Below are 66,227 nucleotides of genomic sequence, written 5' to 3' on the forward strand. Positions count from 1 at the left end.
CACTTAGCATAACACTCTCCAGTTCCATCCATGTTGCTACAAAGGACCATATTTCATTCTTTCTCATTGCCACGTAGTACTCCATTGTGTATATATTCATTTAAAGATAGGTTAATATGTTCTCAGTATCTTCTCAATCACTTATAAGACATCAGTCTTGCCAAAACACATCCAAGGAATTTGATCATTTCAAAAATGTATTATTGTACTTTGGCACACAATATAGGTAACTTTGTCTTTGTCAATACATTTTCCCAACAGAGGATTACCACCTTAACTGTCACGGTAACTCCCATGCATGATTTCTGTGGTTTGTGACTTCGTGGTGTTGATGCATGCCAATGATAATGGTACTAATGTAGCAATTGTTTTTGTCTGATATTTAGTTTTAAGTCTCCTTATTAATAACTTTTACAACATTTGCCCCAGTTAAACCACTTTGTCTGCTTAGTAAAAAAGACCCCCAAAAAAGTTACTGTTATTTTTCTAAAAGTTTTTAGTCTTACAATAATGTGGCTGTGTTCTTTACTGTTTGGGAAATCAAATCCTTTGTGTGTGGGGGGAGGCTAGGTGTCTAGAAACACAGGTAGTATTAGCATGCTAATTCATCCCAAGGAGATGAATGTGGAACACAACAGCAATTTTACATTATGTTATGGAATCAACTCAAAAGCATATTCAGTGTTATTTTGCCTAAATGTATTGATAGTTTTGCACAGAAGTAGGCAGTTTTTATACTGACATAACTGGTGAAATTTGTCCCCATTGCAAATTAATGTTGGGGGATGTTTGATTATGACAGAAATAATGGAAGTATATGGTGTACTTATTATTTAAAGCATAAATTGTAATACATATATTTTCTGCTTTTTAAAACTTTGTCTTTTCTTGATTTAGGGTCCCCCTGGACCACCTGGACCTCAAGGACTACAAGGGCCAAAGGTCATTCTTTATTTTACTTGTTTCCATTTACCACTTATGGTGCAGAGAATCCCACCTTAAATATATGTATCTTTGAAAAATCATTTTTAGAAAATACTAGAGAAGCTAAGATCATCAGTATTGCTTAAGGCAGCTAAGAATGGACACTGAGGTCTGGGCTGAAGGGGCAGGAAATCAGAAAGGGAAAAAAAAGGAAGATTAGGTAAGAAGGGAGAGAAATAAGACTAGCATTAAATTTAAAGGGAGGACATTGAGAAAAACAGAATATTAAATGAGGGAAAAACAAGTTTTATAGAAATTATAAAGGTAAAGAGCCACTAAATGTAGTATATGAAAAAAGGAAAATATTTATATACAGGAGGATTGAAGAAAAATTTATTCTAACACTAAAAAAGATTTTCCCTTTAATTTTTTGTAATAAAAATAGTAAGAGAAACTTCAGCATGATGCATTCACAGATGAAAATTTGAGGAATCATTTTTCAACCACTTTTTATAACAAATCCCATTGTATTTATTCATTCTGCCATTTGAATCTTATCTAATGAAACATACCAACTATGAACAACAGAAACCTAGAATTACTTGATTATATCTCAGATTTGTCGGTGGTTTCAGCTTTACGCCTCCAAACTTAAATTTAGTTATTTAACCAAATTTGGGCAAGTAACACATGGCCATTGTCTCTCACTTTTTAGAACTGAGCCATGTGTGTTGAAATATGACTTTCATCACTGGATTTTTGTAGGAGATTCAAGTGATTTTGAAATCCATCTTTTGTTGATGCCTTTCAAAGCACTTTATTTGCTGAGTCTGTCATGTACACACACACACACACACACCAGCTTTTATACTCTTTAAGATACTTAAAAACAGAAAGCTAACACATGGAAAATTATTTTTCTATTACAAAAAAGAATATAAAGTAAAATATTGCTGAGGTCCTTACCCATATAAGATATACTTAGAACATAGACCCTAATTTTAAACAGATATCATGTATAACATTATTGTAAGGTTTGGGTTTTTAACTTTCTGTTTCTCTATCACATTCTGGGCCCTAAGAGATAGAACACAAAAATTCTCCAGTTACACAGTCTTTGTCCTGGTAAGCAAGTCAGCCTGGATCCCTGCTCTCTAATATCTTGGTGAGCTGGACTAGAAAACAGAGGGGTGAATCTGCAGATTCCCTTTTCCTCTATGTAGAGTCAACCAGGATCTAAAGTCCTTGCTTCTGTGCTAAACACATACCTCTTCCCTTACACTCCTCAAAAGCTCCTAGGACTTTACTCTTCTTTAAAGCCCAAAGACCTATAGCCACCCTAAGGGTATAAATCCCTTGTCCTAAAGAGGCAAAAAGAACCACCTAGCCATGAAGGGTATATAATAGTGTTAAAACATATACACCTCCCTTTGTTTTATAATCTAATTGCTACTCATTTTTTAATTCAGTTATTCAATAAGTAATTTTTGAGCCTCTACTCTATAATAAAGACTAATGTCTAACAGAGATATCTGAATATAGCAAGGGGTTTCAAGAAGGAGCTTACAGTTTAGAACAGGAGCGAGGCAAGTAAAGGCACAATTACTAATAAATAGAGTAAGTGCTTTGATGAGTGCATGCTATGGATGTCCATACAAGAAGGCTTCTCTCAGTCTTAAGAGTCAAGGATGACTTTGAGCTGAAAATGAAAGACGGGAGGAAGCTGGCCAAATGAGTGTCTTGACAAGTGAGCTGTGGGAGGGAGTTAGTCATACTCCCTTACCTCTCATCCCTGCTGGCCTTCCCACTATGCTGTCACTCTACCCCACCCCACACACTGCACAATGATCTTGTAATTGAGATCTTGGGCTGACTGATACAATCTTTCATGCTTTCCTTGATCTCTCCTTGAGAAGGTTGGGATAACAGGGGTGAGATGTGCCTATGACCAAGAGTCAGAAAATGCAGCCGAAGTCAAGTGTAGAACCCATTTGCACTGGGGACTTAGCCTCAGACTGAATGGGAGCCTATTCAATTAGTGTTTCTCTTTATCAAACAAAGATTGTTTGACTTCTTACACATCAAGTAATTCTTTACAAACTACATTGGATGAGTGAAAGATAAATTCATACTCATGAGTTCTGTTTTCTTTTAAACACTCACGGGTCACATTTTGAAGGTAAAAGCTTAGCAAAACAATCATTATTGGACCCAGAGTGCTGACAAGCATTCAGACTGAATGAAACTAAGGCTTAGCCAGGTGCATCCAACCTCAGCAGACTTGTTTGTGGCAAAATAAACTTTGCTCCTACCACAAAGGGTGAGAAATCAGGAGTAAGGAAAGACTCTTTCTTCCCCCACCCCCACTTTTTTTTTTTAATACATTTGTTTGTCAGGCTTTCTTTAATTGGAAAGCTCAAATTTCATGCTGTGGCCAAGAGCTCTTAAAGTTTTTACCAGGGAAAAGATCTCTAACAATTTCACTATTGTGGTTTATACATCATCAAACAAGCCTTTCTAAAAAAATACAGTCAAGTCAGCTCCCTTGAAAATCTGTGAGGCAGGCCACTCACAATCAGGAGAGCTGACTTTACAAAGTTTCCACCATGTGGGAATCAGGCATATTTATAATGGGATCTGAAAAAGTGACTCATTGATCTAAAATAATATCTTACCTTTCAAAGAATTTGTTTGTTCAGTACCTTTCCAAGTGAAAAATGACTGGACCTTTGTTGGTTGGATAAATATCTAGCACATTGCTTAAATTTGTTTTTAATGGGTCATCTTCAATTAAGATAAAATAGATTTTGGGTTGTCAGGGTTTCTAAAATGTCATAATATGAATAGTAAACTTTAATTCATTCCTACCATAGTATAGGTAATTGAACTCACCCAAAAGTAATTTTATGTGGATTAAGATATTATCTAATTGATTATGTCTGGAAATAGCACATTCACAATTATGAATCTGTATCCACTGTTCAAATGGTGCCAGTTAAAACACTGCATTCTATTTTTAAGTTAACTTTTATGTTTTTGCTTTTTTCTCAAGTTGGAAAATAAAAATAAAGAGAAATAATACAGATTTTTTAAGGAGAAAAAAATTAACTGAGGCTTATAAGTTATTGTTACAGGCTGTAGTCAACCTTCAAATTATCTCTACCAGTTTTCTTTCACCATTTTTTCCTTTAGCCTGAATCTCACATGGGGAAAAAAATAAAAACCTTGTATCTTAGTTACATATAAGTATTGTTATATGTAATCTTTAAGAAAATGTTATTTCACTTAGTTTTGATATGCGTATGATGTAACAAAGTGTTCTTAGGTTATGATGCCTTTGCTGAAAAGTCAAATTGTACTATTACCAACCAGCATCACTTTTATTTACCAATGATGAATGGAGACAAGCCATCACTTTTTATCTTAACAGGGAGAGCCAGGATCTCCAGGAATCCCAGGAGTTGATGGAGAGCAGGTAATTTTTAAAGATATATACTGTCATTTAAAGCATCATTATTGATCACTACTTTTATTATAGATTTGGAGCCAAAAAGACATGAGTGTTGACATATGATCCCCTCTTTCTTTTTTCACCATCTGTTGTAGAGACTATATTAACTATAAAAAGCAATTGGTTTTAAATTAGACATTAGTTTTCTTTGCAGAAACAGACCAGCGATATGACATTTTGTGTTAATACTCCTTACCACTCTACCAGTGACACTTCTGTGAATTTTTATTAGACTTATAAGATCATTACCAATTTAGTAAGAATAACCTAATTTTTTGTAAGTGAATGCTAACAGGTCAAGATTATAATCAGTCAACAAAAGTTTCCACAAAATTAGATATTCCTTATATGTGTTGTTTTGACAATATTTTTTTCCCAAATAAAGATTACACCTAATTTTCAAGATCACTAGAAAATACAGAAACAAGTGGGGCACTTGTGCTTCCACAGAATATGTCAGTATCTCCAATGGTTTCCCTTAAATCAGAGGTTAGCAAACTTTTTCATAAAAGACCAGATAGTAAATGTTTTAGACTTTGCAGATCACATACAGTTTTTGTCACAGATTTTTTTTTATCTGAACACCCCTTAAATTTTTTCTCAAAGATTCAACTTGTGCAAAAATAATCCCTGGGCTGGATTTGGCCTCTAAGCTGTTTACCTCTGGCCAGAAAGAATCTGACTAAGGAGAATATGGACACTACTCTCAATTCAGAGTCAAATCACAATGGTTAGCTTCAAGATATTTGATATTTTCTGGGCTTTTGTTATTTACCCAATAAATGACTAAAATCAGGAAAATCGTAAGAAATCAAGAGGTTTCTTTTTTTCTTTTTGTCAAGAGGTTTCTTGATACAGTTAGTGAACTATGCTTCTCAGGAGATAGCATTAGGTAAGAAAATTAAATTCAAGAGTTATTTTAGTATTAGAGTTGTATATTAAAGTAATATAATGTCACATAAAATAAACGTGATAGTTAAAAAAAGAAAAACACTTCTGATGATATGCTATTATTAATCAGAGATCACATAAGCATTTAAAAATCTGGTTGTATCCCCAATGCTAGTCATTAAAAATAATTAATTTAACATGCATAAAGATACTACATGGTCCCTACATACATAGTAGCTGGGGTTTTTTCTATATGCTTCACAAGGTCTACTTCTGCTACTAACTCCAGTAGCAAGGACAGGCTACCCTGCTACTCTCCATCACTAGATTCCTAAAACCAACCAGGGGCTGATTAATCAGTTAGATCCATCTACTACCCACTCAAGCACCTATCCACTCACCCACCTAGCAAGTGATTCTGAACTAAGTGCTATTAAATAGGTATAAGTAAAGAAAAAACACGTTCCTACTGTTTGTAAGTAGGTTTGGGTATGGAAAAGATGAATAGGTTTGTGCAGCCAGGGGCTCCTTACTACCAGAACTGTCACCATCCCTGCCCAAGAATGGGCCATCTGGTCATATGATAGTGAAGCTCCTTGGATGAAAATACCTAACAAGAAAAATCCACTTCAGTGTTATTATTACAAAACTCAGATTTGTTAGCATTCAAAATATACATCTATCTATTTACTCACTGTAAAAGAGGAATAAAAATAGCATCGTGGGAGAGCCTGGGTGGCTCAGTCAGTTGAGCGTCTGACTCTTGATTTTGACTCGGATCATAATCCAGAGTCTTGGGATCAAGCCCTGAGTTGAGCTCTGCACTGAGCGTGGAGCCTGCTTAAGATTTCTCTCCCTCTCTCTCTCTCTCTCTCTCTCTCTCTCTCACTCACTCCTGCCCCCCTTGCCCCTCTCCCCTGCTTGTGCTCTCTCTCTTAAAAAAATTTTTTAAAGCATCATGGATCATCTCATTGAGATGTCATGAGAATAAAATAAGAACACTGTGGAAAAGTTGAAACATTTGTAAGCTTGACTGAACTCTGATGCCTAAAGACCAGGCACCTAATAATTGGTGCCTACATTATTTATGTTTCTGTATATTGAACCATTGAAAACTGATGGTGATTGGAACTTCCACCTGCTTTTAAGAGGGGTAGGAGAGTGTGGTGGATGGAGATGGGAGAAATTTATTTGAGCCTTTGATCTTATAATGCTAGTCCTGGTTCAAAATGTGTATTGTACTGCTGAGAACTCAGTCCCTTACATTGTTTTCAGGACCAGTGATACTGAATTAACTGCCAGGTAAAAATACAGAATCAGGAGAAATTATGTTAACACCTAAATTCATAGTTTTCATACTTAAATGGCCTAAGTAATAGGGTTTAATCCCTTCTGTTACATGAGGAAATAGTACTGATTCAATGTAGAAGATTGCTATAAGAAATAACTCTAGCAGTGAAAATCAGAATCATCTCAGCATAGGATCACCCACTGACAAAATTGATCTGGAATTCTGTTTTCCTTAGGATGTTACTATCAAGTTTCAGTGTGATTGTTACATGTAAACCGTATCATTTGTAGGGACTTAAAGGCTCAAAGGGAGACATGGGGGACCCAGGTATGCCAGGTGAAAAAGGAGGAATCGGACTTCCTGGATTACCGGTATGTTTGTACTTTTTAGGATGTGTTCATGTTAAGATAAATTAAATCAGAAAAGAGGAGCACCTGGGTGGCTCAGTTGGTTAAATGTCTGACTCCTGGTTTCATGATCTAGCTCAGGTCATGATCTCATGGTTTTGGGGGTTCGAGCCCCACATCAGACTCTGTGCTGCCAGCGCAAAGCCAGCTTAGGATTCTCTCTCTCCCTCTCTCTGCCCCTCCCCCACTCGCATTGTGTCTGTCTGTCTCAAAATAAATAAACTTAAAAAGAAAAAAGAGTTTTATGATTACCTGCATTCTCATCTAGTGGTTCATGTACTATTTTATTCTTAAATATTTGAGGTATCGTTGGTTAATTACTCCAACTGTGGCACTAAAACAAGTTTTAAAGCATCTAACCAAGTGAATTATAAAATAAACCTTCATGTTTTCCTGAATTATTTTCATCAGAAGATAGAAAGATAGAGTTGATCGCTTTAATTTAGTATGCATCAGATGGTGACAACCGATCATTTTTAAATAAACCATAATTTAAAAATTAACAAACTAAAAAATATAAGGCAATTTTAAAACAAGTTACTGTTTAAAAAGTGTTCTCTTGGTGTGACTGGAATGGTGTTTTTATGACTTTACCCCACAATTTTTACTGAGGATTTGGAAGGGAAAATTTTAAAAAATGTAAAAGAAATGGAGAGATAGGTATTGTTAACCCTATTTTCAGCTAAGAACCCTGAAACTTCATTTTCATCCTCAGTAATTCAATTGTGAGATTAAAACAAAAAATGTAGAAGACTTCACTGCCTTAGGCCTATTTTAAAACAAGGAAGTATATAAATGTCGATAAAAGACTGACCTTTGCTATTTAAAGCGAGCACCACCACAAAAAATATAACATTTATAATCTGATATATATAACAATGTATAAGTTTAACCAATCACACCTAACCTAGTTTTTATTTACTTTAAATTGTATTTCACATATCACCCACAATCCTAGAGATTTGGAGAAGCTTGCTCTTTGAGACTAAAATGCAAGGGGATAAATCTTTCTTTTATATATTATGTGCATAAGACTATAAAAATTTCAAAAGGATGATGGGTTTGGGGAGAAAATTCAGTTGTTTTCTTATACTTTGGAAACAACTTTACCAACTCAACTCTTACCGGTTATTTGTAGGGTGCCAATGGAATGAAAGGAGAAAAAGGAGACTCTGGATTACCAGGTCCTCAGGGTCCTTCCGTAAGTTGATGGTGGCTGAACTTCCGTGGTTACTAAAGAACTCTAAAACAGGCCTATTATTTACCAAGTTCAATCTGTGCCAGATGGCTTATCAACAGTAGAAAGACTGTGAACCTTTTAGTTTGTCAAACTATAGAAAAAATGTCTGTCGGCCTTTTACGATGAGAGACAATGTGTCTCAGAAGTCGGAGTTAAAAGCAGTTTTTTAGGAGACTGTCTAATCCTAAGGAGAAAAAATCAATGGTTTTCCCATAACACTTTTGGGTAGAGCTTTGTGATTACAGAGCACACTTTTTTTCCCCCCTCCAGAGCCCTGTTGCTGCTCAGTGAAATATTGGAGAGTTCAATAGTGATTGTGATATTATAGCATCTCTTGATGATTGCTGTCCTTTCTTTTAATGTACTTTAGATTTATTCTGGCTTTTGTAAAACAGCTGTATTTTTTAAAAGTTTTTTCTTGCTATTGTTGCTGTTCTCAAGAAGGCATTTCTAAACGTAAAGAATCAAATGCCTCACTTTTTCTAGTATCCTTCTTCCTCTGCAGCTATTAATGGCCTTAGCAGAACCCTAGCACAAGATCCAAGCCAAACTGCCTTATCTAAATGAAGTAACCAAATCCATGTTTATTTTTTGGACGTACAGATCATAGGCCCACCAGGCCCACCAGGCCCCCATGGCCCACCAGGCCCCATGGTAAGCCTCTCTTCTCTACAAAATGTAATCATGTATTTATGAGTATGCTACTAGAAAAACATGAACACATCCCTCACAACAGCCAGCTTGTATTTTGGGCTGCTCTCTGTAGAATGAACAGAAAATACGAGGTGCTCTGAGATATCTGACTTTACAGTATTGGCCTTCATTCCCAAATACGTCTCTTGAAAAGAGATAGAGTAGTTTTGTGATAGGAGAGTCAAGGATAGATTTGACAAGCTTTACTCCAACCTCCAGTATGAATGTCAAAAAATCATCTTAACCAACCCATTTAGGCCATTCATAGCATAACAGGATTAATAATTGTAGCCATTAATGAATGTGTCTAACCAACTTTGAAACATTTTAATGAGATTTTAATAGGCACATTTATAAAATAATATGAGAAAAATTGTAGATGACATATATTGTTGCTTCTTTTTCTTTTCACCTTTATGGTACTCTGGTGGATCCAGTGTTCACCGCAAGTATCCCTCAGACAATGGCCATGCCTTCACAGAACTCCTGTCTGGAGAGGAAGGCAGCCATTAAGCCAGTGTAATTCTCAAAATGTCCACCTAATGGCAGTAGTGTTAAGTCTAGAACATAGAAGGTGGAGTGCTTCAGCTGCTTTTGACTGGGGCAGGAGGGTATAAGTCGGGCAGCCTCTAAGGTCACATTCGTCCCTAAGGTATCTCAATAAACTCTATGCCTTTAGTCATATGGATTAAATAAACTGTGGGTCATGTTTTCCCCCTGGAACATCACTGGAATGATCTAAGCTGCAAAGCAGAGCCCCAGACCCAATCATCTATTTCTTACTAACTGTTGTTTTCTATTTCATATCACGAAATAGTTATAATTAACATTATTTTCTTAATACTAAACTGTTCATTAAGAATTAAGCAAATGACATACTTTTGGCTTTCTTTTATACTCCCTCCACTTTAAGTTAGAAGATTAAAATTTTAAAGGCTATATCTTATTCATATCATAAAATTGATTAGTTTAAAGGGATTTTAACCATTACTAAAATAAAATAAGAATACTTGATAAAGTAACAGCCATTCCCTGAAAATGCTTATCCACTGCTTATCTAAAGGGAAACTATTATTCCAATGCAAACATATATAACAAATATTTGTATATTGCTTGACAAAAAATTTTTCCTACAGTTGTATGATTTTGCTGTTGGGTGTTTAAATACTCCTCTCTCCAAAGAGTTAATTCAAATAACTTGAAAGGTTTAAAGCAATCCACAGTACCTTTAGGTAATTTAGGTTAGCTAATTAGTCTCTATGGTTAGATTTTCCACAAAATACAGGAGAAAAGCCCTGATGCATGTATGCATTATAACTTCCTTCCATTGGTAAACAACTGTTACAAAAGCCTTGAAGAATTCGTCTTCGTAAAAACAAATGCATTCTAACTAATAATGATTAGTGCTCTGTGGATAGAATCCTTTCCTTAGTCTTAAATTAATGATGCCACAGGGTCCCAAACTTGACTATCATCTCCTCGTTTCCTTCTTTCTTTAGATTCTTCTTGGGTCTAGAGGATTCAGTAACGGGAAGAGGTCTTCCCTTCACCAGGACTTCTCTTTGGCAAATTTCTGTATTTTAGGACCTATCTCTATTCTGTGTAACTCAAAGTATGTCACACGTTCCACCTAGATTTTATGAAAATATGGATTTGAGAAATAGGAGTAGTGTGGGTTCACAATACTTTTTTAAAATGTTTTTCTTACATATTTCTCCCTCTCACAGGTATTTAGCAGAACAAATTGCTGTTAGTGAATTTCCAATTACAGAACAGTCCAAGAGCTGGAAGGAACATTCACTAGGTGTTAACATCCACTGTCCTGCCTCTAGCTATAGCTCCAAGAAGAAGATTCTTGCTTTACATCTCTTTGGTTACTCTATACAATAATACTTCTGTTAGGAAATAGTGAATCAATTCTTAATTAAAATCTGTGTTTTTCATTTTCAGGGACCTCATGGACTTCCTGGACCAAAGGTAATCCAAAAAAATCCCTTGATTATTGGATTTCTGTTTCCCTGTTAATCATGGAGAAGCATGACGGAAGCATGTCTGTCCCATCTTATTTATCTGTTATATAATGTTATATAATGTTGTATAATCTTTAAGCCTTTAAGTATCCAGATGTTTAAATCTCACAACACAGAATGTCTTACAACAAATTTAAGTGATATCACCTGGAGATGAATTACTCCTCGTTTTGACTTTTTCCATGACACTATGTAAGTTTCTTAATCACTAATCATAATATGTATACTCACAATCAACCATTTAGAGGTGAATCTGATGAGATTCTCAGACTGGTTCAGATATTCTTTCTTATGGTATCATTAGTTGCATATTTAGGTGTAATGATACCCCTTGTTTGTCATATAGCGGTGCTGCATCTAAATGCTTTAACTATCCAACATCTTAATTTTGTACTCCCCCAGAGATCACTGGTCTAGAATGGGGTAGAGTGTATCATGTACTCTATGCTCTGGATTAATAAGAGAACAATAGAGAATACCCCTGCTCATCAGAATTAGTGCAGCTTATATTGTAAATATGGTTTCCATCAGTTCTTTGCTTTTGTGTAGACCAAGAGGACATTTTGGAGAGTTAAAATGACCCTGAAAGAAAGGTTTCTTCTTCCAGGCAGCATATGCAATGAGTTCCTATGTTCTAACCTCAGCTTTGCCACTAACAGGCCATGTCACTTTCAGCAGACTATTTACCCCTCTGATCCTTCTTTTACTCAACTAGGCAACTGACCTCATAGTGTTGCGATAATTTAATGGGTATATTTGTAAGATACTTAGCACAATATCTGGTGCAGTTGTCAATAAACACCCAATAAATGTCGGTTGTTATGATTTGATGCTTTGTTCTGAATTTAAAAATTCAGGAAAAAAAAACTCATGAGGGAAGGTTCAAGGACTCTTGAAAGCTTCTTAGTAGTGAGTTGGTGCATTTAAATGGTGAGAGGTAGGGGAACACATAAATGCAATGTTGGAGCTAGAAATCAGAAAGCTTACAGGCAGCCCACCCTCTCCTTTAGGAACTCCCTGTGGCCCACTCAGCTTTAGGAATGCAGAAGTATTGGTTGGACCCCAGAAATCTGAGTTTCATTTTTTGGGGTCAGGCAGGTGACTCACCCATGAATGGGAAAAATTCATGCCTCTTTATTCTTCTTAGAACACCATACTTCTAGTAAGGCCAGTGTCTCAGAAGCACGGATTATAGTTTGAGTTAAGAGCATTGTGCCGTGGGTCAGAAGGGAGAGCCCATCTATCAACTTTGTGGTCTTGGTAGTTATCTAACCTCTCTGGGTCTTTTTCCCCCACTCTGGACTAAATCAGTAGTTCCTACTCCTGGCTTCTCCTTGGATTTTAAGGCACTACTTAAATAATAGGTTTCAGAAAATTATTAAGTTTGGAAAGATCTCATAGATTACCTGTGATAGTTCCTTGATTTTATAGATGATAAACCATAGGTCCATGAAATTTAGATTATTTGCCCTAAGTTACACTGCTAACTAAATGACTAGTCTGGGACTAGAAATTAGGTCCAGAGTTGAAATTTGGTCTTTCTGACACTACATTTGATTATTTATAAATTCAACTTCTCAGTTCATGCCCACTCATGTTAATGTATGATTCCTCACCACAGAATTCTGTGGCCTACCAAGGCGGCCCTGCTTATTCATCATCTCAAGACCTCTAGCTGAAAGTCCATACACATACATACAAAGCCATCAATCTCAAGTTGAGACCAGTTAACTAACGCTGACTGTTGAGCCTTGGCCTTAACCTCCCCTTGACTTTAGCTCTGTGACATTCCCAGGACCACCCTTTACTGATCACAGCACATTTGGATTTCCTACCGTGGCAGCACTGCAAACGTCCTATCTTCAGAATCCCCAGAACCCATTAGGTCGTGGTGGTGTGTTCATTACTTTGTGACCCCTTTGGAAATTCAAACACTAAGTGGGGTCCTGGACTCTATGTTTAACAAGCATCACACTGATTTTCATCAATCGGACACCTAGGGAAAATACCTCCCAGGTTAATAATCCTTCCTGCCATGTAAACACAATCTCTCCTGCTCTCACGCCTATCCAGCGAGACTCTATAGGGCATTTGAGACTCCATCTTCCTTTCACAAATCTTCCCAGATTTTTGTGATGAAATTAATGTCTGTACTTAAAAGTTGGAAAGTGAACAGGTCAGAACTCTATTTCTGCTGCTGATAGAAAATAGATGTACCGTATTCTTAGGTTTTTAAATATCAGAGTCAAGAGAATTTGTCACTTACCATGGCTTTTGTAATGTCACCTGAGGTGAAACTTCAACTTTATTTATTATAACATTGGGCAGACGGACAGTTATCAAAACTACATTTAAGTACTGTGGTCTTCATAGTCTCTTCTGGGATTGGCTATTTGTTGTCTATTCTGTTGATTAATCCATGTAGGGATCTAACTTGGCAATGTCCGTGAATGAGGACTCACTACATGGCAACACTTCAAACATCAGCTGCTACATTTTTAGCCCATTCCCCAGGGTAAAATGCTTAAAGGCTTAAAATATGTGTATATAACACTGTCCTGCATATTCCAGTTTTTCAGTCCAGCAGAGTGGGTTTTTCTACTGAGCCTCCTTCAACATCCTCCACTCTGTCTCTGATTTGCTTGGTGAGCAAAAGGTACCATAACACCAGTTTCTTTGAGGTAGATCTGAAAAATTCTAGAACTCAGTCCTACACATTTCAATTGCAAGGAGTACGCTTTCTCAGGAATTTCCTAGAACGTTATTTGCCGATTTCAGTTTATTAATTTTTTTACACATGTTTGAAATGAGTGTTGAACTGATGCAAAACAAGTCTAGCCTCACTCTGCTGTTACCTAGAACTGGAATCTGCAACCATTTCAGAGACTGGCTCTCTTCTCTCACAGTTAAAGCACCCATGATAGCAACCAAAATTGGCATTTGCTTTTGCATTTAGGGTGAACCAGGGTTAAATGGTGTTAAAGGATTGAAGGGTGAACCAGGTCAAAAGGGTGACAGAGGACCCCTTGGTCTTCCAGTAAGTAAAGAAAACTTTCCATTTCAGTGCAAATCTCAGACTTTTCTTTCTACCCTAAGTAACAACTCTGGTTTACTCAGTGACTATCTCACATTTGAGGTTTCTGTGATTGGAAAACATATTATAGTAGAGCAGAGCTTAGCCCAGTTTTGTTTGATGCCTGCTCTTGTGTCAGAGGAAGACCCATGACCCAAACAGTGCTGTCCATGTTCTGTCATTCAGTTACACACATGCCAACCTTCCTCTCTTAAGGCTGATGATTCTTCTCCCATCACCCTGCCCTTTAAAAAAGCATTGTGCTGATTATGTCATAATTTCTCACAAATGTTTTTATAATTTAGTTCAGTTTAGAACCCTCCCTCAATTTTATTTCCTCCTTCAGTACCAAAAACTGTAGCCCTCTGTTGGGTGGCAGGTATGCAGTTAGCCATTGCTGATGGCATGAGGTCAGCGCTGTGGCTCCTTACATTAATCAATCATATATCATGGTCTAAGTGTTGTGTGTTATCTGTTTTGAAAATGCCCTCTTATGAGGTTCTTTTGGCAACAGTGAAGGATAGTATGGAAGAAGTATTTTGCGGTTGTTTTGAGATTTTTATTTTTAATAAAAAGGGAATTCTCATCTGCCATGCACTTTAGGCCAATCTTCTTTCCACAACTAAAAAGAGATTTTTAAAAAGGACGATTAAATATGAGGTTTTAGGTTAAAGGTTTTAATATGCTGACTATTCAGTGAATGAAGATAGAAGGCAGTAAAGAACATTATAGATTATGTTATTAAAATAAGACATAAAGTTGGTTAAAAACAGTTCACATGAATATTTTACACATAAAAATGTTAGTGCCTACTTATTTCGCGGTGCCTACTTATTTCACTTTAAGTGTTAAGTATCCTTACAGAGATCAGGCACATAGTGGATGCTTAATATGTACTCACTTATTGAATGAATGATACAAGCCTTGTGTTAGACTATAGGTTAAATCACACCAATTAGACCAATGGACCATGGGCACAAAACCTCTGTGACATATGTAAGTCATTAGTTCACATTCCAGGTAAATATAATGTTATACTCTCAGTACAAAAATTTTACCGTCTCCCTGTTTGTTTTTACATGCTATAATAATGGTGACTCTGAAGAAAGTACCAGAAGGCAAAAGAAAGTTTGGATTTCTATTTTATTAAACCCTTAATCCAATTTCTTTAAAGTTTATCTTAATTCCAAATTTAGGGCTAGTGACAATTTTTATGCAACATTTCGCCAAAACCTGTACATATGCTAGCATTAAACAACAACATAACATTTTTAAAAACTTTAATCATTGCTAACTAAAGATGTATTTTGCATGTATAGTCTGACTCATAATAGGACTGTACAGAAGGAATTGTAAAATAAAAAAACTAAAAGTACCCGAATATAATGGTAGATAGCATCATTGGTACAGTCTGCATCTGGAATAGGTTTTTTTCTTCCATTTTTTATTATTAACTATATCTGCAGCATAAAATGGGAACATAGTTCTGCAACCTTGCCAAGAAAATTTGTAGGGCTAGTGTATTGTCTTTCTTAAATACTCCTTGATTTAATCAATATTTTTAAAGGACTATAAGTCAGTAATTGAGTTTTGGGATACAAAAGTCATATTCGCAGAAGTAATTGTGCTAATTCTTAAAACAAGCATTGAAAGTGTCATATTTTATCACACACTATGCATAGCTTGGAGATCAAGGTAAAAAAAAAAACACGTCGCTTAGGAACAACATTGCATTTTTAAAGTATTTCCCTTTCAGACGTTGATGCAATGATTATTTGAAGCGAATTGAAGAGCAGTTTTGTTTGGGACAGTTATTTTTTGTTTGGACTCATGAAATTTTCCCAGCTTTTTCCTGTTCCTAGAAGTCCCTCTAGTGGTAACTAATGTGAACACAGTAAGAACAACCCAGAAAACAATGAGTATTATTCATGTAAAATCCAGACTCATTCTGGCATGTTAAAATTCTGCATTTGTTATTCAAAAGTGCTATTTTAACAACAAACAAACAAAAAACTAGAGTCTTTTTCTTCTCTGAAATGCTAACTTTGATTGATTATTATAATGAGCCCTTTCTTAGATTGTTGGCCACTTTTTTTCAAAACCTAAAGAAATCTATTGTGAATAGTACAGTCTTTAGAAAGTGAGTATCATATGGAAATTAGCACTCTGTGACTTACAAGTAATTCCTAGAAAGCCTACTTTATAAACCTCATTGACTTGATTTCTGAAGAATTTGTCGAATGGAAATGTCATTAAAATGCCATCATCTGTGGGGCATTTATTGTCACGTGTTTCGTTGTTTTTTTTTTTTTTAACTAACAATTTGTAGCAATGTGATATTCATCCCAGAACCCTGTGACTGCGTATTATGTTGTTTGAAGCGTTACATTTGTTCATTAGTACCTCATACTAATCTCTGTTCTTGTCATTCGTGTTATACCCACCAACCCTGCTACCAACCAAATCACACAGGGAGCATCTGGCTTAGACGGGAAGCCAGGATCCCGGGTGAGTCAGTACCTCATCTTGCTCCAACATGTTTTGTGGCTATGCTTTTGTGCTTCAGGACAGACTCTTTTGCCCCATGTACTTTCATCCAATGATGAGGGCTTCACGGGACTGGAGGGAAAGAAGAAGATGTACAAAGATAGTGGTACAAAACGGAAAGGTGGACAGAGCAGAAGAAGCCTCAGTTCCAGTCTGGATAATTTGCTAGGTGGAGAGAATGGCCAGTCTAATTGGCTTCATTAACTTAGAAGCCTAGACAAAGTTTTCTATAACTAAAGGACAGTTCCCATAATTCCATGAGCAAGTTCCTCTGAAGGGATGAAAATAATGTGAATTTATTTGAACTTACTCTTCCTTTTATGTTTCTGTCCATTTTAAAAATGTAACTTCTTTCCTGGAACTAACTTTCAGATCTTTGTTCATCGAAGTGACCTGTCTGTCTTCTGTCATTTTGTCTCTTTTCTTTGGTTCTTAACAGTTCCATCTCTTAAAGTTTAGCCACAGATAATCAGTGTTTAGAAGTCTTCTGAAGATGAACTTTGAATTCAGGCAGTAAGAAGATCAGATGAGATGATAAGAATTCACCAATATTAGAATGAGTTTAAGCCCTAAATTATTTCATATCGCAAAGCTGTAATAGAAAAAAAGAATAGTTACAACAGAAATATGAATAATAAAAATAGTATAACTATAATACATATAATATAATAAATATATTATAGATATTATAAGTAAAAACTGTGCTGGAATACTTCCTACATTTGCAAATATTAGAATACATTCTTTGCAAATAAGGACAGTCTTCTTGAAAATGAGTAAATCACTTGAAGTCCTTGCTACATCTTTAAGAATCAAAAAGAAATTCCAAGCTTTTCAATTCTAAAAACCTGCTTCAGGCAGTCATTATTTTCACTGGACCTAGTGTTCCTGTATTCATTCAGTCTGAGACAGAAATCCTAATCCTGAGCCAGGAGGCCAGAGGGCAATTATGCCATTAAATCAGCCGGCTGCCGGGTTTATGCCTTGTAAGACTGTAGCAGAAGCTAGGAGAGTAATTCCTTCCCTCTGAGCCCCCTGCTGCTCCCAACAGAGCCGGAGAAAGTTTGGTTTGAACAGTTAAACACTGTTCTCATTTACTTGATATTTTTTTCCACCTGTGTAACTGTTCCAGCCTCTTAAACAGCTGAAAACAAAGCTTCGTGGCCGAGGAGTGTGAGAGTGACAGTGGGTGGAGAATGGACGAAGGGAAAACACCTCCATTTCTCTCCTTAAGATTATGGGGGCAAAGTGAAGATGTTCCATGAAGTCAGGGAGGAAGTATATAATTAAATATGACTTACAGTTTCTCGTGTGTACTCTTCATTAAAATATGCAGTTACATAATTCACCCTTTTTGCATGGGTTTCTTGGAAACTGCTGGCCGGAAAGAATCAAATATAAAGCACTTTGAAAGGAGATGAGTCGTCTGACTGACTTTCTAAGGCATCATTCACCCAGGAAAAGTCCAGGATAAAATATAACTGCTTTTCTTATGGCCCTTTGGATATGTCTCTATCTTATTTTTGTCTTTTTTTTTAGGGTACAGATGGCCCTATGGGACCCCATGGCCCTGCAGGTCCCAAAGGAGAAAGAGTAAGTTGCTCCTGAGGTTATAAAGCTGTGACCTAAAGAAAACACATTGTGGCTTTTCTGGCTTAGCTGAACTGAACTGTTCGTTTCCCAGAAAAAATAAAGGACCATCTAACACATTCAATGAAAATATACCATCTTAAGTCCTAATCAGAGTTCTCACACGGAGAGAACAACAGAGTATTAAATAGAATGTAGCTGCCTTAACAAAAAATAATGAATACATTTACATAGCTAAAATAAATAGCTCAGACCATTCCTTCTTAACCCATAAGGAAGATATTTGCATTTGGCTTGAATCCAGAAAGTTGAAGTCAATGGGGCTAAAATTTCCAGGACTACATATTCTGGTTGATAATCTTTTATATAAAGCTACTGTATTCACTCAGAGTAAGTTATAACTTTTTTTTTTTAAAGGAAATTACAAAACCTAAGTATTCTCCACACAGTTACACATGCTCCTTTATTTATTTATTTATTTTAGCAAAAGAATAGGCCGTCTATCTTTAACCATAAGGAAATAATTTCAGTGCATTATAGAACAAAAACCTTTCACTAACCTCCCTATTGCGAGGCCATGTTTCTGTATCCTTGGGAGAAAAAAAAAAAGACATTCAGAGTGGAAGATAAATATCTGACACAAAAAAATGTATCGCAGCGTCAGCAGCTGGTTATCTGTCTGGAACTTTTCTCCCTCTTTCTCTATTTTTCTCCCACTTTTTCTTTTCTTCACTTTGGAAAACTTAGCAGTTGTGTGTGTGTGTGTGTGTGTGTGTCTGAGTGGACTTGTGTCATCAATTTCCCCACCATCCAGGATAAGCTGGAAAGAAAGATGCAAGGGCTTCACAATGTTGGAATGATTCATTGTGCAAGTTGCAGTTTTTTTAAACTAGATAGAGTTTCTTCAGTCTGGGGTAATTTGCTTTAAAACAGAGGGCCACATAGTGATTTCTTTGGCAAACATCCCAATTCCATAATTCTATGTTCTATAAAATGAATTCATTCATTCAGTAAATATTTATTACATTTTGTGATGTATAAAACACAGTGTACTCCTAGTGTGAAATGCAAACACTTCTCCCATTTGTGGAGTCTATTTTGCCAATTTGCTCCAGTGAATTGAATAATACCATTATAATTGATTCATCATCCTATAACCTTTTACTAATACTATATATTAGTATTAGAATAATACCATTATTAGTATTAGTATTAGTATTACCATTATTAGAATTAGTATTAGAATAATACCATTATAATTGATTCATCATCCTATAACCTTTCACTAATACTATATATATATATATATACACATACACACACATATATATGCACATACATACATATATATGTATATATATACATATATAATCTTAAAACTGTAAAGGAAATAGCTATTTCCCTGACCTAGCAGAGTTTTAATCTAAGTGCAGAGAAAAAAAGTATCAGCAAGAAATAACCAGATCATGAGGCCAAAGTGAATACAAACAGTACAGAACTGTACATACAATGATGAGGAAGTCTGGCTTCATCCAATAATGCTTCTAGAAAGAGGTGAGTCCTAAAGGAATGAATTATCTGAATCTGCAATTGTCTTACTTCTAAACTCAAACCGACTTAGGAAGATCACCTTCATTAAAAATATTTAAAAGCTAAGAGGCTCATGCTGCTGACGCATTGAAGCGTTGTATCAAGAAATCCAGCACGTGTCCTAAAAATGGAGCAGCAAATAGCAAGTCGTCTTTTGGCAGAATGCCCTTGGGGTTCAAGAGGGTTTACCGTATGGTAAATCAGCTGCTACTTCCGATAGCTCCTCGGTGTCATAAGAATATCAGGTATCAGCGCTGGGGCAGGATTAACTGGGAGAGCAAATGAAATCGCTAAGAATTTTTGAAGACATAGTTTAAGTCAAATGGTGTGCAATGTGAAGTGTTACACTTGTATTTACTCAGCACGTTAACTATCTTCACTGGCTCGCATATCAGTACTCTCCAAGTGCCCCTCACCCAAAGTGTTAAACTGGAGTGTTATTCTCAAAGTTAATTGACCGAGGTGTCACCTGGACTCTCTTGAAGAAGTTTCCACTTTTAAAGAGGGAGGAATCAGGAATCCATTCCAGATAATTCCTCAGTGTGGGCATGCAAGTTAAAGAGCCTGAATGAAATGAGACCAGCCTAAAAGAAGACTAACATTGGACGTTGTCATTCAGAAATTGTCAAAAACATGAGTGACAGCATGAGCCCTTCAAGCACCTGATGGTCCCTGCCTTGAGCTGATTTCTTCATCTGGCCTTGTCAATGCTTAGGAACTCTGTGAAGGGTGTTAAATTTGAGAGGTTTAAAAGTGTTTCGGGAATTATTTAATCCAGGAGAAGTTACACGTTCGAGTCCCTATTTCATTTCATATCTCATATTCAAATTAATATTTCACTCCTAAAAGTTTTCTAGCTGAGACCATTAGGATGCCTTTGGCTCTAAGTGACAGAATCCCAACTCAAAATGGCTTATGCAATAAAGAAACTAAATATTGTTTTATCTAACAAAACATTCAAAGGAGGGACTCTCTGCTCTGCTTCTGTTCCCTTTCCACATGCTGCCTTTGTCTTCTGATCACAGGCAAACAGGTCACTGTCCCTACAAACCTCCTCTCCAATGAGGCATCATCTTCTCCTTAGCAGTGAGCAAACCTTTCCCATCACTTCCCCTCTGACTTCCCTCAACACCTCATTGGCCAGAGTACGGACACATGTCCTCTTCTGAAGCAGTCACTGGCGAGTGAAATGGAATTGTCATTACCTTAAAGTAATTGTTTGGGGTGAGCAATTCTGTAAGAGGAGTTCCACAAACAAATGTCTTTGTGACAGCTTAATTCAAACAAGTCATGGTATATTAATTTTAAAAACAAAAGAAAGCCAACAAAGCTGAAGGTACTCAGAGGAGGGGAAAAGGGAATAGGTATATCAGAAGAATCTGTGGAGATTTTTCAAGGTAGACCTACTCCAGGTTATGCGAACCCTCTTTTTAAACCCCCACCTCCCACTACACCCCCATCCTACCCCCACACGCGCACACATATACACCACCACCATCACCACCATTTTAAAAAATCATAAAATAACACTGCCAGATCAAACAGAAAGAAATTTATTTTGAATTGGTAGCCAAACCCTTTTCATTAAAAATAAGACTTCTGATTGTATATTAATGATGATAGCTACCACTTATGTATGAGACATATTATTTGATGACATATAATTTGATACTTTATAATCACATTTAATCTTCAGAGCAAGTCTTGCAGAATATGTATTATTCTTCTTGTTTAACAGCCAATGAAGCTAGGGCATAGAAAGGTTAAGAAGGTTACCTAAGACCACACAGCCAGTAAATGCCAAACTGGAATTCAAATTTAAATCTGTTTGATTTCAAAGCCTGGCAGCCTTACTGACTGACTGGAAATTGTTCTTTCAGTAATAAACATAAAGTAATAATGAGTAAAAGTTCAACAAGCTTTTATCATATTCACTTTCGCTAATCTCCCTACACATATATATGTGCCTCTAGGTGACAGGGCCAATTAGCCCCACCAACACCTCAGTTTAGGTTAAAGAAGAATGTTAATAGTGACTTGAAATTTGCTCACATGGGAATCTGGAGTACAGAGGCACATGGCATAAAGCTTGAATCTGCACACACAGCTACCAGCTGAACTTTGCATTTTAGCCATGAAAAGATTTGCTAACCTTTAAACTTCTTCAAAGGTGTGATAAAAGAAGGTAACATTTTCTTCTTGGCCACTCATATAAATATCACCATTACTCCTGAAGTTCGCATGCTAACTACTGACAAGCACCTTAATTTTACAGATGGCAGCAAAAGGAAACACTACTTGAAATGAAGAACATTTCTTTATCTCTTTATTATAATTATTTTGTATTTATGGATCCACCCCCAATCTCACCGTATTCTTTATAAGTATTCAAGATTATCATTATCACGTATATTGTTATAGCTGGGGCTGCTGTTCTATTTAAATAGGCTCATGGAAAGTGAGTGATGAAGGTAGTAAAAAGCCACCTTCTCAGACATTTATTTATTAGAAGGCATAGAAGTGTTTAAACTCTCTTTTTCAGAAAGGAAGCAAAACATGCACCTGATCATACTGATGTGACTTGATTAATTCAAATATGATTTACTCATGTGCCAGACACTATTCTAAGCCATGAGGATGCGGTAGGGCCCTGGCACCCCAGTGTGCATGTTCTAGTGAGGGGCACAGCAGGGAATAATCGTGCCTATCTCCTGGTGTTGGAGGCCATAAAATAAAATACAGCTCTGCAAAGGGCCAGGGTGGTCAAGGAAGAGGCCTGCTGAAGAAGAGAATTTGATAGAAAAAAAACAACAACATTTTATTCTTACATTTAAAAAATGTAGTAACTTAAAATAGTGAGTAACAGATAAATGTTTCACACTAATGCCAAAGAAACCCAAGTATAGCACTCTAGATTTGCAAATCCTTCGCACAACTGGATAGCAGTTCTCTTACCTACTGCCCTTCTTTCAGAGGTAATTTGGTAAAATATGCAAATGTGGGTTTCTTTTACTCTGTCAGTGACAGAAACCCCTAAAGAGCCTAAGTCATTGGAATGTTGATAAAATGGTACCTCCAATGGAGGCTTTATACACAGGCCATTAGGGAAAGTGTGTGAATATGGCATTTGTGTATGATTTGAACTTTACGGCTTTCATTTTAGGGTGAAAAAGGAGCTATGGGAGAGCCTGGACCCAGAGGACCCTATGGTCTACCTGTGAGTTCTGTCTCTTGTTTCCACCTCCAGCATGCATAGATGACCTGACACCAGCACGGTTAACCCTTCCCTCGTGGGGCAGACTAACCACATTAGAGGAGCAGAGAATCACCCACTAATTCTCCATGATACCAGTGTAACCATGTCCTTCATGGGTCATATTCACATCTATTCTCAGACACACACACTCTCAGACACACACACACACACACACACACACACACACACACTTCTGGAGATGGAGAGGATCAGAGATTATCCACTAGACCAAAGGTTCTAACCTGAAAGTCAGATTTCAACACGCTCCCTATGCCATCTCACTAGGCACCCATAATTGACACTTCCTTGGAAGGTCACTGCCAAAAGTGGGTGTGAAAGTGTCACTTAGTGTCTTCAGACTTTATCTGTTCCCATAGGTTATTGACTAAAACTACTCTTGCTAATAAAAGTTATTTCTCAAATTGATATTTACAATGACTTCGATGTTTCTGACCTTTCTAAAGTACTGCAGTGATAAGAGATCTTTAGAACACAGAATGTTAATAGTGTTCTGTCTTCTGAAAATTCCCAATTATATGGTCTTCAAACTGAGGCTTCAGGTTTACTTCAGAACACTATCTTGGGGTTGATTATAAGTGATTTGATAGGGTAGGGTAGGACTGCAATAGAAAAACATATACTCCATTGAAGTTTTTAACCCCTATATACCTTCCACATGCCTTATAACCTTACAGTTTTTATGAACCAAGATATAAATTTAACTCAGGATTACTTCAGTGCTGAAAGAGATGCTGATTTTGAAAGAGATTACAAAATCTAATTGACAGAATTAAAGCAACTTTTCAGGCACTTTGGATGGCCCTGTTGTGTGACACAATAGGGTCTTTGCCCTGGTAATCTTGCACAACCGTCTTATGACTCCTTTTATATTTGGGGATCATGCATTGACAAAGTTTACTTAACAACAGTTTTTAAGTTGTGACCCTCACACCCTCAATATTTATAGACAAGGCGCCCATCTAGCCAAATTAAAACGATACTTAACAATAAGCAGGTTTCACATTCTTTACTCATTTATAAACCAAGTACTAAGTTATCAAACCGAAGCAGTATTGATTTGCATAGTCTATTAGTGCTGGTATGTTTTTCGGTCAACTAAACAGCATCTGTGTTTTCAGCTAACTCCTGGATTGATAAAGTGGGTACCAAGCATTAAACTTCAGCAAAATATCTGGCTATATAACCTAATACATAATAAAAAAAAATATTACCATGACCCTTAACTACAGCATTAACAGTCCCTTCACTTGATTTGGTGAGAGAAATTGGTATTACTAATCAATAAAGACTCTTTTTCACATCTCTGAAGTAGTTGTTCTAATACTAGTGTTGCATGTCCAGGCAGCCTTAAACAAACACTAACCTATTCATGAAACTTAGGAACACTAATGTAGCTACTATGGTTCTTTGGCAGGGGAAAGATGGAGAGCCTGGTCTTGATGTAAGTAATTTGTACAATGAACATCTTCCTGTGACAATAGATGCTGATGGTCTCCATCATCAATAACAGCAAGAATACCTTTTTCTAGGCACGTAGTTATTCATACAGCGTATACTGCTGTGCGTGTAGACAGCAATATAAAATACACCACTAGTGTCTGCATGAGATAAACAGAAAAGCCAAACACAGAATTAGTGTAAAGTTAATAACTGACAGTTAATAATGGCACTTCAAAATACTTTCCCAAATTAGGGACACCCCCTGCACATCGGCAGTTGAATGACTGATTTTAAACTCTGCGGAAAATTGGAATATCTTTCACATGCTACCTTTAAGGAATGGTGTGCTGTGTTTATTCTCAAAGCTGCTATGCAATATTTTTTCCTTTTAGCATAAAGTGTCTATACACCTTATGATAACATAATTCTATAAAAATAGAGAATGTCAAAAGTATATGCCTCTTGAAATGATCACTTTATTATGTGAATATAATAGTAGCCTGTATTATGTAGTACTATTACATTAAGTAATAGTTACTTTTTCTTGAGCACCTGTTATGTACAAGCATAAAATGCTGAGGTAAGTGCTTTGCCCAAGGCCATACAAATCAGTGAACTTGCCAGGATTCACACTAGGATCCTGATATTCTCTCCACTATACATATTTTAGGAGAAAAAGCAAGAAATGTGTTTTATATAGATAACTGAAATGTTAGACAGCTATTGCTTCAAAGTGCTACTTTATCTAAATTTTGAGATTATTGGTCGTGCCATTTCTCTTCATATTTGCGTTCAAGAACATGAAGTCTTACCTTTTTTTAAATATGATTTTGCCACAGTTACATTAATAGTTCTTTTTGGTTTGCTTTTTATCCTATAGGGCTTCCCTGGTCCACGAGGCGAGAAGGGTGATGTAGGAGAAAAGGGAGAAAAGGTGACCTCTCCATTCTAGCACGTGCCTGTTTGATTTTTCTCATGCCATGTGCTTTTCTGTTCAACCTGTGTGATTCTTTCATACATCTAATTTTTCTCCATCCTGTGCTCCAAAAACTCACTGATGCCTGATCTAAAAAACCAGGTCTTCACAGAGCAATGAAGGCTATGGCCCTAGAAATAAGGGCACAATCTAGCATAGAACAAAAAAATTTAGTCTCCAGATTGCCAGGCTACAGTCTTTTGACCACCTGGCACCAATTTGTTGAAAGATGTAATGTCTGGGGATTCTTGAAAATAAAATAAAAAGGCATTTATTAAAGTGAAATTAAATAGCCCAGATCTGCAAGGGTCTTCTGGCAGAGCTCACCTACCATGTAAAACCAGCATCTAATTTATATGGACAACATTCCCAGTAGAGAGACAAAAGATGTGTCCTATGTCGTGATTGTTTGATTGGAAAACGGAGAGCAAGCAGTGTGACTGATAAACCCCAGTGAGTCCACCATTACGCAGGGGGTAGGACTCACCACCTCCAGATGCTGGAGATATTTTTAAATGAAGATATTCGTGTATTTTATGACGTTAGTGTTTAGGTTCTATATCAGGACCATTGGCTCCAGGGGATATAACAGCCAATATCAGGCAAATTGGTTTTATGTCTGAAAGCAAAATTTGGATTATGGATTTTTAAAAACATTTTTTCCTTTCCTCTCCCCTTTGAACAATAATTTTGGGCCTTGAACAGTAATTTTTTACATTGAGTACAGCAAGAGAAGTAAACAGAAACTCAGTACCTTCATAGAATAGTGAAAATCTTACAGTGGCTGAAATTGTACTTTCCCAGTTCAAATTTAAACCAATTCTGTTTCTCAGATTAATTTATGTCCTGCTGTACTTAACAAAACACTGTTTTCAAACCCCTATAAATTCTCTTTAACGGTGAAATTTATTGCTGTTGAAAAACAAGGCCAGGGGCGCCTGGGTGGCTCAGTTGGTTGAGCATCCGACTCTTGATTTCAGCTCAGGTCAAGATCCCAGGGTTGTAGGATCAAGCCCTGTGTCAGTTGCGCACTGAGCGTGGAGCCTACTTAAGATTCTCTTTCTCTTTCCCTCTGCCTCTCTCCCCCACTCAAGCTCTCTCTGTCTCTAGAAAGGAAGAAAGAAAGAAAAGAAAGAAAGAGAGGGACGGAGGAAAGGGAGAGAGAGACAAGAAAGAAAGAAAAGCAAGGCCAAAATAGAATTGTCAAAGAAAGAAGGGTATTAAGCCTGCTGTGTGTTCTTTAGGCCTTAGACATTACTTAGCTTCCCACTGGTAAGAGAGCTCATGTCAGTGGTTATGTAAAAGCACCATCATCATCATTATCAATATCACTGCATTTATTGAACATTTATTATATGCTTTCCCAAAAGCTTTATACATGCTAAGTCTTTTAATCCTCATAACACACCCCTGATGTTGGTGCTGTTACAGTCCCCATTTCACAGACAAGGAAACTGAAACCTTAAAAAAGTTCTTTTCTTTTAAATTATAAATGCTAATGATAAAGTGTACATGTTTTGGTTTGAGATAAATTGTACATGTGAGCCTTTAGCCCAAGGTGTATGTACTTCAAAGATTATAGGCATTTATTTTATATTTACCTAATGGGTTGTATAAGTCTAAAATCTTAGTCACTCAAAAGTATGTCACCATTGTGGGGATACTCATTTTAACGATCTTTTAAATAAAGAAGAAATTATCAGTATTATAACTTATGAAAACAAAGCTACAAATTTAATCCTCAGAATAATATTAATCACTCATACAAAAACATTTCCATATTTCAGATTCCATGATTAGAAGTTTTACATTCAGGAAAATTAGATCCAAATGTGAACACTTTATGTATATCATTTTTTGACATGGGAGATAAAAATTAGCAAGAGCCCTCATGTGCTCATGCCCATAAGGACAGATGGTTTTGTGTCACATAGGGAATCACTAACTGCTACAAAATTATGTTGATTAGTAGTAATGCTGATTCATTATTCTTTGTACAATAGTGTCTGTTTTCCATAAAGCTTGAGGTTTGCTAAAATATTACTGAAAAAGGATTCCTACAGCCTGTTAGAGTCAACATTCCTATGACAACACTTTTCTGTCAAGTATTGATCTGTTGACTTACCAAATAATGAATTGAATCCTAAATTATTAATACTCAACACACCTGTCTGACCTATGTGATGAAGAGTCCACCGCCCGCTGGGAAAGAAAAGCTTACCCAAACAAGTTTAAATCAATTTTATGTCCTGGCATTGACGTTATTTGCTGAGGAAAGATATTGACTGAACTTGCATGAGTGAACAATTTAGTCCTAAATGCTCCTCCCATCCTACTTCCTGTCACACCTGCTCGCATTTCACCCTGGATTCTTTGTCTTTGTCTTTGATCGTGATTAACCAAACCACACGGAATTTCTCTTTTTCCCCAGTATTGAAGAAACCCAAGTGGTTTTGATTCTGAGCCTTCTGATGCAATCTTTTTGGCACACAGGAGATAAATGAAGAGCTTTCACTCACACAGTCAGAATGAATGCATTAATTTGAATGCATATCTCATATATATCTTATATGTCTCTGAATATTCATGTTGTTTTTGCCTCTGAAATTATCCACTTTCATTGTAACTGCCTTCCTGAGTGCAGAATGAATACACTAATTTAAATATGCATTGCACAGTATTTTGTATTCTGTACAGCACCAACTTCTTGTCTATAAATATGCAGAGATATTTATGTTAATAAGAAACAGCTGAGGTGCATTCCTTCCTTCTCCTCCTTTTGCCTCCTTTCCTTAATTCCTCCATTCCCATGATCCATGCAGATTTCCACAACCTCTACCTTGATGCCTAAATACTAATTTCCAGGGCTACATTCCTACTATGTAATTATCCTTCCTACCTCATTTTTTAGTATTAGCTCAACTGAGTCCAAACTGCTTTTCCTTCTCTTGAACAGAATTTTTTTTTTTGGCTTTTGTTACGTTGTAAGCTGGAAACCCATTTACCATTGTGAACACCTGGCATGAGATCTGTAAGAATGAATTAAAGAACATCGCTACACCTTTTGGGATGAGCACTGGGTGTTGTATGGAAACCAATTTGTCAATAAATTTCATATATATATAAAAAAAAAAAAAGAACATCGCTGGATTTATAAATAAGTCCATATCTTCAATTGGCATGGCTGAGAAGTATTAGCACGTTTAAAATTTGTTTACCTGACCTTAATAAAGTATTTGCTTTTAGTTTCCTTTAAAAAAAAGTGAAAAGAAACAGAAGGTTATTTTAATATACTGAATATTTTTTAATGAAAGCTACAAAAAATAATGTCATAAAATTGGATCAAAAAGATAGAGGTTGTTTATATTCATTCCTTTTCCTCTGGCTCAGTGTAGCTTTCATCTGTTATAGGATTAGAAAAAAGCAAGCTGACAAGGTATTGAAAATTGGGTATTCATTATTCCTCTGAATTTGACCTGCCACTGGCTGGCTTCCATACAGTTGGATCTGCCACCAGATCCGTGGCAATAACACCTCATAGTTCACTAGGACTATGGCGCTGGGGTCTACGTCAGCTCTTGATGTGTTGGCCTTTTAAATCTTCTGCTTTCATCTTGTTGACTATCTTAAGTAAAATCCTACATATCACTGCCCAGAATCCATTGTCACTCTGAAAGAATGAGTTATCTTTTATAATATCATTCCTTACCTAAACCAGAAAACAGTGGTAAATGCCCTTCCAGACTTTTATTGGCTACACCATCTTTTGAGTCGCCATTATTTCCCACCCCCCCCAAATAAAACTTGTCTTTTATTTAAACCCTTATATCCACAGGGGGAAAAGGGAAAGAAAGGCAAAAAGGGGCCTAAAGGGGAGAAAGGAGAACAGGGTGCTCCTGGATTAGATGCACCTTGCCCGTTGGTATGTCTGACTCATGCAACTGTCTCCAGATGTCATGTGTAAAGGAACAGACTGGGAGAAGAGCAAACTGGAGGGACATGCAACAGCAGGGGTGCTGATTGGGATTGCTTAACACGGACTTTAAGATACCAGAAACATCTGTCTCGGGCTATCCTGGTATATCCCACACCTTGTCTCTGACCACCAGCTGTGCTTGGTTTCTTAACACTCAAATATTGACGTGCAATTGGAAAGTGAATGTGGGACCCGAAGAGAAACCAGTGCTATTCCGTACCACTCAAAAGACAAAGTCACTATTCCCAGACAATCCCTAATTATAGGGATATGTCGAGCTCTTATTTTTCCCAACTTCAGTGGATGTTACTTTGTCCTTCAGCATTGCTCCTCTCCCAGCCTTTCGTTATTGTAGTTATTTCTTTAGCAGAATTTGTGCTTAAGTGATTTCTTGTGTTAGTAACGTTATGAGTTAATCTTTACAAACAGGGATTCCGTGGCGTTAAGGGGGAAAAAGGGGAGCCAGGTCAGCCTGGCCTGGATGGGCTGGATGCCCCTTGCCAATTGGTACAGTATTTCTCTTTCCTACCACCCTGCATGCGATTCCCTTGTTTATGACATATTCATCCGTATCAGTGTAAAGTGGTACTTCTGGAACAAGCTTTACATGATAAACACACTACATGCATGTGCATGAAGAGCTCCTTCAGCAATTCTGCAGAGTGAAGAGAGCAAGCACGCATTTCTGTCAATGCCTGCGAATTAATTTCCTGACCTTGTTCTCACAACTGACACGATTGCCATGTCTGCGTTCTGGGGAATATTAATCTAGTCATAAAGGATTAATGAATACATTAAAACTACCTAAAAAATCTTCTATGTAAAGGTACTGCTAGGCCATAACTTTGGGTTCTACCCCTAAATTTAGCTTTTTTTTTTCTTTTTCTCTGAAAGAAATAAAGGCATTTTGCCTCTTCCACTAAATTTCTGTCAGGCCGTAAATAAGCCAGACCTATAGAGTTAAGTTTCTGTGGTCAACAGTTAACCGGTTCAAGGGAATGCTGTTCAGAGACCCTAGGGAAGGAAGCCAAACTTCTTTGAGCTTCTAAAGATGGTAATAGTCTGCAGCCCAACCTTCTTTGTCACATAACCTTTTCAATTTAATGGTCTCTCCTTTTGAAACTCACTTCCCTAAAGTAGACAGAACTCCCCTATCCCCATTGGCATGAACCCAAAATCCTCCTTATACTAAAATCTAAAATTCTACTGGGTGATCCTCTCCTTGTACCAATCTGGCATTACCAAGTTTTTCCCAGATATCTTATAAAGCTATTGCAAAGTGTTTTTTTTTTAACATTTAAAAAGAAAGTATATTCTGAGGTATAAAAGAAAACTTTTTAGGGTTGTGTCATACTTATTGATTGATTGTTATACTTGGTCTGCATGTTTTTATATTATTCTTCAGTGCTAAGCATGATTCTTTAAAGAAAAAGTTATATTTCTTAAGTCTTTAAAGAGATTATATTTATAGGAAAAATGTATTTGGCAAATAATTACGATTATTAAATATCAATATTAAAAGACTAGTCTTTTATTTTGTTTCCTTGTTGTTGATAATAAATAATACTTTATAATCATTTTGTTAGGAGAAAATACAAGCATGCCTCATAAACTATCAATTCTTTCTGCCTTATTTATATCATTTGTATCTGAAGAGTGCTTATACCTTAAAATAAATTGTGCAACATAGACTCCCTTGTTTATTCAGAATTTGACAACCAGCTTTTAAGGGATTTTAATTTCAAAATTGACAAATGCCATGGATGACATCTTACTGTGAAGATCTAGATGGGCTGCCTTTAAACTGAGTTAATTGAATATGTTCTACTATGTTGTTTTCAATAGAGAAAAGCAAAAGGCACTGGCATGTGAAGAGCTATAAACTTCAGATAGAAATGGTTCATCATTGATTATTCATGGATTCATTATCATGCATTCAACCATAGACCATAGTGACCAGGAGGAGGAGTTATTTCTATTTATTTAATAAAGATAATTGTAAAATGTGTTTTAATGAAACGAAGAGGAATAGTACAAATTTATTACCTAACGGTGGAACTGAGTAGACCACTATGCTTTTGTAAATTTCCTTTTTTCAAAATTAGATGTAATTTTTTTCTATATGCATTTTCAAAAGGTGTCCTCACTCTAGAAAATATTTGCATTTTCTTCACTTGAACTAACGTTGGGTATTTTTTGGGGAGTTGAAAATTAGAAAAAAATGCCTACAACTAAAGCCACCTAATGGGTAGAAATCTGTTTTTTTTAAGCTTATGAGCATGTGAATAATGAAGTATGTTCACTTTTGCGGAGTCTGAGGAATTCTTGCTCTTCTCTTTAAAACAGGGGCCAGATGGATTACCTATGCCTGGCTGTTGGCAAAAGGTAGGCACTACAGAATTATTTCTGAAAGAAGCACTCTCCCTTTCTCTTCACCTGGCCTGTTTTTTTTCCATTGAAAATGGACCTTTCAAATTTGACATTCCTGGAAGTTGTTTGGGCATTAAAAAGCAAAAGATTCCATATCCAGGTTCTTGCTTGATTAATATGTCTACTTCTGATTTCTTCCTAAACTGATAAGTGAAAACAGTTCTTAACAAACATTGTAACTTGGAAACCTTCCCTATCAAATCCTTTCTGTGCGATGGAAAGGGGCAGTGCATCTTGACAATGGTTTTATCAATAAACCCCTTGTCCTCCTACTATTTATAACTATCCTTAATTGTGGTTCTTTTCCTATGTGTGCTCAATTACTTAGGCAAACATGCAAATGCAATGGTAGAACCCTGCCAATATTAATCACAAAGCTGAGAAAGCAGAAAGTGTAAACATGGTTTTTTTTCTCCATTGATGATTTATTTAGGATTATACTTAAGTTGGTGTTTTTATGATAATCAGTTTATTCTAGCCTCTTCATGTGGCTAGCCATGGTCACTGTGTATATATCCTGTCTGGAAGGGAACTTCATAGACGACCTTCTATGTACAAAGGCTATATGATGAGCCCTTTTATATAAGAGACAGAATTTTACTTAATCCTCACAATAACACTGTAGGGTATTATTATCCTCAATGATGCTAATGAAGAAACTGAAGTTCAGAGAGGTTTCTGAACTTCCAAGGGCAAGAGCTAGTATCTAGCAGAACAAGAAGTGGACGGTGGAAAGCAATGGCAGAACTTTAAGCAGGGAGGAGTTCTGTATGCGCCGTGCCAGTCAGAGACTACCAAACCTTTACACAATAACAGTGTGAATCTAATTATAAAGAACCGTGCATATATGCTACTGAAAGATAAAGGAATTCCACTGATGGAAAAATGAGCTGGGGGGAAGGATCATGCTGCTTTGATCATGTCGAAGTTTTCTCTCTAACACCTTGTGGCTTCTTGAGTGATTTTTGACAGGCATGCCTCATTGGCAAAACTATACAGAACTCTAGGATTGCAGAAGATGAAGGGAAACTTGACTCTCCTCCTTGTGTCTCATCTCATCAGCAGGATGGGTGAGGAGAGACTGTGTAACTCACTCTCCCGCTTAGCTGCTTCCCGCCCCCCGGCTGGGGAAAGAAACCTTCTCTCGGGAGCTTCATTTATTTAGCAGCTCTCCATACTCACTTTCAGCCAGTCAGATAATTAGCTCCATCACAGCTGAGGTCAAGGGCTTCTCAGGAAGATGGGCCTATCATCATATTCTTCTTCACCTGAGAAAAGTATCCTTCATCATGAGAACCCCTGTTCTCAGAATTTTTAATACCATCCTGAGCTGGAATTACCATTTACTCTTTAACCGTTGACCTGTCATCTAATACTGTAATGATTTTTTAATACAGTCATAGGCACTCTTTACATAGAGTGAAATGTTGAAAGGCTTACTTTATCCAGCCTCTGACACCACTCAGAACTTGCGTTTACGTATTTTATTGGCCACTTGTAAATCACCTCCATTTTGTGAGTGCGTAGTAATAATGGCACAGAGCAAAGGGCTCATCATTTTTTGGTCCATGAAATGGCCAAACCTAGTAGTAATATGAGTAGCATCGGAAAATCAGAAATTTCCCCTTTAAGGACTCTTTTTTCACAGAATAGGCACTATATTCCACATAGGATTAAGGACTTGTTAAATCTAGCGTCTTCTTATATAAGGTAAGAAAACTTCAGTACTGTTTACCGCACTTCCCAACACACACAAATGTAAATCACTGTGATCAAACTTGTTCAGTATCTCCTCACTCCAAAAAAGAAGGAAGAAGAAGAAGGAGGAGAAGGAGGAGGAGGAGATTGAGAAGAAGAGGAAGAAGGAAAGAAACAATTAGAAAAATAAAATGTTCTAAAATCTCGTATGTGATCCCAAATTTGATTTAGTCAAATCATACTTTTAAGTGATATTTTTTAAAGAAGTCTAGTAGATTCGTTTTAGTCCTGTTTTATGTGGACCACCCTTTTAAACACTGTTATGTTTATTAGCCTCTAAAGCACGGTGGTAAATGTTTGACTGAAAAGTCATAGCGTGGGAGCAGGTGTAAAGTATTGTGATTAATGAGCAAGTCTCCTTGGTCATGCTACTCCCAATACTAAGTTCTCATGCAAAACTATTTGATCTTTGTTTAAATTACTTTTCTTTCTAGATATTGTTCCGTTTTCTAAATTTTAAAGAATAATAATATACCAGTTCACAGTGTAATTCATACAGTGAATAAATGGCAGAATTTATGGTTTACAAAGTACCTTCAGGCTATTAAAGTTATCCATTCTCATTCAGAGATGAAAAATTATGTATTAGGAAAAATACATACAGGCTTCATATTTTTTAATGTTTCACTAAATGGGTTTATTTTTCACTTAAACAGGCAGACAGGTTTTCAGCAAAACCATCCTAAAGCAAGGTGACACAATTTTTTCAGCTAAGTCTTAAAATTGGGGGGGGGGGAGAATCTTTAAAATTCCGTAGATTTTTTACAAAACATCGGTAGTCAAAAAATCCATCTATTTGAATTTTGAGCTAAGTGAGAGTTTGGGGAAAGGAGTACTTCCACAGGCACATTCTCTAGCATTGACATGACATGCAGAAACATTGAGCGAATGCCATCTCCGGAGGTCATAAACTACCCGGCCTCTTAAGCACACCTACTATAGCATCTGTTTTTCTTGGAGAGAGAAAAACAAATGTTTGTAATTAATGAACTGGGCATTCTACTTTTCTCATTCTTTTTTTCCTTTGTTTTTTGACTAAAAGTCAAGTTCCCCAAGATCTGCTCTATAAATGTATATACCTCAAAGACCATTGTCCCTCTGTTCCCTCAGATTTGACTTTAGCTCCAGGAAAACCTTAATAATTATGGCTGTTCAAAATGAGCAGCCAGAGATTTTTGGTACCTTAGGTCACAGTGGAACCTCCAATACAGCATTTTTTTTAAGTTTATTTATTAGAGAGAGAGGGAGAGCGAGTGTGAGTGGGGGAGGGGCAGAGAGCGAAGGAGACAGCGAATCCCAAGCAGGCTCCACACTGTCGGCACAGAGCCCAACTCGGGGCTTGAACCCATGAGCCGTGAGATCATGACCTGAGCTGAAACCAAGAGCCGGAGGCTTAATAAACTGAGCCACCTAGGAACCCTTCCACTACAGCTTCATGACCTGATAGCAGGCAGGTTTTACCTTGTGCACCATCCACAGCAGGGCAGGGCTAGCAAAGAAAAGGGAAACAAGAACCGTAGGGTATTATAGTCAGGTGTGGGTGAAGTAAACAGTGTCCCTGAGGGCAGAATACTCAGCCTCATTCACAGTGGGTTCTAATACATGGAGAAGATTATATAAGGATAGAGCATGTATTTTAATTACGGCACATATGTGATAACATACTAATTTTCTGCTTTCCCAGAATTGTTACTGAGACAAACCACAAACTTCTTAGTGGCAAAAGAAAAATGTGTATTGAACCTAGGATGGAAATTTTAATGACACCCTAGGGTTTTAGAAAAGTAATGTTTGGGACACACATCACTTGGCTCATTGATTTAAAAACAAAAAAACTATATTCAGGGTTCTACCAATTTTCTTAAAATAAATGTTAATTTGGAATTGTTATTCTAGACCACTAATTCTATGTATGTCTCTTCTGTTGTTTGTTTTTCTGCAGTGATGAATCTAACCTTCCGAGCATGAAGTTGTGTATATAATGGTCCACTTTTTATATTTATAGTTGAAAATCGAATTGCAGATTTTACAAGTCTGAGATATGTTTACATATAGCTGCTTCTTCCTGTTTGCAATAGTACACATGTCCATCTTTTCTCCACTTCCATCTGAAATTGGGCAATATGTGAAACCAGTGAGAAGCCTGCAAAAAATATAGATCAGTATCTCTTTACCTTATGTGAAGATATGTATTTAAATGGACACATCAGTGATACAGAATGATTGTTCTTGCTATTTTCTTACTTTGGGCTTGTTAATTGCATGGACAAAAAGTGCCATGAAATAGTTTACATGAAATCGTGACCAAATATGGACTCGAAACTACAAATAGGTACTATACTAACTGATTTTAGAGTTTATCGTCACATCCCTACTCACCTCACTGTTAGCATTGATTGGTGCCCACACCACCCATTGAAACTGACTAAAGAAAGCATGAGTGTGCCAAACCTGCTTGACGTTCAGATGCTAGCATGCCGCTTAATGAGTCTTTTGATCACATCTGAGCCTTTATTTCTTTTGTCATCTCAAGGGGGTTACACCATGGCTTATTGCCAAAAAGAGATAAGGTGGCGGAGAGCACACACACAAATGGTCTTGTATTTTGAGGGAGCTGCAGTCCCAACTGCAGATCTACCTACAGCTTCCAGTATTGTGGGCTCACGTGGCCACCTTGGTTGAAACATCAAGGGATTGAGCTGGTTGCCTCCACTTATTTTTCCTTGGGCTGACCTTGGCAGTGAAGACAAGGGAAGAGGACCGCTTCAGCATCCTGCGCTGTCTCTCCTGTGACCAAGTAGAAAAAAAGAGGTTTACAAATGCAGACACCCGGAACAACAGACTTTTAAAAAAATAAACTGAATTCCAACAAGTGTTAATATGGGTGCTTTTGGAAACTGACAGAGGCATATGGCACTTCTTTACGGTAGGAGGTTCTTGGAATGGCAGCCCCCGTTCCTGCGGACAAAGGATGTGTACATCCCACCACAGGGAAGGGGTACCACTCCCGAGAACGGCTTGGCTAAAATAACCTCTTCTGAAATTGTAGGGAGCTCACCCTACAAGCTCTACCGAAGCTGATGCTGTCCTTCCTAACGATATCCAACTTATTTCAAACATTTTCTACAAAGTTCTAGAAACAGATATTTTTCATTCTTTTTTATACTTTTCCTTTCTAGTTCCAGCAATATTAAGAAAAGATTTCTTTCCATTTTTGTCACATTTGTTTTGAACAATTTTTTAAAACAAAGTCTTCTAAACCTAAAATAACTTGGTAGCAATAGCCAAGATGACTTTTTACTAACTTCTCTCTTGTTTTGAATAACTGAAGAGAATATAAAAGAAGCTCCACTTTCAGTTCATTGTAAAGCATTAAAGTTAAGCAGGGTTTTTTAGTACTTTTTGACTTTTTTTTCATATGATGACTCTAACTTACATGGTGATCATCAGTTAAGTCAAGATTTGGTCACATTTGATAGTATTAACTCATTTCTATTTCTTGTAATTCTATTTAGATCTAAGTTTTGTCCATATTTAGATTTCTTTATCTTTTTTTTTTACATTTTTGTCTTATGCACAGACCAAATCTGTATGTCAGAAAGCTGTGAAATATAGTTGCCATGAGTGTTTTTTTCAATTACTTACTCAAAACGATTAATTGTATTAGACTGAGCATTTCTTTGCACAGTAAAGAGTTGGTAACATGTTTTGAAATGGCTTATTCTGAGTGGAAGGGTTACATTAGGAGAAACATCATCAATGAGGAGTAGTCCATAGGACAATATACTCTCTCTCCTGACTTAATGCCATTTTGTGGGAAAATTTCTAGTTCCATTCATAAGTTTTCACCACCACAGGGGAAATGAACTCATCATCGGGTTTATGGTGACAACAGTTAAGACATGACTATAAATAAGACAAAGATCCTAAGATGCTTGTGATCTCTTTAATATTATATAGCCAAATGTTCAGTTATACAAAATGCCTCCTTTTTATTTCTAATAAGTTTTCAAGATTGGAAAGATGTTCAAACTCTTAGATCAACCTAATTGGTAACATTTCTAGTAACATTCCACACTTGAAGCCAATTTGGCATTTTTAAAACAATAGAGTACATTTATTTCCTAACCATCTGTTTGACATGGTTAGGAAAAAGTATTGTTCAGTGTCTGCAACAATTTGTCTTAAATGGTTTGGAAATATGAACTAAAGCGGGTAGGACTACTGTCTCTTCAGGAAAACAAATAATAGTGTCTTGAGAAAAATCTGGTGGCTATATTTCTTTCTCTCTTTCTTTCTACTCCTGTAGTAGAAAGAGGTATTGAGATGAATCACTATTGAAAACTTGCACAGCTTCAAAACAAAATACCTCAATATCAAAGAGAAACATTTTATATAATTTTTTTTCAAATGTAGCCCTTTTAGAATACTGTTCTGTCCTATGTGTATATTGGGGAGTTTGCTCTACGACTGATTTGACAATATTGATTTTTATTCTATGAGTAAAGGAAGTCATAAACTTCCGTTGCATTTATTTCCTTGGGAAAAACAAAGAGATGATAGTACTCCTCTTTGTTCGGTGAAATTATTAGGTGTTAACCACCATGGATAGATAATCTTCAACTTTTGGTTACAAAAATATTTTCAGCCATCCATTTTGTCATCAGTATAGAGAATCCTCAAATAATTGATGAATGAACTAATAAATTATGCCGCTGGTGTATGTGTTGGCAGATATATATTTTTCTTTAAGATTTCCAACCTTTAGTTTGTATTATTGGATAGAGGATTGAGAAAAAATGCATGAAAGACATTGGCAATAAGTCAAAATCTATTTCTATTTCTGATAAGCATCTTTTAAGAATGCCAAATTGGTATGTGTTTTAACTTCAAAATTGTTTTCCATCCTTGTTGGTGCTAATATATTTTCTTTTCTTTATGGACAATGCAACTCTACTATGGATAATTGTGTTTCTCTGTTTGATAGCATTCCTAAACTGTTAGTGTGTGATTTTATTTTTGAAGTTCATGAATTTGCTGTAATACGGTTCAATGACCAGTCTTTCTTAATGTAAAACAAAACAAAACAAAACAAAACAGTGTACCTATAGATGATGTGTGCCTACTCGGATCATGGATCTTATTTCATGTTCATTTCATATACCATGTGCCTTTATCAACTTTCATCCTCACCTTTTAGCTTATTTAATTTTAATAAGTCTGACAAAACCAATGCTAGATAAGTCTAACACATTCATAGAGTACCTGACACACAGATATGCCTGAATTTTCTTCTAGCTTTCATTTCCATTATGAGAAGCTGTCTTGGAGGATTTTTCTTTCTTATTTGATTTTATAGAAAACATAAGAATATCTTGGATTTCTACCAAAAAGAAAAAAAGTCTGTTCTTGAATTTATTTTCTGTGCATGATGTTCTGATGGGACGGTAAGCACTTATGCATCCGGTAGTTCATTCTACATGTCCTCTGTCTGCAATACATACATATATCTGCTAGTTTGGAAAATAGTCAAATCAGCATGTCAAGATCTATGGGAAAATTGTCTGGTCTCTTACGTTTTTATCACTTAAAAAACGTGCTTAATTTTCCAAAGTTTTTTAATTTTACTCTTGTGCCATAAAAAGTTAATATTGCCTTTCATCCCTTTTTTTTTTTTTTTTGCCAATATATATTCTCTTACCCAGAAATAAGTTATGCTTGAATGGTGGGTGGTGTTTTGATATTGTAGTAAGCGATCATAGGAACATGCAAATACTGATATTTGAAACCTTGTTTTTCTCTATGTCTTGATAACCAAGTTATATTAATAATTAACATTACCAAAAATGAACTTTTATAATTTCTACCAAAACAAACAAAAAAACCTCTGCTATCTCTAAAAAGCCAAGTCCATAGCAACCTAACTTTATGTCCTCAAAAATAATTAAGAACAATCACATGTGATTCTGGTGATTAAAATTATTCATTTCTAGTGGAATTAAAATACTTGACCGATCATGATTCCATTGTATTATTTTAAAATGTAAGAACCTTACATCCCTTTTTTCCCCATTTTATTGACATATCTTCATATTGGCTAGATTTACTATATGCCATCGCAGAGATAAACTTCCAACTTAAATTTTTGGTAGATTTTGTTTTTGCTAATCCAATACTAAAATATTTTAATGGCATTTCTGATTTTTTAATGTATTTAATGCATAAGATTCCCTATGCTGCTTTATTGACAGAACTGTCTTTTTGGGAATAGGAAGACTTTTCAACCTGACCTGTTACATTTGATTTATAGGTAAAGTAACAACATCTCTCAAAATGCAGTAGATATTCTCACATATCTCAGAAATATTAATAAATTGGATTCACAAAAGAATGTCTTAACCTATTGTTGACATTTATGTGAATATTCTTTATACTGTTGTAAATGTTTCATCCAACTTAATAACGTTTTAAAAGATGTATGTATCTGATTTTCCTTTAGAAAATATTATATTTTTATTTGTATTTTTTACATTTGAAAGTTCATCTCTATGTGCAGCTATTTTTATATTGCCAAAAAATCACATAAATACAAAATAAGAGGAAAATGCAAAAAAAATATTTTGGCAAGCATTACACTGCATATTTTTCTTAATGTTTTGTGGGCCAGTCTCATGTAATTGATTATTCTAAGAATGTGTGGTGTCTTATCACTGTAAATATGGCACAAACCTGTTTTTCTCAGTAGTGTAAATAATTGAAAGATTGAATTCTTCCTATTTGGTTTCTTATTTCAATTTCATTATAATTTCTCCAGCTGACATTGCTGAATCAAAAGACGTATGATTTTTGATTTGCAGTTTGGAGATAATTGCATTGTTTCAGTTTCTAATTTGTTTTTATTTGCTTTTTTAACTTGTTTTCAGGGTTCCTAGTTTGTGAGAAGTTGATCTTCAGAATTATTTTTACACTATTTATGACTTATTTTCATAATGTAAAAAGTGTGTAATTATTCCAATATTAATCCAAACAATGGTAATGAATTGTATTGTTATAAAGCTTTATTGATGTTCATGAACACGTTGGCTTGTTTTCTCTGATTTAAACACAATGCATAAAGAACTATGTCCTGTTCTACAATATTACAATGTCACCATTCAACTTAGTGCCCATAACTAACTATGGTGATTTGCTATTAAAAAAAAAACACAAAAAAAAAAACCTAGCGTTTTCTGTTTATTAGGTTATGCCTCCAGATTGAGCTTCCGTTCTAAACTCACTTTTCTTCCAGGATTCTTCATTTTAGTGAATTAAGCTTCCTGATAGCCAAATGACCCTTAGCTCGACCACATCAAGTAAATCACTATTGTGTGATTAAAATGTAGTGCACAGTAATCACTTAAATATATTGAATAACGAATCACTGAACACCTCCACCAAGGTCACCAGTGGTTTGCCAGTCCCAACTAAAAGAGCACACTTTTCAGTCCTCATCTTTCTTGCCCCCACCAGCACCATTGGATGCAGTTGACCATGGGGACCCTCTTAAACACCCTTTGCTTTAGTCCCCATGTCCCTCTACTCATCATTTGCTTCTGTTTTTCTTTTTCATTTTCCTTTGCCAGCTTTTCTCCTCTCCCTGATTGTAAATGATGATCCTCATAACTCTGACCTGCGTGCTTCTTTTGCACTTCTCTGACACACTCTCCAGGAAAGCTTGTTCACTCTCATGAAAACCAAGTTTTTGTCTCCATCACAGATTTCCGTCCATGTTCCAGACCAATTTTTATGGGCACGTACCCCTGGATGTCTCACAGGTAGCTCATCGCCTTCACCTACGTATCTGGTTCTCTTCCAGACTTCTATATTATAGTGAACAAGCCACCACCACCTGCCATCTAAGAAACATGGTAGAAACTTCAGAATCATTCTGGACATTGCCTACCTGTCATCACCCACCCCTTCCTTCATACATACAGCATCTAATGCATTACCAATCCCTTCAATTCTACCTCCTAGATGTCTCTCAGATCCAATTCCTCCTTTTTTTTCATTCATTACCATTGCCTTGGTTCAGAGCCCCCCCCCCCCCTTCCTTGCTTGAACTTTTAGAAAAGCCTTCTAACTGGCCTCCTTGCCTCTAATTACCACCTCCTCTCCACCAGATATTCTATATCACCCTAAGGGTGATGATTCAAGGAAAGCAAATAAGGCCATGTGTTCTTCACTTGTGAGTTCATCCTCCCATTTCATTTCACATAGAATTTGAGGCAAGTGAAAAGAATGCTTATAAAGAAAGTAAAATATATAAGTTTAAAAATAACCAAGAAAACCATTCTAAACCAAGTTCAAGATCACAAAGAAAGTTGTGATAAAGAGATATAAGGTTTAAAATTGTATGGCTCTGAGCTTCTCAGCATCCACCAAAAAAAGAGAAATAAGTCAGTAACATGTTTACATCATCCATAAAGTGAAAACATACCACAGTACTTTCTCGAGAGAATCGAAGTTGATTGGTAAGAAATTGCTTATGTGAAATTTCTTACACAGGACACTGTCTTTTAGGGCACCCCTACGATGAACACAGCAGATTTTTACAATGTTCTTCAATGTGAGCCAAGTGCATGTGCCAAAAACCAACTTCACTGAAAACAGCTCTTCAGGGGAATTAATCATGCCATTCCCTTGCTTTAAATCCTCCAGTAGTCCCCCATTATCATGCAGATACTTTGGTATAAATCACAGAGCCTTTTGGGATCCCTTCCCATCCCCACTATCTATCTAAAGATCTGTTGCTCTTCCAACACTCAGTACATGTGTCAACTTACCAAAAAAAACCCTTTCCTGCCAAGTTTAGATGCTCCATCTTCTCTGCTCCAATGATTTTGCTTGTCACTGCTAAACCACGTACCTAATTGTTAATAATTGTATGTTTATCTGTTTCCTCCGCTAGATGGTGAGCCAAACCGGAACCCGACTCATAGGAGGTTCCCAATAAATATATTTTTTTAATTTTTTTTTTCAACGTTTATTTATTTTTGGGACAGAGAGAGACAGAGCATGAACAGGGGAGGGGCAGAGAGAGAGGGAGACACAGAATCGGAAACAGGCTCCAGGCTCTGAGCCATCAGCCCAGAGCCTGACGCGGGGCTCGAACTCACGGACCGCGAGATCGTGACCTGGCTGAAGTCGGACGCTTAACCGACTGCGCCACCCAGGCGCCCCCCCAATAAATATTTTTAAATGAACGACAAAAGTTGCGACAACCACAAAACTCATTTGGACTTAACCAATTTTATCGAGATACATATTGAGTGAAGCCGTCCACACTAGTTCCTAGCATTCCAAGTATTCTTAAACTAAAGATGCGCTATAATTTTTTTCAAGTCTAAATTAAAGATACGTTTTGTATGAAGTAGATGCAGTGTCATCTAATAAATGGCTAGAGAGGATTAAAAGCTTAAAGAAAATGGAGAGGATTTTAATTACCTCTACAGAGAACAGGAGTAAATGGCAGGAAAGTCATCATGATTATTGGGGGCTACAGAGCAGGCAGTGAAGCTGGGAACCATGGTTTTGTTATATGGAGCTTTCTGTGTCTTTGTGCAGTATGCATGGTGTTGTAACCCATTGAAACATCAAATGTTTATCTTCTAAATCTTTCTCTCAGTTTCCCATCTTTTCCTTACCCCTGTATATTAGGAAGCTAGATCTAGTCCAGGAATTCTCAAACTTCAGCATTCCTCATACTCCCCTGGAGAGTTTCTGAAAACACACATTGCTGTCCCCAACCCCTGAGTTTCTGAATCAGTAAGTCTTGGATAGGATTCCAGAATGTCTATTTCTAACAATGTCCTTGGTAGTGGTAATGCATTTGGTCCAGAGTCCACTCTTTGAAGACTGTTAGTCTTGTCTATCTTAATGGAATGTTGGTAGCATTAATATAAGTGAGGGTCACAACCTTATTTTATTGTGAATCTCTTGGAAATTTTCTCTCATCATCAATGTTAAGTAAAACTCTGAGCTTGTTCTCTGGCAATTCTCTCAGGTGGAAGCTGCTGATTTCTCCAACAGTCCTCACATACCTTTAGGACGGAAAGAAAGTTGAACATCCATATTGCTCCTCATTGCCAGTAACAATTAATCCTCCATCCGTATTATACAAAGCCCTACTTCTTTCAGGTTCATATGACTGTCATCACCATGCTCTACTCTTCCACGATACACTTTCTGCGGGCCCCCTAGGCATTCCCCTACACTCACTGAAGACTCTGGCACCTGATTCATGGTGATCTTCTTTACCTGCAGTGCTGCTACTGTCACAACAGGTGGCTTAAATGTCAACATGGGCAATGCAACCCACATCTTAGTCCATTATCTCCTCAGGCCTCATTTTAACGACTTTTTGCACCCTCCAATTCTGCCACACCCTCCTCTGACACAATGATTTTGTCAACCCCTGGCACTGGTCCAACTCTGCAATAATATATTGAAACACCTCACTCTGAGCCCTTTCTCTTATCCTGCTGGAACTTCCCACCCACTACACCTGCTCTGGAATCCTGCACAACTTCCATTCCCTTTATCTCTCTCCCCCCTCCCTAGTAGGCCCCACACAAGTCCACTTCCTCTCTTCTTGAACTTAGGTTACACAGTCCAAATTTTCATCTGCAATGATGCTGGTAACTCTATGATCTAAATGTTCTTCCATTTGCCCACTTGAGTAAAGCCAACTCCTGTAATAACCCATCTGCCCGTCTTCTCTATATCTTTACCTGGTCTGGTTCACTTGGTGCCATGGAAGAAAAATCACGGGGTAGTACAGATTGTCCTCACCATAAATTCAAAGTCTTCAAATTCACCTGTACATTCAACAACTACCAACAATGAACAATCTGTCTGTGTACATAGTTAAGGTGGGTAATTCAAACTTTTCCCCCTCTTCTCTGATATCTGCTCTTCTTGCTCTCTATGGCTGGTCTTACATTCACAAAAGAAGAAAAACAATCCACTGAAGAGACTCCCTCAGATCCTTCCACCAAGACTGAAAATGTGCCCACATCTTCACCATTGATTTCTTTCATCCCTTCCATTATAATAGATCCTCATTCTTTCCACTTAAGGCTAACCTGTGCAACCAGTTTTCAGGGATCTTGTTCTGTTACGCCAACTTCTCTTCAGATTCTGTCCTAAACACGTTTAAATATACTCAGGTATCTTCTATTCTTATAAAAGCTTTTCCTCGACACCATGTACCCCTTATCTGCTGCCCTCTCTCTTTGCCGCCTCCCCTTCAGATCTTCTAAGAAGTCGATATATACCCACTTCTTCACCTCCCATTAATTCCTCAACCCACCAGTAAGCTCTGCTCCACCAGTCCAGCAAACTACTCTCTCCTGTAGTGAACTCCTAAAGTCCTATGAATTAAGTTACCATCAATATGTCCCAATCTCCCTCTAGATTCTAGTTTTGATTGCAATTGCACACTTGTGGATGTGCAGCAGGCACCTCAAATTCAGTATGTGCAAAACTGAACTTGCCTTATGCCTCCTGACCATGTTCTCCCTCCTGTGCTCCATATCTCAGGGAATGTGATGATGATCACTCATGTAGTTGGCAACACCAAAACTTACCCATTATATCTGACCCAACCCTCTCCCTCACTTTGCCCCCCATGGAGAATAACTCCATTGCCAACTGATTCTCCTGGATCAATATATACTAGACTTATCAACTTCATAGCATTTCCACGGTGAGAACCTAAGGCCAGGTAACACATATCTCTTACCTGGATTACTATAGTAGCCAATCTTACAATACAGTTGACCCTTGAACAATGCATGAGTTAGACATGCCAACCTCCTCATAGTTGAAAATCTGTGTATAACTTTTCACTCCCCCAAAACTCAACTACTTATAGCTTACTATTGGCCAGAAATTTTGCCAATAACATAAACAGCAAATATTTTGTATATTATATATATATATATATATACACACAATAAAATAAGCTAAAGGAAAGGAAATGTTATTAAGAAAATCTTAACAAAGAGAAAATATATTTACAGTACTGTACTGTATTTATATTTTAAAAATTCCACATATAAGTGGACTCATGCAGTTCAAATCTGTGTTGTTCAAGGATCCACTCTAGTTGCTCCTGCTTTACACAATAGCCAGATGACCTTTCTCTGCTTAAAATTCTTTATTTCTTTTAAGTTTTATTTTTTAGAGAGAGAGAGAGAGAGAGAGAAAGAGGGGAGTAGGGGAGGGGCGGTGAGAAAGGGGGAGAGAGAGAATCCCAAGTTGGCTCTTCACTGTCAGGACAGAGCCCAACGTGGGGCCAATGTCACAGACTATGAGATCATGACCTGAGCTGAAATCAAGTCAGATTCCAAACCAACTGAGCCACCCAGACACCCCTAAAACTCTTTAAACTGAAGCTTTTCCAGGATGAATTTCAAACCCCCTGTTGTGATTTACAAGGTCCTCTATACTCAGCCCATATCTACTTCTCCAGGCTTACCTCTCATCATCTGTCCCTTGCACTTTATCTAGACAGCCTGTACTTACTTTCAGTTCTTCAAACAGGCTCTTCTCTATCACTTCCTGGTCCTATCTCTGCCACTTCTTTATCTTTTTTTTTTTTTAACAAAAAATCCACTTTTTCTCCCTAACTCTTTACTATTCTTCAAGTCTCAGTTTAGACATTGCTAACTCTGGGGAAACTTCTCTTGATCCTCAAATCTTGATTAGACACCTCTGTGCTTTCTTTGCATCTTGTAATTCATTTATCATATGGTTTGGCTTTATAAAGAGAGAGGTATATCTCTGTTGTTTGTTCTTATGTCCTTCATTCTAGCACATACCTGGCATATAGTCAATAAATATTTGTTGAACAAATAAATGAATGAAAGCAATTACCCAAAGAGATGCAGAACAAGCTATCCAAGGATAATATAAACAACTGAGTGTGAGAATATGCAATACAACAGTAAGCATATAATTTGTGTTAAAATTGGCGTGACTATTCCATTGTTTCAAATATGATAACAAGGAATCCCTCAATACAAGGGACATAATTCTCTAGACATTTTCCTTTCTATGCTTTTAAAAATTATGGCATCAACACTAAACAGTGACAGCAAAAAAAGACTTAAAGGAACTATTCCTTACTCTTTTGGGGCCAAAGTATATTCTCCAGAAAACAGATGTTCTAGTAGTGATGAAATAGAAGTGGGTATTCCACAAATAAGGCCATTAAATGTAAAAATATGAACTGGAATGTCTAGGAAAGGGATAAAAGATACAATTTCCATAGAACACAGTTTGGGCACTGCTGCTGAACAGTATTATTTTATCTAATTCGTTCAAAACCTGCCATAACTCAGGTATGAAGGCTGTGCTCTTGTCCCAGGAGTTCTTCCAGAGAGTGACTCTTTGCAAAGCTGTCTTCATTGGTAACACCTCACCTGTTGGAACTCTTTTCCACTTCCCATTGCTACCCTCAATCCTCTCTCAAATCTCCAGCCCAAAATGTACTAGGATTCATTTCTTAGCTTGGATTGGAAACTGATTTCAGTGTTGACCCAAATCCATCATTCAAGGGCAATGACAAGATCCAAGAGTAATAAAGTTCCATTTGGGAAATGTGTTCCAGCAGAGTGCATAATGGGCAGTCAACCAGAAACCAACTTTTCTCGCTAAATTATGAGTTTGTGTTTGCAGATTAAAGGAGAGGTTGGAATATGAGAACAGGGAAAGAAGGTGAGCCATATTTATATTGAGCCAATATACTGAGTCACCTATTAAGGAGGTAGAAATACTGAAGTGGTCAGATTGTGAAAGAAATGGTTGTTGACTCCATCTGTGGCTGAAATGTTTGGTAGATGGACAAAGTATCATATATCTTTGGCATTTGGGGGTTCCATAACCATGGAGTTTCATAAACTATTCTCCCTCCCTTCAGAAAAATAAAAACAAACACACACAAAAGCAAGTGATAATGGGAAAATTGGGTAAAAATGTTTGACAAGAGAATTTATCCTGGGATAAATTTTAGTCACATATTTTGCACTATTTGTTGTTTTAAACTTAGTACCCATAATTTACTGTCCATAACTTACTGCCACATCATCTCTCACTTCTTTAAGTCATCTAACAATTTTTGTGTCCTGAAAATCCCACAACAATAAAGGTATCTTTTCTACTTTCAGAGATGAATGATTTATTAATTTTACAAGACTGTTTTCCTCCCTAGCTCACCAACTTTCCCAAAAAGGCAAGAAAGGGAAGAAAGCCTAATTATGCTGTTGATAGGAAAAAAAGGGGGGGGGGAGAAATATAAAACATTAAAAAGAGGAAATAAGGTATAGGACTTGATGAAATTCAATGGGTATTTCTGATAAAACTTGAAATGGAATGGAGTTTCCTTAACCTGATACAGGGATGAATATATTAAAAACTCACAGTAAACATCTTTATTTAATAAAAAAAAACACTTAATTGAGGTATGATTGATGTACAAAAAGCTGCATATATTTAATGTATACAACTTGATGAGTTTGGAGATGCACATACACTAATGAAGCTATCACCACAATCTACAAACATCTTTCTCAATAGAAAAAATTAGAAAGTCTCTTTAAAACCAAGAAGTGGATATTTAATATCACTGCTCTTACTAAATATTGTATTTAAAGCGTCAGCCAATGCAATTGGAAAAGAAAAATAAGGTAATGGGGTTGAAAAGAAAGAAACAAAACTGCCTGTATTCATTTTCTATGAATGCTGTAACAAAATTTCCAAAATTTAGCGGCTTGAAACAACACAAATATATTACCTTACAGTTCCATATTTCAGAAGTCCAAAATGGATCGCACTGGGCTAAAATCCCCAAGTTGTTGGCAGGGCAGCATTCCTCTCTGAAGGCTTGAGGGGAGAATCAATATCCTTGCCTTTTCCAGCTTCTAGTGACTGCCCGTGTTCCTTGGCTCTTTCCTCTGTCTTCAAAACCAGCAACAACAAACCAGGTCCTTCTGAGGCTGCCACTTCTCTGGTTCTTCCTTTTCTGCCTGCCTCTTCTTCTTTTAAGGACCCTCGTGATTAAATTCATCTCACTTGGGTAATCTAGGATAATCTTCTTTTCAGGTCAGCTGATTAGCAAACCTAATTTTTCTGCCATTTTAATTCTCTTTTGGCAAAAAGCATACCATATCCATAGTTTATGGGAGTTAGGACATGGACGTCTTTGACAGGTTGTTTTTCTGCCTACCACACTGCCACTGTTCGCAGATTATTTGATTGTGTATACAGATAAAGCTAAAAAAACTACAAATTTTCAGATTTTGTAGTATTGGTGATAGGGAAATTCCAGTCCCAGACCAAAGACTCCCCTTCCGAGTTCTTCTCCCTACCCCACTTGCCGCACACAAGCTCCAAATTACTATTAATGAGGAATGCGGAAGTTACAGACTATAAATTGTTCCCTCTGCTTATGCTAAGGGATCAAACCTCTCTGGAAAGTGATCTCCTCTGAGCCCGCAGGTGTAAAATAAACTTCCTGCCTTCCAAGATCTCCGAGGGCTGCGTGGTTCTTCCACTGAGCGATCCAGACCACGTTCTGTAACATTGGCATCTTCTAAAAATTATAAGTAGCTAACATAGCTTTGATAGTTTTTGATAAAGCAAAAATGTTACTCACATCTCATGTTTCACCTGCTATACTAAGAATACTTGAAACTTTTCTTGTTATGCTAATACTTAAATACATATTGAATTCTATTTATCTTCAGAATATTATGGTGTGTGTGTGTGTGTGTGTGTGTGTGTGTGTTTTATTTAAACAGGAAAGCTAGTTTTGCTTTTTTGTTTTGTTTTGTTTTAAGCCATTTGAGGCTTTCCTGAAAAAGCATATGACTGGATACTACTCTTACATACTGTCACACCGACTCCTCATAACACTGAAAAATAACTATTATTCGCCTTCTTTTACTAATAAAAAAGCTGAGACTCAGAAGTTGGATCGCTGGTTATCCAGTAAATAAATGACTGAGCAGGTATTTCAATGCAGGACAAATGTTAGAGCTCTAGAAAACTCTACCAACTTTACAGCTTCACCCTTCTGCCCTCAGGAAGGGACTCATTTCTTCCGAGTCTGAGAGGTCAAGATTCCTTCTGTGATGAACGACAATAATCATCCCATTAATAAGTAATTATAATTATACTAAATTAATTAATAATAATTAATTAATTCCATTCATAAGTACTCTTTAGATCACTAGCTATTCTTTTCTTCCCTTTAGAACAAAGGCTCTACATATCTGTTATCTTAGTGGAAAGTTTGCAGCGATAAGAAGGCTTCATTCTATATTAAGAACATGAGACATTTGTTCTTAAAAACTAAATGCTTTTCTTGCATTTCAGTGACTATTTTACTCTCCAAAAAGCTTCTGTATACATGGTGTATACAGGCCTAAGCACCAATTCTGATAGGAAAGCTAATGTGGAAGATAGGTAGTTTTCTTTTTCTGTTCCCCAGCTTTATTGAGGTATAATTGGCAAATAAAAATTATATACATTTAAAGTGCACAATGCAAAGTTTTGGTATACATATACATTGTGAAATTGACTGTCACAATCAAGCTAATTGATATATCCATCACCTTACATAGTCACAATTTTTTTATGTGAATGTGTTGAGAATACTTAAGATCTGCTCTCTCAGCAAATTTCAAGTATGCAATTCCATGGCCTTTGTGTGCCTTATTGTACTTGTATAATTTAAATAAAATATATTTTATTCCATCAAAAAAAATTTTCAAGTATACAAGATAGTACTAGCTATAGTCACCATGCTATAAATTATTCATTCTGCATAACTGAAACTTTGTACCTTTTGACCAACATCTCCCCATTTCCCCCAACCCCCAGCCCCAGGCAACCATCATTCTACTCTCTGCTTTTAGGAGTTCAGCTGTTTAGATTCCCCACATAGTGAGATCGTGTAGTATTTGCCTGTATCTGGCTTCTTCTACTTAGCATAACATCTTCCACGTTCATTGATATTGTCCAAATGGCAACGTATCCTTCCTTTTTAAGGCGGAATAATATTCCATGGCATATATATTTTTCTCCATCCATTTATCCACTGACCAACACTTAGGTTGTCTCCATATCTTGGCTACTGTAAATAATGCTACAGGTAGTTTTCTTCTAATACCTTGAGTTCAAAACTAGTGAATGTCACCACCTCCCAAGACACTTAGCAAGTTTCCTTGTGTAAAGATAGTAAACTACTAATAGGAGAGAGAGATGGGACTCTCAGGAATGAATAGTTAGAGGGAAGGACATCAAAAGACAGCTGTATTAGGAGCCACTGAAATAGAGGCATTTTGTGATATTTCCACTCATGTTGTTCCCATAGTCCAGTTCGACCACTGGACAAGCTGGAACTCCAAGCGTCTTTCTCAGGCAGTTCCACATGCCAGAACACTTACATAACCCTGATATTTTGTGCTCCGAGCCTGGCACAATGCAGCATATTATAATATTAGCAAAGACAGAGAGATTATTAATGCCTAGCTCAAGATAATGGGCTTTTCATGAACCAGTCTCTTCCTGTTTAAGGTCAATAGAGCAGAACTTTATTGACACTCAGTAAAACCTAACTCATAACCGTATCGTCACAGGTAACTGCAGTACTCTTTCTTCCTTCACACAGCTCCCTAGCAACTCAGTTTATGGTTGTGCTCTCTTAAATATACTGACTCTTAAAGACATTTGACTAAAATCTAGCTACACTGAAGTGCAGCAAGAAGTCAGTAAGTAACTCTGATGATGCTTCCCCTATAGCGGTGATGACCCTTCCTCACAGGCACCTGAGCTGCTGTCTAACACCAGTGATAGGTTTGCAATGAACAAAGAAAGTACTCTTATTTAAGGTTTGCAATGATAGGTTTGCAATGAACAAAGAAAGTACTCTTATTTAAGGTCCTTTGAGGCCAGTGGCATGATTTAAGCAATCGACCAACATGTCCAAACCTAACTAGTTCCTTGGCGTTATATAACATGGGCACAGTGTGACCAAACTCTAATCGATTCTTCAGCTCAACAAACAGTTGTAGACGGCTGCTGCCAAGCTCTGAAAGCAAGAACTCATGATCTATACAGGTAAAGAGGTAATTGTAATAAATGCCATTTAATGAGTGCTTACTGCAGACTATAATGCCAACTCTTCATACATATTATCTCATTTAATACAACCACCCTGCGCATTACATACTTTACTGCTTTCATTTTACACATTAGAAAACCGAAGCTCAGAGAGGTCACGTAATTTCCCCACGGTCACACAGCTAGAAAGTAGCAGAGCCAGAACTGGAAACAAAGCACTCTGATTCTACATTCTCACTCACAATGTTAGAACTGATGGCCTTGCCGTCAGGGCAAAGTTAGAGGTGTGTTCATGGTACCATGTGGCACCAAGGAGTAGTCAGCCAAACCAACTCCATTTCTCACCCTACAAATCAAGAATGGTAGAAAAGGATATGGCTGGATTCATGGGAGGAGGTAACAAATCCACCCAGGACCCTGAAGGGCTCGCAAACGTCTGTTCCCGATATCTGAAATTGGTCCGTATGGGAACTGGAAGGTAAGCTTACCCATCCTAAGACCATAACCCAAATTGAAATTCATAATACTGTGTCCCCCATCACCCATATCAAATCCCACAGTGAATCGGGTCACAGTCTCCTGATAAGTCCCCAAAACTGGCCATAGTCCACCACACCTCTCCTTCCATATGATACCATCTATTTCTTTGTCAGAGTAAATCTGAGAGTAGGAAGAAGCCACTTATAGTGATTAGACTCACACAAACTTCAAGTGTATCCAAACCCAGATATCGAAGGCAAGCTTCTATGTAAATACTGTATGTAAATGTGCGTGTGTGTGTGTGTGTGTGTGTCCACACATGCATGCACATGCTTTGGGGTCCCAGGACAGATGGAAACACAACACAAACCAATCTTGTGGTATAGAAGCAGCTGATCCATATTGTAAAATATACAAGGATAAAATTAAGATAGAAAAAATAAAGAACAGGTCACATTACATGATTAAGGTGCTGTTTTTGTTAGATTTACTATACTCTGAGACTATTTGATCCTTCACACTAAAATCACTAATGAGAGATATGAATCGGATAATAAAAAGGAATGCCTGAGAAAAAGCCAATTATCAGAATGAATTTAGTTAGTGCCTAAAATATTCTGAATTGGAACACGTAACTGCAATGTATCATGTGAGGTTGGTAATTATAACAAAAACTTCTATTTAATAGCATTCCCTGATTCAGAGCACTTTCCTGTAGAGTATCTCTTAAGAATAATTACATTTTGAATTCATTTTGTATTTGCCTTCTCAAGTGCTGAGGGCACCTTCACATATGAAATGTAAGCAAGCTGAACCTACCCAGGGCAGGGTGGGGCTGGGGATCAGGAAACACAGCGTCAGTGAAATGTAAGCAGGAATTTTGGCAGTGTATTTCAGGACATTAATGAATGTAACATTCAAATATTCAGAAACCCAAATCTGATTCATAGAGAAATGGGGAAATGAGAGGTAACAAGTATGAATAGATGCTGGGGAACATGCAGGGAACCACTAAGGAAACACACAGAAAGAAAACTGGCCTCTTGATAGTTTCAAAGCGTTCCTGGTTTCTGGTAGCCTGGGGTGTTCCTTGGCTATGGATACCATTCATCCTGTGTCTTTACATGGTCTTCCCTCTCTCTATGTCTGACTCTGGGACCAAATTTCCCCTTTTCATAACGACTCAGTCATATTAGATTAGAGCCCACCCTAATGCCCTTGTCATAACCTAATCATCTGCAAAGGCTAGTTCCAAATAAAATCACATTCACAAGTCCTGGGGACTAGGGCTGCAACATCTTTTAGGGGGAACAGAATTCATCCCATAACAGGAGGATAGAACAGAAACAAGATAAGTTGATAAGTTGAACCCAACTTATCAGGTGTCACCCTGGGAGCTTGGCTTTTCTAAACTGAAAATCATGGTACCCAGCAAACTACGGTAATGTTCTGGGAGTAACATGGACACACTAAAAATAAAGGGTTCGGGGTTGAACACCTTGTTTGTTTCTGCTCCGCGCTTTTTATTTTTTGTTTTTTTATATTTATTTATTTATTTACTTACTTACTTACTTATTTATTTTTGCTCCATGCTTTTTTTTTTTGTATTTTTTTTATTTTTTTAACATTTATTTATTTTTGAGACAGAGAGAGACAGAGCATGAACGGGGGAGGGGCAGAGAGAGAGGGAGACACAGAATCAGAAGCAGGCTCCAGGCTCTGGGCCATCAGCCCAGAGCCTGACGCGGGGCTCCAACTCACGGACCGCAAGATCGTGACCTGAGCTGAAGTCGGACGCTCAACCGACTGAGCCACCCAGGTGCCCCGCTCCATGCTTTTTAAAAAGAGGGGGCTTCATAATAAAGACACTTTAGTTTTGGTAACCTATGAGGTTGTTTATTAAGAACAGATTCTTATGTAGCTGACACAGGAATTTACTTCTACTTCAGACTTTGCCAAAGTCTACAAGCCAACGACTGCAACAAAGAGATAAACAACTCACAACTTTGCATAGTAATCACCAAAGATAGTTTTTCAACCATGAAAATGTCTGTGTGTAAACCCAGTTTGGTTTCTGGACCCATCATATAGCATTTACTCCATAAGAGTAATATATTAAAATATGTTTTCCTCCTCCAAGACTTCTCATATATGTAACATTTTTTAATGCAAAACAAAATCATATAAGAATTAAAAAGAAGGCAAAATAGTATATAATCTTAATATTTTTGTACTGTTATTTTTGTTTAATGAGCTAACTAAACTAAATTTTTAATGAAGTTATTATATAACTATATGTGTGTGTGTGTGTGTATATATAGATATATATAACTTTCAGTGTAAATTAGAAACCATTAAATTGGTGGCTTTCTGCAATGAACTAAATAATTTTTTTATCTCAAAATAACAAGAGAACTGGGCTTACTATTATAATAACTGTGTATGCAATAATAACTGTGTATGCAAATGATCAAGACATATTTATATGAATTGTAATAGTGTATTAGGTACATGCAGGAAAATGGAGTGGACTTTACTGCTCCCTCAGTAAAGGTGTCCAATCACTCATTTGAATCAAGATTTCAAAGTAGGTATTTTTCTAAATGTGAAACTGAAATTTTCCCATAATATGTTTATTTTTCTTTAGCATTCCCCTAATCCTTCCTCTTATATTAACAAGTCCCAGACTAAGAAAAAATTAAATCCAGTTTTGAGTTTTTAAAGAGTTTTTCTACTATATTCAAACCCAACTTCCCATAAACACTATGCCTAATCAATAAAATTTATTTCAACCTAGTGCAGGATTCTGAGGGATAAAGACATTTTTCCTAGCACAGGTCACCAATAGAGGGCAGACCCTGAATGCCCAGAAAAGTGATGTATCCTTAAATGCCCTTGAACCAGTTTCTTTATAAACTCACACATGAATACAGAAATACAGCTACAAGAACTTCTGATTATGTTAGTGACCCCAAATCTAATTCACTTATCTGAAATGTATTTCCTTTATATACACATCTTCTCTCTCTAATAATGTCCTCTTGTTTTAAGAAAAACAGTATCGAAAAGCAAACAAATAAGCAAACTAAATGTTTCTACAAGTCCCAAATCCAAACGACATAAGAATTAAAACAAAACCTTAGATAGGCAGCTAGCAGGTTTTCCCAGTAAGCCCAAGGAAAGATGTATGTTTGATGAAATCCAAAACTCTGTGGGCCAATTAACATAAAGATTTATATTTCAATTAAAATAAACTCTAAACAAAATATTTGCCCCCAGAAAGGCCCATGTGTTTGAAAACTAGTGGAAAGAACTTGCCTGAGTGTTAATGAATTCATTGATTTTTTTAAATTAAATGAATTAGGAGGGGCACCTGGGCGGCTCAGTCCGTTGAGGGTCCGACTTCGGCTCAGGTCATGATCTGGCGGTTCGTGGGTTCGAGCCCCACGTCAGGCTCTGTGCAGACAGCTCAAAGCCTGGAGCCTGTTTCAGATTCTGTGTCTCCATCTCTCTCTGCCCCTCCCCCACTCATGCTCTATCTCTCTCCAAAAAAAGGATTAAAAAATCATAATAATAAATTTAAAAAAATTAAATGAATTATGTAAGCTCTTTGAAAAATAGTAATAGTACACTTTACAGTCATTTTTATTGAACTGACAGCAAGTTTTAACAATTCAATTAGCATAAAATTATGTATGTTCAGAAAGTGAAATTTGTTTAATATTTTTCTCTGTGCATCTTCCCTATCCACACACTTTATTCAAGTCAAAAACACGTTAGCACACAGCATATACAAGACTCCAGAGTAAGATGGAAATAAAGAGGCTCCTGCCCTCAAGCTATTTGCAATCTATATAAACAAAATCGGCCCACTGGAAGGCCCCAGTTCAGCATAAAATAAATTCTATAATGATGGCACAGAGAAAGTGTTGTGGGGAAATCAAGAAGAAATATTAAACAGTTCTTGAACTCATGGGTCCCAAGCAGAAGAAAAGTGCTTTCATATTATCATCATGGTTTTTTTAAGTCCTGAATCAGGCTTTTCTTAGCAAGTGAGGACATTCTCAAGCGTTTAGCAGAGGTTCTGGTACACTTGCAAATCAGTTTGCTTCTGCATATAAACTTTTACATAAAAATCTTTTATATATAAAAGAAAGTGATAAAGGTACAGTTGTAAAATAATTAAGGTTCAAACTTCCAGTTACAAAATAACTTAGTCATGGGGGTGTAATATATGGCATGGTGAGTATAGTTTATAATTCTGCATTGTATATTTAAATGTTGCTAAGAGAACAGATCTTAAGTGTTCTTACCATAAGAAAAAAAATTTTTGCAACAACATATGGTGACAGATGTTAACTAGATTTATTGTGGTGATCCTTTTGCAATGTGTACAAATAGTTGAATCATTATGCTGAACACCTGAAACTAATATAATGTTATATGTCAATTATACCTCAATTTTTAAAATTCAGTTATTTGAATATAAAATGTGTTCATTTTGCTAATTCATAAAGAATCATCTAATATAAAAATAAATCTGGGGGCGCCTGGGTGGCGCAGTCGGTTAAGCGTCCGACTTCAGCCAGGTCACGATCTCGCGGTCCGGGAGTTCGAGCCCCGCGTCGGGCTCTGGGCTGATGGCTCAGAGCCCGGAGCCTGCTTCGGATTCTGTGTCTCCCTCGCTCTCTGCCCCTCCCCTGCTCATGCTCTGTCTCTCTCTCTCTGTGTCAAAAATAAATAAACATTAAAAAAAATAAATCTGTATTTGTCAAGTCAAAAAAAAAATAGAGAAAAGAAAGTATATTCTCTGACACTGCCCCACCACTGGGTCATTGTGTGACCTTGGCCAAGTCACTCCACTTCTCCGGACCTCAGTTTTGTCATATGTAACATCAAAGAACTGAAAAAATATGGGGCAACTGCCACGCATACAGAAGAAAATAAAATTTCTGCCTCATAGCATATAGGAAAGTAACTTCCATATGGATTAATGACCTAAATGTAAAGTAGTAAAACTCTTAAACTTTAAAAAAGAAAAAGCCGTAGAAGTAGTAGGGTAATATAGCATACTATATAGTACCGCAGTATAGTGTTACTAGGGGATAGGATCGTAGTAGAACCATTCCATGGAATCCTGTATAACAGTTAAAACTAATTCACCAGATCTACATGTGAAAACATGGCTAAATCTCAAAAACATAACAGTGAGGAAAAACAAAAAGTTACAGAATCCTATGTATTGGATGACGGCATTGATATACAGTTGAACACAAAGCAATACTACATTGTTGTGGATGAGGACTAAGCAAAGTATAAAAACTGGTCTGTAAAGACAGCCTTGGAGTCTAGGGTAGGAGTTACCTCTGGGAGTGAGAGAAAGGAATGGGGGGGGGGAGCAGGTTTGGAACAAAGGAGGCTTTGACTATATGGTAACATTTAATACAAGGAAGGAAGGAAGGAAGGAAGGAAGGAAGGAAGGAAGGAAGGAAAGAAATAGAAGAAAGGGAGGGAAATATATTACTGTCGGACAGGGACCTGTCCGGGAGTGGACTGGAATCCTGGGGCTGGTCCCTGAAACCACGGTGGCTCTGGGCCCTGGTGACCTCCAAGGTCAGAAGAATTTGAAAGGTTTCCCAGCAAACGGAGCATCCAGTACTTCTGCTCAAACTTATGAACACTCAGGAGAGAGAATAATTAGACTAAGGGGAACAGCATGTACTTTCTCCCTCAACCTCCACTAATCATAGGATGTATTTACTGAGGTACAAAAGAGAAAATGGATTGAGAATTCAGGGGTAAAAAAAAAACAGGCATTTGGAAGTAAAGGAAAGCGTATTTTGATTCATTTCTGAGCTCGAAATCAAGGATGCCTGATATAAAGCTCATTCTACACTCTAAAAATCATCCAAATTAAAGCACATGGATAGTTGAACTTCACATCGTCATCTCCCAAAAACCTCTACCCACCAGATCATTTGGTGTGGCTAATAATTAGCAAAATTTGACTAATATGCATTTTACAGCCTTTCTTGGATATAGGACTTTGACCAAATGTCACACCTCTGTAAAGGAAAAAGAATGAGGGACCTAAAATCACCTGCGTCATGACAAAGAGAAGAAAAAAACAACATCTAGGCAAGCCTGAGCATTTATTTATATAAACATTCATATCAACTTCTTACAAAATAACATATTTTTCTAATATTTCCCAACTTAAAAACCATTGACATTATGTCATCTGAAATTTACAGAATATATAAAAATAAGCTCAGGAAGACGAATGCCTGGCTGTTAAGTCCCTCCTAGAAAGTGAGGCATGGGGACTGGAATCCAGCCCCAGGCAGAGGGGTTTCAGATGTCTGACAAGATCTTTCACCAAGCTGCAGCTGTCTGCCTTGAAGTCAGGAGCCCCGACACTACTATCTGGGGATTCAGAATCACTTAATTCAAGATTACAGCAGTGTGCAGGGTGGTGTCTCTTCATGGCTGGGGAATACAACCAACCACCAGCGCTCAATCTTTCGCAGTAATTCAGTACTACTAGATTTAATAATTTCCTGAACTAGGGGTGGGAAGAGTCTGCTTTGGAGACTGAAATAATTCACTGAAGCATCCTCGCGAGTAAGCAGTGAGAACCAGCACTTACAGAGCATTTATCATATGTCAGGACTCTAGATAACTCACCCACCTTCCTCCCAGAATCAGCTGCTCTGTTTTACTTGAGGAAACCAAAGAGAAGAATTCAATGATTTGACCATAGTCACATGCATAAGTTCAGAGTCAGGACTTGAACCCAGATCCCCTATCATCTAAGCCCTAAATCTGCTGCCAAGCTATGCTACACCTTGAAAGAGAGCCTCGTGATCAGCACTAAACAGTCCTGCTCTACAGGGACATAGGGCTGGAAAGCTTACCTTTCCAGAACCTGTTTTTTAAACCCCTCTGTTTATTTCTTTTTAATTTTTTTAATGTTTATTTATTTTGGAGAGAGAGAGAGACAGACAGAGCGTGAGTGGGGGAGGGGCAAAGAGAGAGGGAGACACAGAATCCCAAACAGGCTCCAGGCCCTGAGCTGTCAGCACAGGGCCCGACGAGGGGCTCGAAATTACAAACAGCGAGATCATGACCTGAGCCAAAGTCGGACGCTCAATGGACTGAGCCACCCAGGCGCCCCTAAACCCCTTTATTTAGTATGGCATTCAAACTTCTGGCATGTGGATGTATGCTGCAAATAACAATGGAAAGTAGTTAACCATCAACTTTCAGCAATACTACGTAAATAAATGTAAATGTGAGAAAACTGAGGACCGTTAAGTGAGAGCATGATCTCCGCAGGGAGAGCGTGAATACCGGACATTCAATTTACAAGGAGATTGTTGAAATTCGAAGAAAATCATAAGGAGTAATTCTTGGAACTGATGGCATTTTTTTCCCAAATAAAATATACTTATATATCAACACCATTTTAAATCCCTTTAGCCAGAGGTCTTTACACAGGATAAAGTAAGAGGAGAGATGTTAAATTCTTCTACGAACCTTCATCACTGAGATACGCAATCAATCGATTCTCTGTTAGTTAACTCCTCTGGGAAAAAGACGTATTGGTAGCATGGGAATTGCCATGTCTTTATTTCTATAAAATGAACAGCAAAAGTGGGTAATTAAGGTTCTACCAAGACCAGACATTTCACATATGTAATAGTAAGAACAACAGTAATGGTTAGCACTTATTAAACACCTGCCGGAATGTCAGGCACTATTCTAACAGCTTTGCTGTATTATCTCATTCGATCTTCGCAAAGACCTACTATTTGTGCTATTTTCCGTAAGAGGAGGTTGAATAACTTGCTGGACCTCACACAACCAGCAAATGGAATCAAGCCGACCCGCTCCAGGCCCTGAGCTCAAACCACGCGTGACATGCCCTTTAATTTGAATATCCCTATAATTCTGTATCCTGTGAGATCCTTTTCTTTAATATTTATTCATTTTTGAGAGAGAGAGAGAGAGAGAGAGAGAGCCCATGAGTGGGGGAGGGGCCGAGAGAGAGGGAGACAGGATCTGAAGTGGGTTCTGCCCTGAGAGCAGAAAGCCAGATATGAGGCTTGAACTCAAGAACCATGAGCTCATGACCTGAGCAGAAGTTGGATGCTTAACCGACTGAGCCACCCACGCATCCCGTGAGGTTCCTTTTATGGCTAATAACATTGCACCTCAAACAGGTTAAGCAGTTGAAACAGAGCTCAGTTTCAAATTCAGGCCAGTTTATATCCAAAACCCCTGTTCCTTCTACCACAGTTTCCCTCAAAAGAAATGAGGTGGCAAAAATGGAGACAAGAAGAGACAGGTCTGGGAAACAAACCCTACAGACACATCCCAGGTGTCAGCACAGTTTCCCCTGCCCCTCGAAATCTAGAGAATCGTGTCTACAGCCCCCCTGCATATCTTGGGAGAAGCTTCAGGAGTGGTCAAAGGTGCTGTTTCGTCCTGGTCATCTTGGCCTCCAGTGTCCTGCCTCAGCTGAGCGCTGTTCCCATTTTCCACTGTGGGTCCCGTTATGGAAATCCCATGATTTCCCCACCAGGCCCAGGTGGATGTGCCAGACAGCCCTTAAAAATGATAAGGTTCCCAGACCTTTTCTCCCGCTCAAGCCCCAGCTTCCTGTCATGACACTCGTCTCTCTCTTCTTCACCCTCCTGTCCTCTCTCCCCGAGCCTCCATCTCCAGAGCAAGAATTCCTTCTCCTTTTCCAGGCAGAGCAGTTCAGTCGCAGGACCCCTCCTATCTAAGACCCCCTCCTGAGGCCTGTCATTTCATAGCTCGAAACCCGTTTAAGGCATTTTGCTTTCCCAGAGGAGGCACCGCTCTGGCTTTTGCAGTGGCAATTGCCCCCTGCTACCAAACCTACCACACATCCTTATCATCAGGCAAGCCATGAGCCAGGGCGTATTCTCAAGGCTACAGAATAGAATGTGTCATGAAAACCTCGGTATACTTTTTACAAGTTTATAACACCAAACATGTGACATCAAATTAGACACTGCTTTGTTGCCACTGCTAAAAATTAAACACACATATTATATAACTTTTGTTGCTACTGGCCTGCCCCCATGTGCCTCAGTCTCGGGGGCAAGTCAGGAAGAAAGGAATCTTGTTGGCCAAGCACTTGGCAGCCACATGGCTCCTGGGCCTGCCAGTTCCCAGGGAGGCTGAGTCCTGGCAGCCTTCCCAGAAGCCTCGGTACGCCTGTGTCCCATGTCTATTCTTGCAGAGTCACCCACATTGGGACTAAAGAGACTTACTGACATTTCTGGACTTTTTTTTTCTTCGCATAAAAGCAAGCTAACGCATCAGCCCGATGCTGCCGCATTGATGGCTTTAAAAATTGTTTTCGATTTGACCGTGACCCTCAAACATAGACTTTCTCCGGGAAAAACAGCTGATGCTATCAGGCTCAGCCAAACCTGCCAGGAGCCCTCTTAACCCTGTATTAGCAGATGAGATCGGCCGTGTGAAGAGCAAAATAAACACAAGACTCCTAAGGAAGAGGTTCCAAGAAGAATATAGGTAACTCTGGTCCTTCACGCGGCACTCCAGGCGGTTGGACAGGACGACAGGGGCATGAGCTTTATTTTTTTAAACTTTTTTAATGTTTATTTATTTTTGAGGGAGAAAGGGAGGGAGACAGAGCATGAGTGAGGGAGGGGCAGAGAGAGAGAGGGAGACACGGAATCTGAAGCAGGCTCTGGATCTGAGCTGTCAGCACAGAGCCCCACGTGGGGCTTGGTTCAACGAACCCCGAGATCATGAACTGAGCTTGGTTGGATGCTTAACCAACTGCATTTTCCACTGTGGGTCCCGTTATGGAAATCCCATGATTTCCCCACCAGGCCCAGGCGCTCCCAGGGGCATGAGCTTTAGCTCTCATCCTGACTATACCCCAAAGCCACTCTGTGGCCCAGAGCATATTCTACGACCTGAGTCTCAATTCCCTACTCTGAAAATAGAGATAATAACACCTACCGTGCTGGTGTGAAGATTGGAGAGATAGAAATGAAAGCACCTTATCATTTATAGCAGTAAGTGCTATTACACCGGTAACTAAATTTGACCTTTATTTTTAAAGTATTTATTGAGTACCTACTATGTACCTACCAGGCCCTGGACTAGACACTAGGGATATAGTGGGAGAAGGTCAGACCCAGTCTCTCGCCCATGGAACTTTAATTCTAGGGAGGAAAAATAGGCCTTAAACGTGTAATGATACAGCTAATATGTTAATTAGTTACAATTGTGACAAGTACTCCAGGGGGAAAGAAAGTATGGGATGCTGTGGAAATAGCAAACAAAGGTAGGTTGGCTGGAGTTGATTTCCTAAGGTTGGGCAGGAGCAGTGGGGCGTGTGGCTGACCACAAGTGAGCATCACTGAAGCGGAGGCCTGAGTCAAGTGGGGGGATGGTGGGAGTAGTGTAGGGGGCCTTGGGACAGCTTCTCACGTGAGGACCCAGATGAGGCAGCTCTGAGGAGGGCCAATGCAACTGGGCTTGAGCAAGCAAGAGGGAGAGAGCAAGAGGCAGGGCTGGAGGACACAGGATCATGGACTGGAGTCCTAAGATAAGTGGAAAATTATTAAGATGTATTTGTAGGGGAGTGGGAAGAGCCAGCTTTCATAGTAAATATGTCTGTCCGGCTGCTTTGAGGATGGGGCACTGGAGGGGGACCCACGCATAAACCTGCAGCAACAAATAAGAGGCTGTTGGTATAATTCAGACAAGAGACAGTGATATCTTAGACCAGGAATAACAGACCATCTACTGAAATGGCCCCGTGGCTTTGGCCCACCTCCTATGACAGTGTTTCTCAAACTTGCCTGATGGTAGGAATCTATGAAGTTTGTTAAAATACAGGTTCCCAGGCTCCCTCTCTGGGGATCCCATTTTGGTGGTTCACGGGGGTGGGGGTGCCTGGGAATCTGTACTTTAAGCAAAGTTCCTCAGTGATTCTTTTTTTTTTTTTTTAATGTTTATTTTTAAGTGACAGAGCAAGGGAGGGGCAGAGAGAGAAGGAGACAGAGGATCCGAGGCAGGGTCTGTGCTGACAACAGACAGCCCGATGCAGGGCTCAAACTCACGAGCCTTGAGATCACGACCTGAGCCGAAGTTGGACGCTTAACTGACTGACCCATCCAGGCGCCCCTCTCACTGATTCTTATTAAGCAAGTGTGTCCAGTGCTACTCCGCAGAATACCCCTGAGAAATATACCTTCCTTTCCCATGTAAAAGAAAACTGGTCCTAACAGGGGCTGTGCTTTTTATGACCCCAACCAGTGGAGGATCTTGGTGTAAACTCTTAGTTCACATGATACTTTTCCTACTTAGAACTAAATCAAGCAAGAAGTGACACGTGGTGACACAGCCAGAGTGACACTTTTAGTAGGACAACTCCCCCGCAGGTAATTCCTTAGGAATCCAATCCATGATCCTGAGCAAAGTCTGTAAGCCCTGTGTCCTCCCGCCCCACCTCTTGCTCTCTCCCTCTTGTTTGCTCTGATATATTCAACATTCAGATTTTCTATACTGGTGTATTTTAAAGTGTGTTCCTTGAAATAGGAGGGTTTTTTTGTGTGTGTGCACTAATAGACATACAGCTGTCAAGAGAGGGAAGAAGCTCTTTGACTGCAGAAGCTTCTAGAACCTTCTGGGACCGAGAGCAATGGAATGGAATGTTGGTCTAGTTCTACATTCTGTAAACGTCCCGCAGAACAGTGCACGTCCCCAGCCCATAAGCAGTTGAACTTGGGACTTTATCACTTGTCCCCAACCTCTGCCAGCTCCTTAGAGGAAAATATTGAGACCTCACAAGGATTATGTCCTCGGAAAACTCTTTTCATACTGGCATAGTTGCACATTATCCAGTTGAAGTAAGAAGGAACCTGATCGCAGTCTGTCCAGTTATCCTCCCTATCGGCTCGCCTAAGACAAATTTCTATTCATTTATGGGGAAGCACACAGGAAAATGTGACTCAAAAGGGCAGTTAGAATCTGGAGCTGATAAACCATCTTAACGCAGGAAAGGGAAGGGAGAATGAATACTTATGGGAAAATAAATGTCATTTAGGAAAGCTAAACGGAGAACACATGGCATGTGTGGTGGTTTTGTGACCGTGTCTGGTCAGGTGGTCTCGTGTGCAGGGGATAAGAATCATCCCCTGATGATTGAGTTCTTCTGGGGGGCTCTGCTGTTGGACGGATAAAGGGAGTTCAAGATAAAAGCCTCTTCCTACCTCTATTGTAATGCCTGCAGCTCAAAATAAGTTTTATGCCACAGTGGCATATGCTAGACCCCTTCAACACTAGAAACAAACTCATGAGAAATGAACTGGAGCCTTATTCTTGATCCTTGTCTGCATCTGGAGCATCACGAATTGCAAGTTCCACTAGTCAGCCTCTTGAGTGCTTATGTGGTTTCCAGGCTGACTACAGTTCCAGTAAGAGTAAGATAAGCCTAGGGTATTTTTTTTTTATTTTTGTAAGGTTTATTTATTTTTGAGAGAAAGAGACAGAGCACAAGCTGGGGAGGGGCAGAGGGAGAGGGAAACAGAATCCAAAGCAGGCTCCAGGCTCTGAGCTCTCAGCACAGAGCCCAATGCAGGGCTCAAACTCACAAGGTGTGAGATCATGGCCTGAGCCGAAGTTGGATGCTTAACCAACTGAGCCGCCCAGGCACCACCCAGGCGCTGCCCCGCCCCCCCCACCCACCCACCAGCCTAGGGTATTTAAAATATAACCTTTCTCCACCACCACACACACCCCTCAGAAGACTCCCCCTGCCACACACAAACACAAGTCTGGAAGATTCTTGTGGACTTAGTTTGGGGCAGAGAGGATAGGTGTATACAGTAGGAACACACACACATCTCCCGAGTGGTCGAATGGCTCCATTAACGTGGTTTTGAAGTCCCAGGTGTGGGAGGGCCTATCGGGTTCTTTCTGATGTGAACTAGGGGCTGTGTGTGCAATTATACACACATGCTGACATCAGTGTGGACTCCTCAGTGAAGTTAAGACGTTTGACCTGCACTCTCATGCAACGAGTGTCAGGGGCAAAGGAGACCCTCCTTGGATATCATGTGTCATGTCCGAAAAGCATCACACCCAGCATTTGTCCCAGATGATGTATGATTTCAGAAAAGGCAAGTGTCCACAAAGGGCACGGGGAGGGCAGGGCAGGGTAACAGGAGAGAGTGAGGAACCAAATGCTCACATTCCATCTTGAGTATTGTAGAATAAGCTGGAGAGCCTCTGTGGTTGGGAACACAGAGTTCACTCATCTTTGCATGTTTGTCACTGACAAGAAAATTAAAACCTGCCATTCAGACTCTTCTCATCGGAATATGGAGCGGAATTCTTATTGTCCCAAGTTGGTGCGCACTGTGCCTTCTCATTTCTGGCATGCACAAGTACAGTTTGTTTGGCCAAGTGTAGGCTGTTGAGTAATCTGTGAACTTCAGGTCAGAACTCACTCAATGGGGTGACCTAATCAATAGGATCAGGACCACAACTGAGCAAACGTCTGCTTCTGGGAGGAAAGACGCACCGGCACTCACTCTTACCAAATAATCATGCGATACAGAAGTACATGGGAAAATACACCAAACACCTTGGAATTTGTTTTTTGACAAAACATTGCAGAAGGTGAACTGTTGACCTGTTTCCATCTTTATTTTGGTGCTACGACGTGTCTGTTCTTTATTTAAAGACTGTTCTTGGTACTTAGTTAATATTATATATTCCACATTGTGAAATAAGTTAAACAATGGGGAAATGATGTTTTTGGAGCAGCAACCTGTTTTCCTATAAAAGATAATTAAAAGATAATGAATCTAAGCATCTCTCTCCTAAAGAAATGGCTAAAATGTATTGGCAGTC

The 66,227-nt window shown here is 38.0% G+C and overlaps 1 protein-coding gene across 1 annotated transcript; it reads left to right on the plus strand.

Annotated features, from left to right (window-relative positions):
• Positions 1 to 264: 264 nt before the first annotated feature.
• On the plus strand, positions 265 to 39,297 carry LOC115512338 (collagen alpha-1(XXV) chain). The gene is made up of 14 exons (XM_032592922.1): positions 265 to 285; positions 898 to 942; positions 4,355 to 4,399; positions 6,908 to 6,988; positions 8,163 to 8,225; positions 8,868 to 8,918; positions 10,908 to 10,934; positions 18,147 to 18,200; positions 22,951 to 23,004; positions 24,479 to 24,505; positions 25,385 to 25,438; positions 29,886 to 29,963; positions 31,803 to 31,841; positions 35,587 to 39,297. Exons 4-14 carry the CDS (start codon positions 6,932 to 6,934, stop codon positions 35,587 to 35,589), a joined length of 507 nt encoding a protein of 168 aa, XP_032448813.1. The 5' UTR covers positions 265 to 285; positions 898 to 942; positions 4,355 to 4,399; positions 6,908 to 6,931; the 3' UTR covers positions 35,590 to 39,297.
• The last annotated feature ends 26,930 nt before the right edge of the window (positions 39,298 to 66,227 follow it).

This window comes from Lynx canadensis, chromosome B1 (assembly GCF_007474595.2).
Source record: "Lynx canadensis isolate LIC74 chromosome B1, mLynCan4.pri.v2, whole genome shotgun sequence".
NCBI lineage: Eukaryota > Metazoa > Chordata > Mammalia > Carnivora > Felidae > Lynx > Lynx canadensis.

What these genes read in the sequence shown, in the direction of transcription:
- LOC115512338 (XM_032592922.1), top strand. Translation starts at nt 6,932, where the DNA reads ATGGGGGACCCAGGTATGCCAGGTGAAAAAGGAGGAATCGGACTTCCT. An exon ending in ATGGCCCACCAGGCCCCATG is followed by an intron (nt 8,919 to 10,907) that starts GTAAGCCTCTCT and finishes TTTCATTTTCAG; the next exon opens with GGACCTCATGGACTTCCTGG. An exon ending in CAGGTCCCAAAGGAGAAAGA is followed by an intron (nt 18,201 to 22,950) that starts GTAAGTTGCTCC and finishes CTTTCATTTTAG; the next exon opens with GGTGAAAAAGGAGCTATGGG.